The sequence below is a fragment of the Miscanthus floridulus genome, chromosome 4 (genome assembly GCF_019320115.1).
Source record: "Miscanthus floridulus cultivar M001 chromosome 4, ASM1932011v1, whole genome shotgun sequence".
Lineage (NCBI taxonomy): Eukaryota > Viridiplantae > Streptophyta > Magnoliopsida > Poales > Poaceae > Miscanthus > Miscanthus floridulus.
The window spans coordinates 95,163,441-95,233,922 of NC_089583.1; the positions used below are offsets into that span (position 1 = coordinate 95,163,441).

Sequence of the window (70,482 nt, forward strand, 5' to 3'; positions counted from 1 at the left end):
AGGGCATAGCTAGTTAGGCTAGATCTAGAGACGGCAAGTAGGCTTTGCTTGATTCACGATCGTGTCAAGAGCGTGGTTTCGTATAATCTTTATACCCTATCTCTTTTGTATCTTCATTACTTTTATATGCTAGCTACAACTGTTATGACAATATTAGTATTCATCTTATTCATGTTCTTCGTTATAATATTTATAGTCTACTTTGATTATATGCTTAGTATAGTTAGATTATCATCATGTTCATGCATAAGTTCGTATAGCGTTCACTCTAAGGATCCATTGGTGGGTGGTCGACATTGTGTAAGCGTGGTGCTTATACATTGTTTATCTATGGATACACCATATATTCCGGGTCGTATGGTAGTTCGTGGATGTGACACCCCCGTTGAGTCTTTTGTAGTCCACTCCTCGAATGTAGGTGCACATAGGGTCCGGTTACGAAGAAAGAACAAGCTCTGTTTTTAATCTTCTTTAGTAATATCCCTTATGTGTAGATATGACAATGATCTTAACAATGATTACTCGGTATAATTGCACTAATTAATGTATACTTTGACTAATAATGAAGAATGACTTAGGAATTATTCCTCTAATATTCTACCTGACCAGGTTAATGCCATAGAAATGAGTACTATTAGTGATTTATCATTATTATTAATCAATACTTATCATATATCTTATCATATTACTTACCCCTGTTATGAGTAGAACATTGGTTATGGTTTATTTCTCCATCAAAAGTATAAGTTATCGATACACGTCTATGTAAGACTTTCCATGTGGTAAAAATATAAATAACGATAACTGAAATACTCTCGGGTGAAGTGCTACAATAATATATTATCTGTACGCTTACAGTATATATATATATATATATATATATATATATATATATATATATATATATATATATATATATATATATATATATATATATATATATATATATATATATATATATATAGGGAGAGGCTATTCAGTAGCCGGCTACAAAATAAGTTATTCTGTAGCCACCTCTATTTACTATAATTTTATATACTAATTTACCATAATATAAATACATATTTACGATAGTTGGGTTACTATAACACATAGGGATATTTACCATAACGTTATATTAAACCACTTAGTAAGGAGTTACTATAATCTCGTAAAATAACATAGTAATTATCGTAACTCAAAGTGGCTACAGAATAAGTTATTCTGTAGCCAGCTACAAGATAGTAGTTCTATATATATATATATATATATATATATATATATATATATATATATATATATATATATATATATATATATATATATATAACTACTATCTTGTAGCTGGCTACAAAAATAACTTATTCTGTAGCCACTTTGAGTTACGATAATTACTATGTTAATTTACGAGATTATAGTAACTCCATACTAAGTGGTTTACTGTAACGTTATGGTAAATATCTCCAAGTGTTATAGTAACCCAACTATCGTAAATATGTATTGACATTATCGTAAATTAGTATATAAAATTATCGTAAATGGAGGTGACTACAGAATAACTTATTTTGTAGCTGGCTACTGAATATACTCTCTCTATATATATAAGGAAAGTCTAGTATGATTCTAGTAGTAATGCTATGTAGTACCAATAATTATCTCTGACATCATTACTAGGGATAACAATCTAGTAAAGTAATGTTAGAAGATATTGATTTATAATAGGTGGCTATTAAAACGAGTGACAAGTTAAAAAATGGCAACCGCAAGCGCAAGCGCCCCCACCCATGCCGCAGCGCTGGCGCCCAGTGCTGTCGCTCCCCCACGAGCGCCTCCACCAGCGGGTCGTCGTTGATCGTTTCACCTCAGCACAGCGGCGGCTGGCTCGATCTGCGCGTTGGTAGCGGCAGCGCCACGCACCCGCGCGCTCTGCTCGGCGCGGAGGCGGCCTTGGCTCTGCTGGTGCGTGCGGGGGGAAGGGGTGGCGACGCCATGGATGCTGCCATCGCAGTCGCGACTCGTGAAGGAGCCGAGGCGCGCGTGGGGGAAGGGGGGCGACGCCATGGACGCCGCCATCGCAGGCCGCGGTGGAGGCGAGGCGTGCACAGGGTAATGGGAAGCGGCGGAGGTGATTCCATCCAGGCCGAGGGCTGCTGCGAGCCGTGTGAGGCCGCGGAGAAACGGAAGGGTGATTCGTTTCCCAAAAGCCAGAAGAGAGAGAGAGAGCTTTTTGCACCAGATAGGTTAGGCTAACGATTTGGCCCCGTTCGCTTATCTTATATTCGGCTTGTTCGACTTGTTTTTTCAGCCGAAACACCTACAACAATTCAGTCAGAACAGTATTTTTCAGCCAATTTCAGTCAAGATTCAGCCAGCGAACGGGGCCTCTAGAGAGTTGTAGACCAGGAGTGCAGCCGGACTGCTGGACCACCTCACAAACATGCCCCTACTACCTCTCTGCCTGACTGCCCGAGGCCCGAGCAGACAAGTACTGTACGCCCACAGGCCTGGACTTGGAGCTACAGGGCTGCAAGCCTGGGGTCGTACTCCGTAGCAGGGATGAAAGCGATAACGATATTTTTCTATCCTATTCGAAACCGAATCCGTTCAGAGGGGTTGAGGTCTATTCGTATCCGAGTCTGGATATCCAATATCCGATACCGTATCCATATCCGAATACTCAAATCGCATATTTATGATGTCGATATCCAATTATATCCTATCCGACATAGTTGACACTATCCGTATTCAAATCCAAATCCGAACAAAAATATAAAAATAAATATAATATCAATAATATGCGTTCGTATCTGATTTGTTTTCATCCCTAGTCCGTAGTACAGTAGTCGCGGAGTTAGGCGCAGGAGACAGCAAGGTCTAGTCTCTGCCTGACTGCCTCAACCTCCTACTTGCCGCTCTGTCTGAATTTGCCACTAGGCAGGGAGTAGGCAAATCCGTAGACCGTAGGGTATGAATGGAGCGGCATGCATTCGGTTCGATCCTGTCAATCTTGGCATAGCGATAGCGATGGCTACTCACCGCATGTACGTAGGAGCTAGTACGTCGTAGGTGTACGTATGCTTCTCCTTTGCTTTGTGCATTCTGCATTGTGCTGCTCCGTCAGGTCATTTGGCGTGTGCAGCCGCATCGTTCCTGCCCCGGCAGCTTGTAGCATTGAGCCATTGACCCAGAAAAAGGCTCGGGAAGAGGGTGAGCCACTGACTGAGGCGTGACCAGTCCACTGGCGCCGCTACCATGACCTTGGGCCATGGAAACTGGGCAGGCCGTAGTCGCCATATCTGTCGCGTCCTAGCTTGAAGCAGGCCAGCAGCAGCAACCAGCAATGATACTTTCGTGTCTCAGCGCCCTTCGTGGTAGACAGAACGTACTATTCATTGTTAACCATCAGCGTTTAATGCAGGAGCAGCGGCGCGAGGATCGCCGATTCCATCGCCTCTCCCGTCTCGCCGGTGAAAACCAGCGTCGGCGTCGAAGAGCGTTTACCTGACGCGCATTCTCCGTGCGTTCGGCCGAATTCTTACCGTGTCTCCCCGCTCGCGTATAATCGACGACGACCAAGGCGCCGACGCTGAAACAAACATGTCATTTCCGCTTGGGTTTTTGTCTTCTTGTGTTGTATCTTGGTTCGAGTAGTTTGTCTATCAGTGTTCTTTTTTATTATCCCGCAAAGGGTTCCGCAACATAACGTTTTCTAGGCGGTGTTCAGAGTTAGTTTTTCTGGGCCTTGTGGCCAGAGGTGTAGGCAAGAGTAGAGTAGATGTTCTTCTCTTGTAATTATGTTTGTTTCTGTTTTTACTTTTTCCGTCTAATAAAAATACAGTAAAAATATTTTGTCGTCTTTCGGGGAAAAAAATCGTTTTCGCTTGGCGGGCATCGGCTGACGTGTTAAGGAATCAGTACTAGGAAGGTTCGAAACCTCGAGAACCTTAGTGGCCCTGTTCGCTTCGCTGAAAAAACAAGCCGAAACACTGTTCTGACTGATTTGTTGTTAGAGAAAAATACTCTTCCGACTAAAAAAACAAGCCGAAAAAAACGGATCAGAACAGAAGCGAACAGGGCCGCTGATCTCAGGTTAATTTCCCGAAAGGCACTCTTTAATGTTCGCTTTTGCTTGTGAAGATTACTCGAGATGGTGTTTGCTGCTGTACACTCAATACTATGGTGTTTGCTATACACTCATCGCTTTTGCTTGAATTTCGGGGCCGTCGGTTGCAATGTCTGCACGTGCCAAAGGACGCCCCTGATTCTCACGAGGTCGAGGTTGCAAAAATTTGCAACCGGAGCACTCCTCCGTACTACGCTCTTCGCTCTGGACGATGGAACTGCTTCATCAACATCAATTGGCACCGGTCATCAGACATCAGATGTGCATGCTGCCGCTTCCCAATCCCAGGCATAGCGGTCCTAGAGGCCTAGAGCGCGCAGTGGCAAAAATGCAGTTTGCACTTTGCAGTGCCACTGCAGTACTGCTCCTCCACGGGACCACGGCCTGAGGGGTCCGGTCCTCAGTCCTCACTGCGGCGTGCGTCGAGCGACGTGCATGTGCTGATTGCTGAAGCACACATGAGGTCAGCTGAGGCGAAGCCCAAAGCACCTGCACGAGCACGGCTGCACCTGCATGATTTGGCCAAAACATGAAACATCACGGACGCCGGGACGTGTGAACGAGGATCCCATGTCTCAACTTGGATGCAGCGGTGTCACAAAAGGAAAAAAAAAACATGGATGCAGAAACTTGCGGTAAAGTGGGTTGAAGAACAAAACCGGAGGAGTGTGTCAATTTGCATAAAGTGACCACAACGTACATCCATGTAAAACGTATTCCGTCCATTCCAAAATATGTCGTTTCTGCTTCTCGATAAACAACTTTGACAAAGTACTCCCTCTATTCCTAAATGTTAGTCACCACGATTTGCATACCGATAACTTCGACTCGATTTATAGAAAATGCGTACAACATTTCTATCTCTAAACAAATTTATTAAAAAAACTAGATTCAAATATATATCAATGATACTAATTATGTATCATAAATATTAATATTTTTAATATATATTTAGTCAAAATTATTTCTCGGGAAACGAAAACGACAGACATTTAGGGACGGAGGGAGTACATATTAAAAATATTTGGTACATAATTGGTGTCATTGGAAAGATCTTTGAATCTAGTTTTTTAATAAATTTATTTGGAGACATAAATATTACACGTATTTTCTACAAATCGAGTCAAACTTGTGGCACAGAAACAAAAAACAACAAATAATTTGGGATAGAGGGAGTACTCCTAAGTTCTTCTAGGAGTCCCCGCAAAAAAAAATGTTTCGTAGACATCCTCCTTGAATAGAAATATAAACGATTCAGTATTCATCTGCTCTTCGTATGTAAAATACACGGGCAATCCTCAAACTTGGTCCATATGTCATCTAGGTCATTGGCTTTCAAAATGTGCATTAAAATCCCCAATAAAGACTAAACTTACTAATCATGTCACTATAAGATCCAAATCACCATAACTTGAGTTAATCCGTTTTGTGCGGCGCACTGATTATGCGATGACATGTCATCAAGGTATGGAGCCCATGTGTTAGTCTTATCTTTACGAGCATGTGGGTCTCATGTGGTGATGTCATGTAAGTGATTAGAAAAATTATAAAAGTGTATTTCTTGGTTTCATCTAACCATTTCTAAAATATAGAATGTAACTTTACATCAAGAATCTCATACTATTTCTAATATCACAAGCACATTTATATTTTCATTCTCTCCGGTACATTTACATCATAAATCCTATCCTATTTTTTATTCATTTGCACATCCTTCAACCTCTATATTAACCGATGGATACGCACACGTATATATCTGCACTATAGGATTGGTTTTCCCAAGTGTAGAAAGATTGTGAATTGTTGGAGAGCAATTTTTTAAAAATTTTGCTAAAAAATCAAGATTGAGAATGGATTTTGGAAACTCTCGGAGATGCTTAAAACACACCCGCAAAGTGAAGAAGACCGTGAAGATATTGGAGGCTTCATCGATTTTTTGCTACAGCGCGCTACATACTTACAAATACACAGTACATATATGTTAGTACCTAGTAGTAGAGCCAAAATATTTAGGCCCTGTTTAGTTTATAAATTTTTTTTTGCCTCCTACAGTAAACGAGCATGTTTGGACATATGCATGGAGTACTAAATGTAGACGAAAAAAACTAATTGTACAGTTCTCGGCAAAATCGCGAGACGAATCTTTTAAGCCTAATTAGTCTATGAAAAGCCTTAAGTGATACAGTAACCCACATGTGCTAATGACCGATTAATTAGTATCATTAGATTTGTCTCGCAGTTTTCTGATGAGTTCTGTAATTTATTTTTTATTAGTATCCAAAACCCCTCTCGACATCCTTTCGACACATCCAATATGACACGTAAAAATTTTCAACTCTCCAACTAAACACACCCTTATATTTCTTTATCTATCTAAAATAGTAGAGTCTAAGCCTGCATAGCCTCACCAAACGGGCTTCACAAGTCACATCCACAGCTCGGGTCACAATTCACCCTATCCCTATGCCGCTATGCGGCTATGCCCGTCCCCGGAGCCCTGGACCACGCTTGAGTCTTGCTTGACCCTAGGCACGACTGCACGAGCACCTCAAACCGACTCCGTCTTAGATCGTCTCTAACAACAACCGTTACCTAATATAAGACCCATTTCATGTTTAGGTAGGACCGTAGATAAAGAGTTTAATATTTATTTTTAGTCTTCTCCGACAATAAAATCTAAAAAAAGACTATTTTTGTATATGGGTCTCCAAGAGAAAGGATACTCAGATTTAGATTATACCTCTTCTTATATCCAAAATAGATCTTTCATATAGATACTTTGTTAGAGACTATAGATATTCTTTTGGGAGACCCATTTTAATATGATCTCCTTGTGTTGAAGACAGCCTTACGCTTCCCACTCCCTCTCGTCCCTCCCATAAGACCCCATTCTAGTGCGTGGTGCCACACTCGCCGAGCCGTCCCTCCCGCTCCCGCTGCCGAGTGCCGACAATGCACCCATTCGACGCCGCACCCTTCCTCTCCGCTACCCCCGCGGAGGGGAGCTTCGAGCCACGGCAGGAGGAGGAGGAGCTTGTTGGAGCCGCGTCATCGCCGTCGCCGTCGCGTGGCACGCGGGCTGGCGGGGAAAACGCCGGCATCAGATGCCAGGATTGCCGGCACCGGGCCAAGGCGTACTGCGCGCACTGTTGCAGCAGCCGCGGCATCGTCTGCCCCGGCCACGTGAAGACGACCTCTCACGTCCCCGCGTCCCAGTACAGCGAGCGCCCGCAGACCACGCTCGCGGCGTCAGCCTCAACCGAGGGCGTCGACGTCGAGCCCAACCCCAAGCGCCCACGCCGGGCCGCGCTTCCCTCTGTCGCCGTCGCCCCCACCACCACATCGTCCGGTACGTACGGTACATGTATTCCACCTCCACCTCGCCGCATTATTGGCTCGTTCAGCTCTAGCTTACCTCTTCTTGCTCTGCTGCCTGCTTGCGTGCAGTTGATCAGCCGATCGCGACGACGGCGCTGGAGAGGTTCGCGCGGGAAGTGAGCATGGACGCCGTGTTCCGCCGCGTGCGGCTAGGAGTAGGAGGGCCCGAGCCGGAGGCCGCGTACTACACCACCGTCACCATCGCCGGGCACGTGTTCAAGGGAGTCCTGTACGACGTCGCCCCCCACAGTGGTAGCACGGCTGCCTCGGATACGGACGGGAGCGGGAGCGGTGAAGGTGAAGTAGGGTCGTCGCTGAGCACGGCCGGCGGCAGCTGCCTGGATCTAACGCTGGGACTGCGAGGCACGCCGCAGACTTAAAAGCCACGCCGTTTTGTCATAGTAGTAGTAGTATCAATACTAGCTACTAGGCTACAACTAGCTAGCATCGCGGCACCAATGCACCATCATCCCCTTTGCATGTTGGATCACTATCTTGCTTTCTACTGTAGATTGATGGTAGGAGTGGATAGAACGGCAGATAGGATTAGGCTGTCTGTCCCCTTGTCGTTACGTGGAGAACACCTGCAACAGCAGTTTTGGGCATTTGGCAAGTGCTGTCTGTATGGGGACTGGAGAGAACTTAAAGTTGGGTTACATATAATGCAGAATCAGATTTAGAATAGTGTAGTATATGAATCTTAGTATCTCATAATTGAACGACAGTTTCAGACTCGTGCAACTCCATCGTCAAGCTATCAGCTTGAATCCATTCAGAACAGTGCACAAAATACTCTATATTTTAGGTGCCTGAATTTTTAGATGATTTCGAGCAACAATCTTATGCAACCAACTAGCATGATTAAAATAGCATGCAACCCACAAAAAAGCAATTCATATTTTTTTATATTCAAATAATGATAAATTTAACCCTTTTTTTTATGAAACGATAAATTTAACTATTGCCTGAGCAACAAAATAATGAAGCAACAGAAGAAGCGACGGGAAAAAAAACTGTGCATGGATGATTCCAAGACGATAAGTAGGAGTGGTACGTAAAACGGTACAAGCAAGCCGAGTATGCCACTTCCATGGTTGCAGCTGTCTACAGTGCTCGGCAGGGTCAAGTCCATTTCTACACCCAAATTCAAGGACCACCGAAGAAGATCCGGCGTATCCCGGCGATTGATCGATGCAAATCGTCAGGCTCCGTCACTGCTTCAGTGGGGGACACTGGACAAGGAGCTCTTGGCGTTCCGGGCAAACTTTTGATTCGGGCGAGTCACAGTAGACAAAAATCTGGTAAAAAATCAACTAGTATAGTACAATTAAAAGAACAACTCAAAAGATAATTTAGAATATTTATAATCTAGGAGAACAAGCTACAAGAAACTATTGCTGAACCAAGAGACAATCAAGCTTGTGTGTTTGACTGTTCCTGCTTGCACATGAGCCGATGTGCTGAGCAAAAGTAGCAGCCGAGGAGCCGCACCAGGCCTGGCCGTGTAATGGACTCCACGCGTGGCTTTCATTTCTCGGCCTCCACAGACGGTTTTGTTTTTTCCAACGATTTTGGCCCAAACCAGATGCAAAATTAGTAGGTTCACTAGCTATCAATAGCAGCCGAACCCGCGACCAGGCTGCGGCGGAGGCAAAACGTGATGGGCTGGCTGCGCTTTCCGAATGGCAAGTGCCGTCGTGGACGCTGCGTGGATGATGAGATGGACCGCGGGGCGGACGAAGGAACGAGAGAATTTCTTATTTGGCACTGGAAAAATGAGTCGTTTTATTTTTGTTCTAAATTTTTTTTCGTTTTCTATTTGACACTCACTTCAACTTTTATCCCTAATTTGACACTACTGTCAAATCCGTTAGCTAACGATGTTAACTGGCTGTTAAAAAGACGTGCGAAGCGGTGGACTCGCTGGCCTCCACTGACCTCATCGATCTACTTCCCTCCGTGTGGAAAGGGAAGGGCCCCTACACGGATGGGTGGCCACTCGTCAGCGTGTCCTCGTCCTCTAGGACACCCCAATCCACACCGATGGCTACCTCGTCATCGTCATCATCATCGTCGTCATCATCGTCGTCCTCACTGCTCACGTCCTCTCCCCGATCCCGTGCCTCCTGCTTCAGTCATTTCGCCTTCTTCATCTCTTCCCTTGCTTTCTTGTTCCACTCGGCCATGAGTCAATTTGCCGTCACTATGACCTTGTCCTTTGGTAGTGGAACCGGGCTATCCTTAAAGACTAGCACCCTTAGCTGGTCCCAACGTCATAAAGCAAGTGTTAAAAAATGGAGATCCAGGAAAAAGAAAAGAGCACGGTAGAGGAGGACTTACGAATTCAAATAATCCAGGCTCTGGCCGCATTGGGGGGTGTCCGGGCACTGGATACACAATGTCAAGGACCCTGCCTGTAGAATCCTTCATCGGCTCCGTCACCTCCTTGATGCGCTGCGCCACTTCCGAGTAAGGGAGCGCCTCGTCAACAAGCACCGTCCCCTCGAATGATATCCCGGGCATCATTCGATGCAGGGGAAACACACGCGCCATCAGGGGAGCCACCCTCCTAGCGTGGTAGGCACCGATAATCCCTGTCCCCTTTACACCCTGACCCTTCAGGGCTTGGAGGGCGGAAAGAAGGTCAGAGATGTGTTTCTTGTCTTTGGACTAGACGCCCCAGCCCCACGACTCTAGAACATCCACAATAAGATGTCCAGTATACTTCAGTAGGGTGGCACTCGCATCATCCCTAACGTAAAACCACTACGAGTGCCATCCCTTGTTGGATGTCGCCAGACGCATGTATGGGTAACCCTTCGACCGGGTATGGTGCAGATGAATGCTGGCACATCCCATCGACGCATTCACGTCTTTCCCCCCAATTTTCCTCTTTGACAGACTAATGTTAAAGAAATATCGCCATAGATCAAAATGGGGATCGATCCCTAGGAAGCCCTCGCGTAGGGCAACAAATGCTGCCATGTGCTGAATCCCATTGGGAGTTAGATGCTGCAGCTCTACCTCATAGTAATCCAGCAGCCCCCGAAGGAATCTATGCACGGGTACCCCAAATCCCCGCTCATGGAAGATGGCAAAAGAGATGACATACCCTTTAGGCGGCACCGGCTCACCCTCATCGCCAGGTAGCAACCACTCCTGGACGGTGGATAATGGGTGGAGAAGGCCACGGCGGACAAGGCCCTCCAGACGCCAGGAGGTGATGCTTGATCTGCCCCACAACTCCATTAAAGTAGTAGGGGGGAAGGGCAGGCGCAATCTAGACGGCGGCTACAACACGAACGTAGGTCGGTCGACGGTGGCGACGCAGGCATGAGAGGCTGGGACGATTGGCGGCGGATGTTTCAGAACGCAAAGGCTGGGGAGCGAAATACGGAACCTTGGGGGCGAACCCTGTGGTTTTATAGGGGGCGATGGACGCGAGAAGGGCAACCATCCGCCTCGATCTCTGGGCCTGCCACGCGTGCCACCGTGTCATGTCGCAGGACACGCGCCCGCAGTCCCTATCCTCTCACCCCAAAAATCTTGGCGGATGGTTCGCCTTCCCTAGGTGAATCCGGACTCTCTACCCACCTGGGAAACGCAAGCCACGAAGGCCTGTTCTTCTCTTTGGCCCACCTAGGGCCCAGAAGCTCGCCAGCCGGCCCAACTAAGGAAGGATCTATGAACGATCCGAAATCAAGGGCAGAAGCACTAGTTAGGCCAGCCCCGAATCAGTTCCCAGCGAACGGGATGCCACGACCCACTTAGAAAAACATCCAGTTGATAAAAAACTAAGTCCTTTAGCCTTACCCGCGAAGGGACCGATACAACCCCCCGGGCGACTCTACTCGAATCACCCAGGGGCTCGGGGGCTACACCCATCGGGTGCGCTTGCGCGCACCCTCTGGCGAAGTAACTTCGACGAAGTCAAAAAACACCCTCCAGGCGGTTCTACTCGAATCACCTAGAGGCTCGGGGGCTACTGTCGGGGACCTAATACCGGGGTACCCCAGAAGGTGGAACCAATAACCGCTGAACATGAAAAACTTCTGGACGCATAAGGGCACCATTTCATCCCTCGTTTGGGTAAACAGGAGTTTGGTTCCACCTCGCCCGACGCCTTTGGGAGATAACTCTGCCTTGCCCGAGGGCTCAAGGTTAATCTCCGTCTCGCCCGATGCCATTAGGACAGGCTCGGTCTCGCCCGAGGGCCAAGGGATAAACTCCGTCTCACCCGATGCCTTAAAGGCGGGCTTGGTCTCGCCCGAGGGCAGAGGGATAGGTTCCGCCTCGCCCGACCCCGAAGGGGTGAGGTCGGTCTCACCCAAGATATTGGAATTGGTCTCTGTTTTGCCCGATAGCAAGGAACGAGTCTCACCCTACTCCATATCTAAAGATTGGATTCATCCTCCCAGACAACTTCTCCCCATTCCCTCAAGATGATAAGTACAGGGTAAGACAAGACGTTCGGGTCAACCATGGCTCCAAGGACCATACCCTACGCCCTGGTAGGAAAAGTACTGCCAGGGGATGACAGGATAGGTGCTTTAGACCCTTCCGGGCGCCGCAGAGCCCAAAAGGTTGTACAGGTGCGTGCTCCTCGCCTTATAGAGTTGTAGGCGCCACCTTCAGCCCTAGGACACACAACCCGATGAAGATATACGACAACCGCTATGCTCTAGAAAAGGACTTAATATCTCCACGCACGACGGACATTCCATCATCATACTATGGACCTAAGGGAGCGGCACCCACTTCCCGACCCCTCAGGTCCACCAAGTCAGAAGGCCTTGACCACGTCGTCGCTCTAGACCCCGACCCCTCATCCCTCCGACGAAGACTCACAGGAACCAGAAGGCGTGTGGAGCAAGGCTGGGAGAGGCCAATAAGTCAAAACCATAGTACTATAGCCCACACCCTACGCAGGACAGCATTCTGTAATCGACCTGATATTCTATAGAGACATCAACAGTATTGTAGGCGCCTATCTTCCTTCGCACTCACCAGAATGAAGGAGGAGGATTGGGTAGACGTGAGCCACAAGACTAAGTAGAATATACATCCTTAACCCTTGCCCTTGTAAAAGCAACCCCCTTTCTCTATAAAAGGGGATGCGCTTCCTCCATCAGGGGGACAGACTCAAAAGACCGAACAATACGACGCGCTCATACACACAGTCAAGCGGCTATGAAGCTCTTGACCACCTTTCAACCCTTCCATCAGAGACTTGGGACCAGTCCCTCTCTCGATCGTTTGTACCCCATACTATAGACCGTTCACGGTGCTAATAACACGAGCAGCAGCAAACTAGACGTAGGGACATTCGGCCCGAACCAGTATAAATCTTGTGTCCTTTAGCGCACCATCTGAGCCTAACGCGTATTACTATAAATTTACTTGCCAGTGCTTGTACGAAATACCGACAAGAAGCCAATGAAGATCATAACATGACAATGGTGATGACAAGGCGATGATCAAGGGTTTAAACTTGAAAAGAAGAAAGAGAAAAATAAAATGCTCAAGGCAAATGTATAATCCATAGGAGCTATTTTGTTTTGGTGATCAAGACACTTAGAGAGTGTGATCACATTTAGGTTTGATAGCTATACTATTAAGAGGGGTGAAACTCGCATCGGAATACGGTTATCAAAGTGCCACTAGATGCTCTAACTCATTGCATATGCATTTAGGATCTAGTGGAGTGCTAACATCCTTGAAAACATTTGTGAAAATATGCTAACACATGTGCACAAGGTGATACACTTGATGGTTAGCACACTTGAGCAAGGGTGAAGAGAACGGAGGTAATGCCAGCATCGGTCAAGTGACCGGACGCTGGATCCAAAAGCATCGGACACTAACTGCCTACGTCCGGTCGCGCTGACTTGGTGGTACAGTGGCTAGGGTTTACCACTAGACACTGAGCTATGTCCGGTCCAGGTGGACCAGACGCGTCCGGTCGAGGAAAAACGGTTTTGACCCTTACTGTACTCGACCGGACGCTGAGGCTCCAGCGTCCGGTCAGTTTTGCCGGAGCGTCCGGTTAGCTTCATAGCCGTTGAAAACTGACGAACAGCGTTTGAAGCTGGTGACATGTGGCATCCATCCGTGGACCAGATGCTGAGTTTAGGGTCCGGTCAGTTTGACTGGAGCGTCCGGTCAGAGCGTAGTGTGCCCAGTGAAGGGGTACAACGGCTCTATTTCATGGGGGCTTCTATTTAAGCCCCATGACCGACTGTGGCTCACATCTTTAGCCATTTTCATTGACATAGCAACCTTGTGAGCCTAGCCAAAGTCCTCCCACCTATCTCCATCATTGATTCATCATCATAGTGAGATTGGGAGTGAATCCAAGTGCATTGCTTGAGTGATTGCATCTAGAGGCACTTGGTGTTTGTGTTTCGCTGTGGATTTTGCTTGTTACTCTTGGTGGTTGCCGCCACCTAGATGGCTCGGAGCAGCGAGGATCATTGAGTGGAGGGTGGTGATTGTCTCCGGCTCCGATCGTGGTGATTGTGAGGGGTTCTTGACCTTTCCCCGGCGGAGCGCCAAAAGGTACTCTAGTGAATTGCTCGTGGCTTGTGTGATCCTCATCTTGTGTTGGTTGTGCGGCACCCTATTGAGGGTTTGGCGTGTGAAACCAATTAGCGCGTGAACCTCCAAGTGAGTGAATCACCACAACAAGGAGTAGCTTGTCGGCAAGCAAGTGAACCTCGGTAAAAATCATCGTGTTCATACTTTGATTCTGAGGTGATTGGTCTTCATTGTTATTCATCTTTGTGATTGATTGGTTCACTCCTCTACCCGACGGTATAACCCTCTTGATCACTCTCTTTACTTTATCGCAAACTAGTTGACAAGCTCTTTAGTGTAGCTAGTTGTGAGAGCTTGCATGCTTGGTTGGTGTGGCTCTTTAGTTAGCCTTTGAGAGCACACTAACATAGGGTAGTGTCATAGCTCTTGTGTGAATCGACACTATCTAAACTAGAATTGTAGTAGGTGGCTTGCATTTTGAGGAGGCTAGCGCAACACTTGCTTCGCCTCATAATTGTCTAACTATTTTGTTAAGTATTGTTATAGAAATTTTTATTAGGCTATTCACCCCTCTCTCTAGCCATTAGGACCTTTCAAGTGGTATCAGAGCCGAAGTCACCGTTATTTGAGGCTTAACAACCTTCGATGTTAAAATGGCTCAAATCAACAACACCAAGAAGCCACCCTAATTTGATGGCACAAATTATCCTTATTGGAAATCAAAGATAACAACACACATCAAGTCAATCAATAGAAAGGTGTAGAAGGTGGTAGAAACCAAAATTGAGATTGGTGATCCAGAGAATCCCACCGCCGCCGAAGAAGTGCTTCTCCAAAACAATGACTTTGCTCTAAGTGTCATTCATGATGCAATTGATGAAAGAACATTTGAGCAAATCAAGAATATTGAGATGGCACATGAAGCTTGGAAGAAGTTGGAAGAATTATTTGAGGGCACTCAAGCCGTGAAGGGTGCAAAGGCATATATCCTCAAAGAAAAGTTTGCAAGCTTCAAGATAAAGGAGGATGAGAGTGTGTCGGAGATGTTTCATAGGCTTCAAGTGCTTATCAATGATCTCAAAGCACTTGGAGAAGAGGTGAAGGACAAGGACTTCTCCCACAAGTTCTTGAGATGCTTACCCTCAAGATTTAGTACATTGGTCACTATTCTAGTGAGGAGTGGTTTGGACACCATGACACCAAACCAAGTGTTGGGAGATATAATGACCGATGATACTTAAAGAGATGATGATGAGAAGGAAGAAAAGAAAGAGAAGAAAGATGAGAAGAAGGATGAGAAGAAGAAAAGCATGGCATTCAAAGCCACATCATCCAAGGGCAAAGCAAAGCAAGAAACTTCAAGTGAAGAAAATGAATCTTGGGATGATGATGATGATGAGAAGATGGCTCTATTTGTTAAGAGATTTGGCAAGTTCATGGTGAAGAAGGGCTATCGTGCTAGAAGAAAGAAGTCTTCATCCAAGAACAAAGAAGAGTCAAGAAGGTGCTTCAAGTGTGGAAGCAAAGATCATCTTGTTGCTCAATGCCCATACAATAGTGACAATGATGATGACAATAAAAAGAACAAGAAGAAGGACAAGAAGGAAAAGAAAGAGAAGAAGGACAAGATAACATTCAAGAAGAAGAAGGGTGGTTCATATGTAGTCACTTGGGATAGTGATGCTTCCTCAAGTGATGATGAAGATGATAGTGATGATCACAAGACCACCAAGAAGAAGGTTCTTGCAAGCATTGCCATCAATGAGAAGCCTTCTCTCTTCAAATCTTCATCATGCTTCATGGCTAAGGCCACTAACGTACAATCTTGTGATGATGAAAGTGATGAAGAACATGTTGATGATAATGAACATGAAAATGAAAATGATAGTGATAGTGATGATGATGAACCTACTAAGGACGAATTATTTGACATGCTAGAAGATGCTAAAGAACACTTTGACATTAAGAGAAGGGAATGCAAGAGCTTTAATAAGGAGGTAAAAGCCTTTAAGCAAGCCCTTGATGAGCTCAAAGCAACTCATGAGAAGCTAGAGGTAGCCCATGAGAAGCTTGGCAAGGCTCACAAAAAGCTTGAAAAAGCTCATTCCACTTTGCTTAATGAACAAGATAAAAAGAAGCATGTTGAAACTTGTGATGTAGGTGTAACTTGTGATTTAATTGGTACATCACTATCTATGCCTATCATTGTTGCTACTACTAACCCTTCTTGTAGCACTTCCACTTCTACCTCATCTAGTAGTGATGGTCTCACTTGTGATGCCTCACTAGTGGTTGAGAATGAGAACCTCAAGAAGGAGGTCACTAAGCTCACTCACACCTTAGCTAAGGCTTATGGTGGTGAGGACCGCTTGCTTATGTGCTTGGGTAGCCAAAGAGCTTCTCTCTACAAAGAGGAATTGTGCTATACCCCCAAGAAAGGCAAGACGGCCTTTGCTCCTCATAAGATAAGTTTTGTGAAGAACAATGGTCGGTTTTGTACTAGTTGCAAGCAAGTTGGTCATAGAGAGCATGAATGCACCAACAAAAGCAAAAATGCTAATGTATCCTCCATTAAGCTTAATTCTTCCTATATGCTTGTTAAGGGTACAAATAGTGTGAAGGCTAAGTTCATTGACAAACCATGGATGGGCTCAAAGAAGAAAGCCATTTGGGTGCCAAAGAGCTTAGTTACTAACCTTTAAGGACCCAAGCAAGTTTGGATACCTAAAAAGAATTGATCTTCTTTTATAGGTCAATTATAAAGCCAGAGAAAGGCATTGGGTTCTTGATAGTGGGTGCACTCAACACATGACCGGTGATGCAAGAATGTTCAACTCAATTAACACCAATGGCAATGATGGTTATGATAGTATCACATTTGGTGACAATGGTAAAGGCAAGGTCAAAGGGCTTGGTAAGATTGCAATATCCAATGACTTGAGCATATCCAATATGTTGCTAGTAGAGAGCTTGAATTTCAACTTGCTATCCATGGCTCAATTGTGTGATCTTAGATTCAAATGCATATTTGGGATAGATGATGTAGAGATCATAAGTGTAGATGGCTCTAACTTGATCTTCAAAGGCTTTAGATATGAGAATCTATACTTGGTTGATTTCAATGCTAGTGAAGCTAAATTATCTACATGCTTATTCACTAAGTCTAGTATGGGTTGGTTATGGCATAGAAGGCTTGGTCATGTTGGAATGAAACAATTGAATAGATTGATCAAGCATGACTTAGTTAAAGGCTTGAAAGATGTTGTGTTTGAAAAGGATAAGCTTTGTAGCTCTTGTCAAGCAAACAAACAAGTTGGAAACACCCATCCTAAGAAAAGCATGATGAGCCCTAGTAAAGCATTTGAGTTATTGCACATGGATTTATTTGGGCCAACACAATACACTAGTATCGGTGGAAACAAATATGGATTTGTGATAGTGGATGACTACACTAGATATACATGGGTATTCTTTCTAGTGGACAAAAGTGATGTATTTGCAACATTCAAATCATTTGTCAAAGGCATTCACAATGAGTTTGAAACAACCATCAAGAGAGTTAGAAGTGACAATGGTAGTGAGTTCAAGAACACTAGAATTGATGAGTTGTGTGATGAATTTGGAATTAGACATCAATTCTCGGCCAAGTACACACCTCAATCAAATGGCCTTGTTGAGAGGAAGAATAGAACACTCATTGATATGGCAAGGTCTATGCTTAGTGAGTACAATATGAGTCAATCTTTTTGGGCCGAAGCTATCAACATGGCTTGCTATTGTAGCAACCGCCTCTATTGTCACCGATTGAAAGAGAAGACATCATATGAGCTCTTGAATGGTAGAAAGCCCAACATTGCATATTTTCGAGTCTTTGGTTACAAATGCCATATCTTGAAAAAAGGCACTAGATTGGGCAAGTTTGATAAGAAATGTGATGAAGGATTCCTACTTGGTTATTCTACTACAAGTAAAGCATATAGAGTTTGGAATTTGGATAGTGGTACTCTTGAGGAAGTTCATGATGTTGAATTTGATGAAACCAAGGGTTCACAAGTAGAGAATGAGAACTTGGAAGATGTTAGAGGCATTCAACTTTCAAATGCCATGAAGAACATGGATATTGGTGAATTGAGGCCTAGGCAAGTGATTGATGATGAAGATGATCAAGTGCAAGTACTCTCTAACTCAAATAAGCAAGATGATACAAATCAAGCTAGTACAAGTGACTCTCATGACATTGATCAAGATCAAGTGGCTAGTACATCATCTCAACCCAATGATCTAGCAAGTGCAAGCAATCAAGTTCTATTGCTCCAACCAACAAGTATTGTAAGAGATCATCCATTAGACACTATCATTGGTGATATTTCAAGAGATGTACAAACAAGATCAAGATTGGCATCATTTTGTGAACACTTCTCATTTGTGTCATCCATTGAACCAAAGAAGATAGATGAAGCTTTGAGGGATGTTGATTGGGTGAATGCTATGTATGAAGAATTTAACAACTTCACAAGAAATCAAGTATAGGAGTTGGTAGAAAGACTAAAGGGACACAATGTGATTGGAACCAAATGGGTCTTTAGAAATAAGCAAGATCAAGATGGGATAGTAGTAAGGAACAAAGCAAGATTGGTAGCACAAGACTATACACAAGTTGAAGATCTTGACTTTGGAGAAACATATGCCCCGGTTGCTAGATTGGAAGCAATAAGAATCTTGCTAGCCTATGCTTGTGCCCATAACATCAAGCTCTATCAAATGGATGTCAAGAGTGTATTTCTCAATGGTTATATCAATGAAGAAGTATATGTTGAGCAACCTCTCGGTTTTGAAGATGACAAGAAGCCCAACCATGTGTACAAGTTAAAGAAAGCATTGTGTGGCTTGAAGCAAGCACCTAGAGCATGGTATGAGAGATTGAGGGATTTCCTACTCTCTAAAGGGTTCACAATAGGGCAAGGTTGACACCACTCTTTTCATCAAGAAGATTGGAAAAGACTTGTTTATGTTGCAAATCTATGTTGATGATATCATATTTGGATCAATAAATCAAGAATTTTGTGATGAGTTTGGGAAGATGATGGCTAATGAGTTTGAGATGTCCATGATTAGAGAATTGAGTTACTTCCTTGGTCTTCAAATCAAGCAATTGAAGAATGGTATATTTGTAAGTCAAGGCAAGTACATCAAGGACATGATCAAGAAGTTTAGAATGATTGATAGCAAAGTCATTAGCACACTAATGGGAACCAATGGCAACTTGGATAGTGATACAAGTGAAAATATGGTAGATCAAAAGTTGTATTGGTCCATGATTGGAAGCCTACTCTATGTGACCACATCAAGGCCGGATGTCATGTTTAGTGTATGCATGTGTGCAAGATTTTAAGCATCACCAAGAGAAAGTCATTTAAAGGCTACAAAGAGAATATTGAGGTACTTGAAGCATACATCAAATGTTGGTTTGTGGTATCCCAAAGGAGCAAAGTTTGAGCTAGTTGGTTACTCCGACTCAGATTATGCAGGATGCAAGGTTAAAAGGAAGAGCACATCGGGCACATGTCAATTGTTGGGAAGATCACTTGTTTCATGGTCATCAAAGAAGCAAAATAGTGTTGCATTATCAACTGCCGAAGCCGAATACATATCCGCCGGTAGTTGTTGTGCACAAGTACTTTGGATGAAGGCCACTTTGAGTGACTTTGGAATCAAGTTCAAGAAAGTGTCATTGCTATGTGACAATGAGAGTGCAATCAAGTTGACAAACAATCCGGTTCAACATGCAAGAACTAAGCACATTGATGTCCGCCACCATTTCATAAGAGATCACCAACAAAAAGGGGACATTTGCATTGAGAGTGTAGGGACCGAAGATCAACTTACCGATATATTCACCAAGCCATTGGATGAGAAAAGGTTTTGCAAGCTAAGGAATGAATTGAACATATTGGATTTCTCAAATATGTGTTGATGCACCCCCCCATTCATATGACATGCCTCTCCCTCAAGCAATCCAAGGTAAAAGTTGATTGGCTTGACATACATCCTTGCTAAGGACATGTTTAGTGCATCTAGTCATATTTTCAATCTTATTAGGACCTTTCAAGTGGTTCTATTTTATTAGGCTCATTCATGAAAATCAAATGAATTTGATGCTTATATGGTATCACTATTGCTTCTATGCTTGACTTAATCTAGTGATAGCATATGACATGTTTATGGGCTTGTAAACCTAGTGTTTAATCTAGAAAATGAGCTATAAGTGTTTAACTTAACATGGTACAAGATAACCCTTATTTAGAGGTGTGAATAAGCTTGTCCTTAGATCAAACCGAGTTAAATATCTTTGGTAAATGATCTAGACTAGACCAAATTTGGGAAAATTATCCTCACCCCATTGATTGACATTGATAATCTCGACCCTACAAGTAATACTATCTACATTTAGAACCTTTGTGGTCATTGATGACAAAGGGGGAGAGAAACAAAGATATGGGGGAGAGAGAGAAACAAAGAGAAACAAAGGGGAGAGAGAGAAACAAAGGGGGGAGAGAGAAACAAAGATAGTGAAAAAGGGAAAGAAACATAAAGATATCTTGACATATGACATAAGGGGAGAGATATGAAAAAGGAAAGGGATCAATTAAAATTTTGAGCACATAAGTAGGGGGAGCAAGCTCATGAACTTGTATGGTGCATTTGTATGTGCATTTCATATTGTTTGCTTACATGGCACAAGTATTAAAGTTAAACATCCATGCTTATGTGATGAATGTTTAGTTGTAAGATTGAATGATGAAATGAAATCACTAGATAACTTTCATTTCCAAGTAAGTCTTTACAAGTGGTATCTTTCTAAAAGTATGTTTCCAAATGGTATTAAGCTAACCATGGTGCTAAGGATGATATAATGATGCACTCCGATTGGTATCACGCTTTAAAGGTCCATCTCTTATACCTTAGCATCATATGATAGACATTGACTCCTACATTTCCTATCTAAGCATATGTGCAAGCTATAATCTAAACTCTTAGCACATATGTAGGGGGAGTAATTGCTACCATTTGGGGTTCATGAAACTTGTCCATATCTTTTTACACATGGTAAATATGCTTGGGCAAGCAACATGGATTCAATTGAATTTCAATTCATATCTTTGTATAAGGGTTGTCATCAATTACCAAAAAGGGGGAGATTGAAAGCTCTAGTTTGGTTTTGGTGAATTGATGAAACCCTAAGTGCTAACCTAGTTTATCAAGTGATCATGAGATAGGTAGCACACTTTAAGTGGAGAAGCCAATGAAGATCATAACATGACAATGGTGATGACATGGCGATGATCAAGGGCTTAAACTTGAAAAGAAGAAAGAGAAAAACAAAATACTCAAGGCAAAGGTATAATCCATAGGAGCTATTTTGTTTTGGTGATCAAGACACTTAGAGAGTGTAATCACATTTAGGTTTGATAGCCATACTATTAAGAGGGGTGAAACTCGCATCGGAATGCGGTTATCAAAGTGCCACTAGATGCTCTAACTCATTGCATATGCATTTAGGATCTAGTGGAGTGCTAACATCCTTGAAAACATTTGTGAAAATATGCTAATACATGTGCACAAGGTGATACACTTGATGGTTAGCACACTTGAGCAAGGGTGAAGAGAACGGAGGTAATGCCAGCGTCGGTCAAGTGACCGGACGCTGGATCCAAAAGCACCGGACGTTGACTACCTGTGTTCGGTCACGCTGACTTAGCGGTACAGTGGCTAAGGTTTACCACCAGACGCTGAGCTGTGTCCGGTCCAGGTGGACCGAACGCGTCCGGTCGAGGAAAAAGGGTTTTTTGACCCTTATTGTACTCGACCGGACGCTGAGGCTCCAGCGTTCGGATCAGCTTCATAGCCGTTGAAAACTGACGAACAACGTTTGAAGCTGGTGACATGTGGCGTCCATCCGTGGACCGGACGCTGAGTCTAGGGTCCGGTCAGTTTGACCGGAGCGTCCGGTCAGAGCGCAGTGTGCCCAGTGAAGGGGTACAACGGCTCTATTTCGTGGGGGCTTCTATTTAAGCCCCATGGCCGGCTGTGGCTCACATCTTTGGCCATTTTCATTGACATAGCAACCTTGTGAGCCTAGCCAAAGTCCTTCCACTCATCTCCATCATTGATTCATCATCATAGTGAGATTGGGAGTGAATCCAAGTGCATTGCTTGAGTGATTGCATCTAGAGGCACTTGGTGTTCGTGTTTCGCTGCGGATTTCACTTGTTACTCTTGGTGGTTGCCGCCACCTAGATGGCTCGAAGCAACGAGGATCGTTGAGCGGAGGGTGGTGATTATCTCTGGCTCCGATCATGGTGATTGTGAGGGGTTCTTGACCTTTCCCCGGTGGAGTGCCAAAAGGTACTCTAGTGAATTGCTCGTGGCTTGTGTGATCCTCATCTTGTGTTGGTTGTGCGGCACCCTATTGAGGGTTTGGCGTGTGAAGCCAATTAGCGCGTGAACCTCCAAGTGAGTGAATCACCACAACGAGGAGTAGCTTGTCGGCAAGCAAGTAAACCTCGGTAAAAATCATCGTGTTCATACTTTGATTCCGAGGTGATTGGTCTTCATTGTTATTCATCTTTGTGATTGATTGGTTCACTCCTCTACCCGGCGGTATAACCCTCTTGATCACTCTCTTTACTTTATCGCAAACTAGTTGACAAGCTCTTTAATGTAGCTAGTTGTGAGAGCTTGCATGCTTGGTTGGTGTGGCTCTTTAGTTAGCCTTTGAGAGCACACTAACATAGGGTAGTGTCATAGCTCTTGTGTGAATCGACACTATCTAAACTAGAATTGTGGTAGGTGGCTTGCATTTTGAGTAGGCTAGCGCAACACTTGCTTCACCTCATAATTGTCTAACCATTTTATTAAGTGTTGTTGTAGAAATTTTTATTAGGCTATTCACCCCCCCTCTAGCCATTAGGACCTTTCAAGCTTCTAGCAAGCAAAGGAAAGGAAAGAACAAAGTTTCCAACACAACAAATGCAACTCAACCTCATGTTGAGAGACACCCTGTGGAGGTTCAACCTTCACATCCCACATCAACAGTGCACTCAATTACTGATGTTGGGACATCGAAACACCCTGATGCAATCATATTGGAAAATAATGATACATCACAAAGGGTGCGTGAAATTTCCATCAACTACATTGAATCTTGAGAATCATATGACAGAAAGTCTACAATTGTCGTCATTTATTTCACTGAAGCAATTGCAGAAAACATTCAAAATGATCCAGATCCTAAGACCATGGCAAAGTAAAAAAGCGCTCAGACTAGAATCAATGGAAAGATGCAATTCAAGCGGAATTGTCCTCACTCTCCAAAAGAAAGGTATTCACTCATGCAATACCTACGCCTTGTGGAATCTTCCCTGTGGGATTCAAATGGGTTTTTGTCTAGAAACAGGATGAGAACAACGAGGTTGTGAGACATAAAGCGACGCTTGTAGCATAAGGGTTCACGCTAGAGACCCGTCATTGATTTCAATGAAACATATTCTCCAGTTATGAGGGAAATAACATTCCGATATCTTATATCTTTGGCTATTCAAAATCGTCTATCTATGCAGTTGATGGACGTAGTGACCACATATTTATATGGGTCACTTGATTCGGATATATATATATATATATATGAAGGTTCCCGATGGAATCTCTATACCGGATCGGAAAGCAAATTGCAACATGTACTATGTAAAGCTTCAAAAGTCACTCTATGGCTTAAAGCAGTCGGGAAGAATGTGGTATAACCGACTTAGTGAGTTCCTTCTGCAGAAGGGATACACTAACAATGATGATTGTCCATGTGTCTTCATCAAAAAGTCACAAACATGATTTTGCATAATATCAGTGTATATTGATGATTTAAATATCATTGGCAACCCACAAGATATTGATGAAGCATGCAATCATCTAAAGACATAGTTCGAAATGAAGGATTTGGGTCAAACCAAATTTTGCTTAGGTTTACAACTTGAGCACCTTTCCACTGGATTTTTAGTGATCAATCTGCCTATATCCAGAAAGTATTGGAGAAATTTAATATGGACAAATCATATCCCTCCAAAACTCCTATGGTTGTTCGGTCTTTAGAGCCGAAGACTGATCAATTCAGACCATAGGATGAAGGAGAAGAGATTCTTGGACCTCATTACCCATATCTCAGTGCCATTGGAGCGCTCATGTATCTTGCAAATTGCACCAGGCCTGATATTGTATTTGCCGTGAACTTACTAGCTCGATATAGCGCTGCTCCTACCAAACGTCATTGGACGGGGGTAAAACATATCCTCATATATGTAAATGGTACAAGAGATCTTGGATTATTTTTCCAAATGAACCTAGACTCCAATATGATAGGATACACTGATGTCGACTATTTATCTGATCCCCATAATGACCGATCCCAGACAGGCTTTGTGTTCTTACACGGAGGGACAACCATTTCATGGAAAGTCTTCAAAACAGGCCCTTGAGTCTACCTCCACTAATCACTCTGAAATAGTTGCACTATATGAGGCCTCACGTGAATGTGTTTGGCTTCGCAAAGTGATCAACCACATACAACAGTCATGTGGTATTGGCGGCATTGATTCGCCAACTATTATCTATGAAGATAATTCTGCTTGTGTTACACATATGGATACAGGCTACATCAAGAGCAACATAACTAAGCATATTTCTCCCAAGTTGTTTTATCCACATGAGTTAAAACAAATGGGTGAAATAGATATCTTACAAACCAAATCATGTGATAACCTCACTGATTTGTTCACTAAGTCCTTACCAGCTTTCTCGTTCCAGAAATATGTTCAAGGAATTGGTATGCGACGACTTCGAGATTTGCAAGGTTCAGGGGAAGAAATCTCCTAGATGTTGCCCTATCCAAACCATCATATTGCACTCTTTTCTTCGTATGAGTTTTACTCTCAAGGTTTCTCATATGAAGTTTTTAATGAAGCAATATCAGCATAAGCATATGTCGTATTTCCTGTTTTCCCCAGTGGGGGTTTTAAGGAGATATCAATGACATATATTGTCCTCTAAACTATTTATGAGTTTTCTCCTGCAGATGTTTTCTCATATGAGTTTACAATGGAGCAATAATCACTATATGCTGTATCACTTTCTTCTTATTTTCTCATTGGGTTTGAAAGAGTTTTTAACAGCGTATCTATCAAGTATTTCTCCTCGTTTTTATCCCATGGAACTTTTTTTTTGAGGATTAATACTATTCATTGATCTCAAGATGGATTTTATCAAAGAGGGAGTGTTACAACTGCAAAGGGATTGATCTCATCTGGGAACGCTCCCAGAGCGGGAACTGCTCACGCTCCCTTCTCCCTCTATCTTGTGAACCGTCGGTTTCATGGAGCGGTTACATGCGTGCACGCCTCCATGGCGTCCGTACGACATGTATATATATGCACATCAAAGATCAATGAAATCTCTCTGGTTCTTTTTACCATTCACTGTATCCATTTACATTACACGCAAAACAGGAACGAAGGAGAAGAATTCCGGCGGAAGCCTAGTTCAGCCGCATGTGGCGGCCCGGCCCCGAGCGTGAGATGGTGGCGTGGCTCACGGGCTGCCTCTGGCGCTGAGGCTCCGGAAAACAGGGCAGGGCAGTAGCGTAGACGATAGCAGCGAGGCCACTGTAAACAAGCAGACGTTCCCTGCAAACGGAATATAACTTTGCAGATTTACAACGAAGCAGCTCTTGAGACATGACCTGCTCACAAAACCCATCATTCAAATACAGAGTAGAAAATTTCACAGTAGTACTCGCGGAAAGAGAGCGGTAACAGAAACCAGGCCAACAATGTTCATTGCGACAAGCTGCACAGAAACGAGCATGTTTTGGTGGACATCCTTTGCATCATCCATCTACAGAGTGTACATCTAATCCGAAACATCAAACAACTTGGGCTAGTTACGTAATACAAGGCTTTAAATAAAGCACACATGTGCTACTGGAGGTCACATCTCATCTTGACCTGAAACAAAGTATGCCTGTATTTTCTGACGCCTACTGACAAACCCTCTAAAAACGTGCCAGGTCCTGTGCCTAACCTATGAAAGAACAGCGTTAGCCTATACATACATATATTACAAGCTTTAGGAAACATACAGAGCAAACTGTAACTCAGTGTGATTGCTTCCAACTCTTCAACAAAACCAGACATCAGGATACCCGCAGGGGAGTCACTTGCAGCTCAGTGACAGGATCTTAGTTTCCTTGGATGCTATGATCTTGACGAACAAACTGGCCCTTGACCCGTGGACGCTGCTCTGCAAGTAATTTCCGGCTCTGGTATCGAACCTGCAAATGAATGTGAAGGCATAAATCACAGGTCCTAGTAGGTGACATCAAGAATTGGATTGAAATGAAAACGTGCAATTAGTTGCTTACCTTCTTCTCAAAGCACCTATCCTTCCTCTTTAGCCGGAACTTGTTCAGTGCAGCCTCACGCTGGCTCAAGTGTCGTGAACCTTCGGCGCTTGAGGTTTCAGGAACACCCTTATATACATTGGATGATTCAGTAGGGGCAGTGATCTGGTTGGAAATGCTATCGCAGCCACTGCTGCTCAGAGTATTTCTGGTGCTGTCTCGCACAGTACTAATTCCACTTTCACCAGTCATAGGAGAAATATGCCGTGGACCATCTTTAGGAATTTCAACATGCAGCTGCTTCCCACTGGCACTGGGAGGACCTATGACAAATTGTTCCTCTGCATTTTCAACTGGTTTAGCACCCATTTCATTTGGCTCATTCTGTTGCGATTTTTGGGGCAGTGAAGTTGCTTGTGGGGTTGATTCGTGCCACATGGATGTTTTGCTATTCCAAATGGGAGGAGCTGACTGTGGGTAGAATAGGGATGCCATCGGTGTACCATTCCAGAATGGCTGCCCATCAAATGTGAGACCTTGAACAGGGACAGGAAATGGTACGACTCTAATAGGAGGACGATTTGTTTCAGTCATGTCTTGAGAGGGAGCTGCCGAATCTCCATTTTTATTGTCAACATCCACTGGTGTTTCTGAGGTGCTGCATAATTGACCATCACCAGCATTTCCTAAGGTGGACACAGCCCTGCAATTATACCTGTCGACAAGATACTTCCAACAGTAAGATACAGCAATGTGCACTTGTGGAACTTCGAAAACAAGCAAATTGTGCAGTAAGCTACAGCAATGGGCACTTGAAGTTCCATGTCAAAGTTTATGTTGTGGCTACAATAGTTGGATCTTTTATGCTTCGAGATCGTCTCATGGTAAGTCACTATTAAAAGAGTCTCTTAAATATGCTTGGAAAAGAAAAGATAAATGTCAAAAGTTATTGGCAAAATTTCTGTTAGCCTGTACCCACACTAGGAGCCAAAAAAAAAACTCTGACACAAAAATAACAACCAGATCTGTAACTAGACTTATCTACTTTACAGAAGTTTTGAGGATGACGAAAGTATCTTTATTATGAAAAGCCAAAGAAAGGAGCACTTACAAGGAAAATGCAGACGAAGTTGAATGGTTCAGTGTTCTTCTACCATTTTTCTCGTGGTTCTCCAATTTTCCATAGTCAGTTCTTCTAAGAGAAAGTTCCAACTGGTGTGCTGGGATGGAGCCCTTCTCATCATCATTTCCCCTAGATGTTGTACTCATAGTATCCACCTCCCTCTGTGTGTTATGCTTCTCCTGATTGTCCATAATGTGGACTAGCTCCATATCTTTGGAAGCTCTCTCAGAATTATTGTCATTCAAACATGTTCTTTTCTTTGGTGATAAATCATCTTCTCTTGTTGGAATCAAGTTATTACCCTTAGCTGCTGCCACATCACAAGCAGGTTACATTAGTAAATTTCCTGCAGACAAATTGTACATCACAAGTTGAAAAGATGGGGAAAAAATTACTTCGTATTTTGGTCTGTCCATTTAGCTCAACATTCTTGTGGCTAGGAATAGACAAATGTCTTTCAGTAGATTGCTTATACTCCAAAATGTTGTTAGTTTGCTTACTTTCAGCCTCCAGCTCTGACCTTGTGCAAGAACTCTGCATGAGGGGTATCAAATTCAGTCCATGAAGAACTAAGTGAAGAAAGATATCCAAATTTGGCAAACAGAAACACAATCCCTGCTAACACCTATCAGGAATTGAAGACTATGCGGTATGACAGCTCGAAAAATATCGCAAAACTGATTTAATGTTACATCAACAGTCTATGACAACTATGCATGTGTACCACATTCTGATCCTGCAAGCAGCCAAAAGATACTTACCTTATTTTTTGGCAGATGCACTTCATTTTACCATGCCCAAAAGGACCGAACTGTGATACTTGGCCAATAATAAACATTACTCTCATTCAACAAACAGTTCCATTACCCACCTGACTCGGAAAATTTATAAATTAGTTGCCTAATATTAATACATATCCAAATGGTTCAATGATGTCTCAGACATGACCTACTATCGGCTATGCTGTGTGGGTAATGAAACTGTCTTTGTACCAAATATCAGGTGATGGAAATGTTATCGTTAGATCCTTACTGGGCAAAGTAAAATGAACAGCGCAAATGCCATATGTAACTCAGTAACTCACGGTAGCATTTTACAAGGCAATCGTAAAATCTAGGCTACCATTAGTAGAATGAAACAGCATCTATACAACATTATGTTCAGTGATTTTAAAACTTACTTGAGCATCACTTTCTTGTTCACTGCATTCTCTATTTTTACGGGGTCCATCTCTGTTCAAATTATCAGCTTTTGTCACGCCAGTCTTCTGTTCGATTCTTTCTGCAAGATTATCTTCTTGTTGTATGTGGTGCGCATCAGGCCCACCGTTTGCCTGCAGATAAGGTAAGGTAAATTAAGAGAACACTGAAGTCTCATTGCAGATACCAAATCTAAGTATAAATGGATAAAGCATGAAAAGAAATGCAATCATGCTGAAAAGATACAAATATGTCATCTTACGAGTTGTTTTCTCCAAACGTGCTGCCACAAGTTCCTTAATTCATTCTTTCTTATTGGCTTAACAAGAAAATCTGCTGCACCCTTTAGCATGCATTTGAAAACCATGCTTACTGAGTCGTGTGAAGACATCACTGGATGACAAAAAAACAGCATTAGACTTAGTAGTCGCAATTTATTAGATTAAAAAGAGAGAGAGAAAACACGAGAAGATTGACATACTTATAACAGGGATGTTCTTGGACGCATCATGCTCCATGATCGTGGATAACAAGAGGAACCCAGACATCAAAGGCAGATCAACTTCAGTTAAAACAAGGTCTATGTTGAAAGATTTCTCCTTTAATATGTCCCACGCCTTCACACCGTCAGAGGCTGCAGCAACTGCATGTATAAAATGTAATCCATGAGGCTGATGAAAAATACCATTTCTAAATTTTAAAAATGGTGTTACCCTAACAAACCCAATAGTATAAACATTAAGACAAATTACCTAAAAAGCTAAGTTAGTTACTATAAAAAGATCATCTACCCTAACCACAATTCTAACTATGCTAAAGAATTGTGGCAGTACAGGATTTAACATTCGGACTTTAGAGGCAGATGTTCCCAATCATGAAGGTAGCGACAATTATTGTCCTAGTTGATACTTTTTTTTTTTACATACTTATAGGAGTCCTAGTTGATACTTGGCTCATGTGAACTTCAGTGGCCTAAAGAGCACGGAGCACAGCTATACACCAAATCACATCAGTATGTTCGCATAGAGCAATGCTTTTTTAACATTCATCTACTGCAGCAGGTCAGCAGTTCACACTAGAAGATTCAAGAAGGGAGGTGACCGTCAAATATCTTAAGATCACTGTCAAGCAAAAAAACACGATAACGGAATTACCCACACTGACAAAAAAAAATGTCTCGTGGAAAGCAGGCGTATCACACCAGGCACCGCAATATAGCAGATCTCCCAAATTTACTGCCCAGAAAACACGAGCACTTCCCAAAACTGGCAAGTCCACCCAAGACCAAACTGCGCTTCGATTGGTTCCAACAAACCAACACCGCCACACCGGCAACCTCCATTGCACATACGACTCAGCTCAGCGTCATACTCTTTGATTACATTTTAGCCGCTCTTAACCCCCGATTAACCCTACGCAGCCTAAAATAAATACCAATTGCACAGGCAATCAAACGATTCGACTCGCGGGCGACGGCGGTGCGCACCTCGGTAGCCGCAGTTGCGGAGCAGCGCGGAGATGACGTGGCGCGTGGAGTCGTCGCCCTCGGCGAGCAGCACACGCACCGGCATCCTTGGCAGCATCCGCGTCTCCCTGCTCGACCCCTCCGCCGCCTCCTCCGCCCCCTCCCCGTCCTCCAAATCCACCACCTTCGCCACCTCATCCACTCCTCCCCTCATTCCAACCTCCGCACTCCTCGCCGGAGTGGATTCCGACAACCACTTCTCGCACTCGGCGGTCGCCACTTGGAAGTTGGAAGCCGGAAGAAACCGGAACTGGTGGTGGGCTTTGCGAAATCAAATGCCGGTTTGTGAGAGGACGACAAAGCCGAAGCGCCGCAGCCTATATACATACACCCAACCACTGCCACATACAAGTGGGCCATGTACCCGCTGGCCCGGCTGACCAGTGGGCGTTGTAGGCGGTGGGAGGTGGGCATGTGATGAGCTCGAGCTCCCGCGGGGCCATGAAATATCTGCGGCCACTCGACCGGTGGGCGCGCCCGCCACGTCAGGCGACCGAGCGGTTTGGCCCGCGGGGCCCATGGTCCCCGGGTCCCACGATGACGTGGCGGGAGCCTGGTCAGTGGTTGGGATATTTCACGCGACGAGGGGTGAGAGGCCGATATTTTCTGGAGCGGTAGGGACACGTGGTAGGCCCGGAGCTAAAGGACCAGATCTACGGCCGGGACAGCGACACGTGGTGGATCGAGAGGGCAGAACAGGGGGATCGTGTGGTCCAGGATGGGGTGGCCCCTCGCTTCGTTGGATCGTGCGGTTGTGGTGCAGAGCCGCAAAAGGAGGGTGTGGCGGGAATATTTATTTGGCGGTGTCAGGTACACTGGTGGTTGGCGTTTCGTCTCGGCCGCGATAATATCTTGCGCCTGTGCTTGGTACAAGTACAGCTCGTGGTTGGTGTTGGTTTGCCTGCCAAGCACGTCGTAAAATAAAATAAAATAAAATTGTTCCAGTAGATGCGCATGGTAGTTTGGCTTCTTTGAGTGGCTATCGCTGTAGTTTAATCAAGGCCTCTCTGTCTTTCTTTTCACTCCTAGTCTCCTTTGTGTACTTAAGATTTGCCCACCTGTTCGGCTGGCTGACCTGGCTGGTCTGGCGCTGGCCAGCCCACTCACGCGGGTACTGTGTTATATAAACAGTGTCTTTTAGTATTTTTTTCATAATAATATAGTCGGAATAGTATTTTGATTTATTTTTTTAGTCAGCCGAACAGCTAGTAGTGGTGTACTACATCCACTATCCGGACTAACGTTCTTTATAAATTAGTATAATGCCCGTGCTAACGCAACAGGATTTATCTTGGAGACGCACATGAAAACAACCAATGTTTTTTTTCTATAGTTCACGATGAGCCACATCGACACCCCACCATGATGATCCACACCTGCAACGTGCTGGGCGCAAGAAGCGGCACGCGTACCTCTCGCCGAGATGGAGCCGTGGGCCAAGGTGTCTGGGTTCGAAAAGGTGGACGTCACGGCTAGGGACGCTGAGGTTGAGGAGGTCGGCGAATCTATTCTGCGCCGTAGCTGGGAGCGGTCGCGTCGCTTCTCGCCCGGGGGTGCCGCGGCCTCGATGGGCGTCAATGCGGCTCTTGCCAAAAACCATATGTAGGATAGGAGGCATTGGTGGTACTCATGTGGTGACTTCAAAGCCATAGAAGCTGCCGACTGGGTCTCTAAATGCACAGTGTCTACAAACCATCATCTGTAACCCCTGAAACAAAAACTCCCACATCAGTACGTTTCGAGCAAACTCCCACAGATGAGCAACTTGCCTAGCTCTCCACCTTTGTGGAACTAAATGAGCTAGCAAAATTTGATGCTGGAAAACAATCATCACCAACCCTTAACCAGCACTTCGTGCTCATGTCGAAAAAATAAAGCATGGTTGCTATGAAGGACGACTAAGGGAAAACAACATCTTGAGAATTTAGCAGATATTACCTTTACTACACCTGTCGACAAGGCAAAGATAACTACTAAGCGCCAACCATTTCAGCAAACACCTTATGCAGCAAAGTTCAGAATAGCCATCTCAGGTTGTAAGTGAGAACTAAAGACCGGATGAACAAATAATTATCAGCATGATTGGCCGATGACTCATCTGGAGATGCAACCAAAGAAAAAGAAGCCAATGAGGCATATGAAGCCAATGACTTCTTCTCGGCTTTGGCCACGCCATCAGCATCTTTGGAAATACAGGTTGGATAATCTGCAATTTGATTAGTATTTCAGTTTATGCCGATGGATGGAAATCAATTCAGAAATCACTAGCCAACAAAAAAAAATGATTGATCAACTAACTAAATAGTATATTGCCCGTGCTAACGCTACGGGGCATAGAACAAAAAAGCCATATTCGACAAGCATCCCAGAAATCAACAGCAGCTTGTACATTTACTGAGGATTTTTTTTTCAAAAAAAAGGACAGTAGGTGCGATAATTCTTGATAAAAAAGGACAGGAGCTGCCATGCTGGTTACATTGCTTCATTGATGTAAAAATTACGCTTCAACTAATATCAGTAGATATTTACAAAACTTCTATGTTTGTGTACAAGACAATTATGGCTTGATAGTCAAGATATTAACAACTGCAAACAACAAAGAAAATCAGTAGACTAAGGAAAATCTATGTTGAAGTGTCAAACGAAATAATTTCAATCTTGCAATTTGATTATGATTTAGTGTGGAGGGTAAAGCAACACAGACCTTTGTGCCAAATGCTTTCAGCACTGTTGCCACACTCCTTTTCCATATGTGAGCGTGCCTTTGCAAAGTATGTAGCAGCTTCGGATAAAGTATCACCACTTGTACATGTGCTTTTAACACCATATTTCTGGCTATCATCAGACAATTTATTCCCTAATACACATTGCACAGCTTATCAGTTAAGATCAGCTTTACTCAGATAACAATAAAAATGGCAAGTACTGTTTAAAAACTTCCGTAAATGATAGATAGTATGAATGAACTACCTATTTCGACTTGTTTGGATCCTGTGACTGCATAGCTCTCCACACCCTGAACAATGTCCCTTTGTAAATGCTAGCAAGGATGCCAATGTTTAATCAGATTAAAAGGAAGGTAAATAGAGAAAAGGAGACAAGAAATATGCCTTCTTCATACTTTAGCAGCACGAGTCGATAAGTAAAGCTTTTCCATTCTCTGATGCAGTTTATTCTCCTGACTCATCTAATAGCCAAACGTGCTGGCGTGTGCGGCCACCGCCGTGGCCGCGGTGGTGTTCGTCGCGCATGCAGTGGTGGGTGTCGGGGCTGCGGCAGCCGCCGCGGACGCCGGCCCGGCCACCCTGGGAACCTGCGGCGGTTGGGTGTAGGCGGTCAGGCCGGCCTCGGGGAAGCGCCGGCGGGGCGGCGGCCGGGAAACCCTAGCCGCGTCCGTCGCGCCACCGAGTCCACCGTGCCGCCCCGTCTGCCTCGTCCGCCTCGTCCGCCATAGTAGGCCTTGGTACGGGCGAGAGGAGGGGTAGATCGAAGCGTCGGGAACTTGCATGCGCACGGGAGTGGAGGATCTACGTGGCCTAGCCGCCGCTGCCGTCTCCCAACCCCCCCTCCTGCTCCGGCGGCTCCGCCCGGCCGCGCCGTGCGCCGCTGCCTCTTGCCTGTGGTGTGGGGGCGCGCCGCCGCCGATTTAGGCACTGTGCCATCACGGCCGGGAGGGCGAGGGCGCCGCCGTCGCGGCCGAGAGGGGTGAAGACGTGCTCCATGCTGGATCGAGCCGCTCCATGCCACTACCGGCCCCCCATGCAACCCTAGCCTCGTGGCCGGCGTCCGGTGGCCTGACGGCGTGGGGAGAGGAGTCGCGCCGCGTGGGAGGCGCGTGGGGAGAGGAGGAGTCGTGGGGAAGAGGGTGGCGGCGGGAGGAGTCGCGGGATCGGAGAAGAGTCACGGGTGCGCATGCGCGTGGGAGGTCCGCGGGAGGGCGGACACACTAAACGTCAGCCGTTGGATTTGGATGAGTAATGAGAGAGAATGACTAAGAGATAATCTGGTGCATCCGTTTTGATGGTGTTATATTTTCTGGGTGCATTCATGAATGTGAATGTAGCATAGGTCATGACTGTAGAGTAGGCATTTGTTGTGTGGCTGTAGATTTATTCTAACTGGTGTATTATAGGGTATGGTAGATTATAACTATATATATTGTACGGTATGTTTAGTAAAGGAGTTCAAGTGTATTGTTATTTGTGTAAGACCGTGCACCTACGCTTGTTGAGGGGCCTTTGTTTTAGTTTTGTGAGCACGCATAAGCATGTCTAGTTCTACCGGTGCTCTTAGCTTCTTGTTATTTTGGAGAAAATTGTTCTTGTAATACCGTGGTGTATAATATTGACTCTGCCACTGTACATAAGAGAGCCTCGTGACATTACAAGTTTATCAAAAGGAGTAAATCACAAAGTTTGCCATGATTCTATAAGCCTATTCCCAATGTATTGTTTCATGTAATGTTCTTTAATTATGTCATGTCGTGTGAAGATATATTGACACAACAAATCTCATAATGTGGTTGGTTATTAAGAACTACCGCCTCGTTTCTAGAAAGAATGCGATTAAACTTCTTAAATTCAAACCATTTTTTTTTTGTAAAAATACTAATATTTATATTACTAAATAGGTATTGTTAGTTCTTCCATGAGATGTATTTTTTATGGTATACATATTTAAAGTCATAAATATTGATATTATTTTTAAAAACCTAGCTAAACATAACATAGTTTAACTCAGATCGTTCGTGTCTTTTTTAGGAGTGAGCTGAGGTAGTACTAGTCAATAATTATTTGTTGCATTTTATGTGTCCATGATTGTGGGCCCAAAGTTGATGTACAATTTCTAAACCTTAGTTTTATGTCCAAATTGTATCATCTCTGTATTAACTGCTTTATTCTCTCTTCTTAAAACTCATGCCACAAATAGTTTTACTTTGTACGGTACTCATAAAATAAGTATGGCATTGTAACTTGCCTTAAGAGGTTGCCATACTAAATAAAAAAAGTTATAAAATTCATTTGAGCGGCGCTTTTAGTTTTAGGTGTAAAGGGAAAGGGGTGATACTCCTGTTCCGTTAATCTAGTTCTATTGTATATCTCTAAAATGTCTTTATAAATCCAAATCAACTGTCAATCAAATGATATGCGGGTTTAGTCATTTAGTGTATGTATGAAAGTTGCATCAATAGTTTTGCAATAAAGGGAGTTTTAATACGAGTTGAGTTTGTAGCAATTGCAAATACAATGAAAGAGAAACTATATATGTTAAAATCTACATTGCAATATTTTTCTCCTAATAAGGAGGCACTAAATTAATGTGCATTTTGAGTTCCTCTCTCTGTTTTTAATATTTTATCATGCTAGCTTTGTTCTAAGTTAAGCAGATATATTTTTTATCTTCAATTTCTATACATACATATAGTTTAACAACGTGAAAATTATATACTATAAAAATAGCTCTCATGATTGTATCTTAAAACATAAATAATATGATACCAAACTATATTAAATCATAGAAATTGAAGATTAAAATAAAAATATTTAACCTAGAATAAATCGAATAACGAAACGGAGGGACAATTTTGCAAATGCCCACGTAAAGAAAAACTCAGTTCAAGTGAAACAGTTGTCGTCCGAAATGTCAACAACTAGGGCCTTGTTTAGATTAAGGTTAGGAATCAGTATTCGGCACTGTAGTACTTTCGTTTGTATTTGACAATTATTGTTCAGTCATGGCCTAACTAGGCTCAAAAGATTCGTCTCGTAATTTACAATCAAACTGTGTAATTAGTTATTTTTTTTATCTATATTTAATACTTCATGCATGTGTCTAAAGATTTGATGTGATGGAGAGAGTGAAAAAACTTGCAATCTCCCCTGTGCTGCACTGCACTGCATAATAGTCGCTGGAAGTTGCGGCAAATTCAGACGGACCAATTGGTCGCGATGGGAATCATGTCATGCGTGAGAATCCTGTTCTCAAGCCGGCCTACCTGATTTGAGATGTCGCCGAGTGCGATCGGTCGTCGGAAAGGAAGGACGGGAAGTGCCTTCACGTGGCTCGGCGTGGACCTGTCGCTCTGGTAAATTTCTCGATTTTCCGTGACCATCTGTTTGTGTGAGAAACTGCTTGCCGGCCAGACGTGAGAGGAGGGGTTCAAAAGGTTTTCAGCTTCCGCCGGTGTCGCTGACGGAGACGGACGCCAAGCAATCCGTAACTTGCACCCTTCCGGCCCTGTGGATTGCGTTTCGACCGCGGCGTTCGCGTGGAGTGGAGCACCGTGGATGACGCTGGACCTCAGGCCAAGCATATGCGCGGCGCCGTGCCCGTGCGCCCACGAACACGAGCGCACCATCACTCCCCGGCAGTTGGCATTCGCGGGAAAATGGGAAATATCTCGGGGGCGCCCTCGTAGAGTCGTAGATGATGAGGAGACAGAATCATGGAACCAAACCGTGGCAGTGGGTGGCGCTCCGGCCTCCAGGGCGGCACTCGTGCCCACCGCCCACCGCCACCAGGGCAGGCCGGCAGGGAGCCAAGGAGGGCCTCGGGCCTCGGGCCCCGGGCTGTCCATTGCTTTTTTTTTTTTTTTTTCTGTTTTCTGCCTTTTGCCGCCACTTGGCTCACAGCCTCACGCTCGCCCAGCTGCGTCAGCTTCCGTGGGTGCGCGCAGATATTTTTATTTTCAAAGTTCGCGCAGAGATATTTTTCCCTAACGGGCGCAAGATCTTTTTTCCGGATCAACGCTTTTGGCGGCAGGGAGGGGCATACACTTCTGGACGGACCGGTCGACGGTCGACCGGTGGCAGAGGTCGCTTCGGACGTCGCCATCGTGGTATAATATCTAGAAGCCGAGGCCGGGCCAGATCTACACTTTCCGTGGTTGAGAACGCCAGGGCTTCGTCGACTTGTCGTACCGTCCGAGCATCGAACGTTCTCACGTCTCAAGAGGAGTAGAGGAGGAGGCTGGAGAGGCGGAGGCAAAAGCGGATCCGGCCGCAGACCAGCGAAAAAGAGGGCGAAACGAGAGGTGGACCTGCGTCTGGCCGCTGGCTGTGGCTGGCACGGACTGTGGCGTCTGGCCACCATTCACCAACGCGCGATCCGTGCGCGCGTGCGTGCTTGATGAGTGGAAACGTGGAGGAGAGGGGTTTATTTTGGAATCACTACCACTTCCAGTAAACCAGACACACGCTTCACAGGTGGTTACGGCTTACGGGGCGATCGAGTGCTTGATCGCTCCACCACGCATATCTCCGGAGATACGCCACCGGACGATGAGGAAAACATCTCCTCGGTTCTCTCCGGTGGCGCTGGCGCGGTGGCGCCGGTTGACAAGTAGGAGTACTCTAGATTTGCGAGATCACGAGGAAATATCTTCCGAGGTGGATAGTTTCCTAAAATATCCGGCCAAAGAGTGGCCTACCGCTTGCTGGCATCTGGACTAAGCGTTGCTAACCAAACATCCTTTTTTCGAACAATCGTGGCTGGCCAACATGATTACAGCACCACTCGATGGCCCTCAGTTCGTGCAGCATCGCCGTTTGGCTGCCTACTTGGCTCGCCAGAAGCTACCCTCAGAGCCTCCAGCAGGCTCCAGGCACCACCGCGCGCACCAGATGCCATCATGCCAATGACATTGTTCTCTGAATTACGATCATGTAGCTGCGAAAGTGCGAACTCCTCTAGACACTACCTGACTCAGTGACTCATGTAGAGATTGGCTTTTAAATTTGCCTCGAGAGATTCAGAACTAATAAATGGACTATAAAGTACTTACCGAAGAAACCGACATCAGCTGTGATCTTGCACAACTTTGACCATCTTCTCTATGCTTATAATGTCTTATTCACCTACCGAGTAGAGTAGATCAATCAAAGAAAAATATCTTGCACCAACAACATTTTTTTGGAGGCAGCAATAGCATTTTCTGCACACCTACAGGATGACAGCGAGAGCAATGAGAAAGTGAGAAGGCGAAGCAAATCTGCTTGAAAAAATTGCTTGAACCGACCACGGCCCGCCTATACGAAGCCCAATATCGCGATACAGTTGCATCCGTTTGAAGGCGCTCATCGGCCCGAAATCAAAGAGCAGAACACAAATCTTGGCCCACTTTTCAGTCCAGCCCATAATGCCACTAGTAATCATCAGAAAAGAAAACTGATCTTTCCTTCCCTCCGTTCCATCTCGCGGCGCCTGTAGGCTGTAGGCCTGTAGCCCACTGCTAGCCCACGCCGCCATTACAGCCGCGCCGATGCTCCCATCGCCGCCGGCGATATCGCCGGCGCGGCTGCACAAACTGGTGACGTCGCAGCAGGACCCGCTCCTCGCGCTAGAGCTCGTCACCGTCACCTCCCCGACAACCACGCCGCACCCTGCCACGCTGCACTCTCTCCTGCTCCGCCTCGCCCGCCGCCGCGACCACCTACCCCACGCGCTCGCGCTCCTCCGCCGCCTCCCGTCCCCGCCGTCCCCGCGCCTCCTGCTCCCGCTTCTCCTCGCGGTGCTCCGGCTCCGCCGGCCGCCTCAGCTCTTTCTCTCCACCTTCAACTCCCTCTTCGTCTCGGGGCCCAGCCCTTTACCGCTCCACCCCCAGCTCCTCCTCCGCCTCCTCGGCGCCCTATCCTCCACCCCTTCCCACTTCCCGTCTGCGCTTCACCTCCTTCGCCTCGTCTCCTCGCGGCTACCCCTCCCCGCTCCGCTCGTCCTTGCCTCCCACAACCTGCTCATCGACGCCGCGGCTCGATCCGGCCACGTCGCCGTGTCACTCTCCCTCTTCCACCGCCTCCGCTCACTTCATGTATCGCCCGATGCCGACACCTACCGCATCCTTACCCAGTCACTCTGCCGCAAGGCCCAGGTCCGCACAGCGGCTACACTGCTCGACGAAATGCTGCACAGGGGCATCCCTGCCGATCCGCTGGCGTACACCACCGTGCTGAACGCTCTCTGCCGCAAGAAGCAGCTCCGAGAGGCATACCGCCTGCTCTGTCTCATGCGAGGCCGTGGAGTCTCCCCTGATATTGTGCATTACAACACGGTCATTGTCGGGATGTGCCGCGAGGGGCGGCCACTGGATGCCTGCAAGGTTGTTGGTGATATGGTGGAGAGTGGATGTACACCGAATGCAGTGACATATGCCACAGTGGTGAATGGTCTGTGCGTAAGCGGATTATATGATAAGGCGGAGGCTTACCTGGTGGACATGGTTGGTAAGGGGCTTGTGCCACATTTCTCGGTGTTTCATTCAGTTATCAAGGGTTGCTGTACAGTTGGGAAAGTAGAAGAGGCTGCACAAATTATGAGTTGGATGCTTGATCTTGGAGTGGTTCCGCATGTTGAGAGCTGGAGTTCAGTGATCAGGTATGTTTGTAATGATGAGGATTGTATTGAGGCAGAATTGTTGCAGATGGTACAGTTGGGAAAGTAGAAGAGGCTGCACAAATTATGAGTTGGATGCTTGATCTTGGAGTGGTTCTGCATGTTGAGAGCTGGAGTTCAGTGATCAGGTGTGTTTGTGATGGGGATTGTATCGTGGCAGAATTGTTGCAGGTTGTGGGAAGGGAGTGTGGTTCAAACGCGATCTCTAGCAGTACCTTAAGTGATGTCACTTGACAGATGCAAAAACAAACTATTGAGAGCTTTAATTTCTGTTGGATATAAAGGAACAGTTCTGCAAGAAAATAGCAGGAGATATGGCAAAAACTGGAGAGCATGATCAATTTTTTGTTAAAGTGCCTCAAGTGGAGTATTAGGAGCATTATCTGGTTTGTCTTGCTGGTTAGCTTCAATAAGGTATGACATCTCCTGGTAAACCATAATACGAATCATAGTAGCACAGACAAAGCCTGTTACTAGTGTCCTTGTGTTCTAGTACATTCCTATACTTCCATCAAAGTCAATTTCTCAACTTTTTTTTTTTATTTGGCACTCTTAATAACTTGGTAGTTGAAACATTTAGTTGCATCTGTTCAAACATTAATTTCTGAAGATAAGATTTTTGGACCAAACCTATCATTTTCCGTTTCTTTTACTGCAGTATTCATGCTCTTTTGCATTAAGTGCAGCAGCATCCATATATTGTCCTAATATATCTGTGCCTACTGCCTAATCTTCTTATACCCAGATAAAGCTTTTAGCGCATCTAAGTTCAAAACATCTTGATTTTTCAGATATGAATCCTCACTGGCTTCTGGCAAGTGTGGTTTTGGCGTTAGGAACTAAGAGAAGGATCAGCATCTATGGAACTAACACAACGACAATACATCCAATTAATGCATCAAGAAAGAGAACTTAGGGGCAGGACTCCAGCTGCTGTTAATTTGTGAAGTCTTTTATCTTATTATGAGAAAGAAACTTGTACATGGTTTCCATGAGACACAAAACCTGTACTATCAGCCGGAAATATCTATTTATCAACATAGCTGAACTAGGATTGCATTAATTTTTGGGACGGAGATGATACTTTTATGGGGAGGGGTGGGCATTACAGGAATAATATTTATTTTTTATGTGAAAATTACATTGACTTATCGGTTATGAGTACTTTGTAAGTTGTATATAGAGTTCAGGCTTCAGGGAAGAGATGTTGGCAAGCACCGGGGATCATGCTGTGCCCGGACCCCGGAGGAAGCTATTACAAGTTGCTTCCATAACGATAATTTGCTGAATCAAACATGATTGCTTGTGGTAAATAATAGTATGGTTATGGGGTAAATTACAGTGGTTCAAGGAGAGCAGAATGCAAATTTGTAACTTCAATTGATCTCAGTTGATGATATCCTCTGTGGTAAACACGCTTCTATTCAATCTCCGAAATATACAGACTGTCAGTTCGCTAAATTACTGAAGAATGACAGCTGAACTGCTGGGTGATTCTTGCATTTCATTTTTGGCTCAAATCCTGTGAATGGGAGGCGAAGTCCAGATTTGCTGCTCTGCTATTTTGGCTGATAGTAGCTCTTTGCAACGGAAGAATTTAACTGTTTCCTGAAGATTACCGGTTCCAGTAAAACAGGCCAATGTATGTAGTGGTTCAGCGACACGGATACGGGACGTTTTCTAACTTTCTTCACCGCGTTTCCGCGATTCTGACTTCTGAATATGCAGTGGTTTCGCAATCACATACGGACGTTTTCTTCCCCGCGACCCCACTGTTCTATTGCGCGTTTCCCCTTTGAGAGTTGCTCTGCTGCGGCGGAGTGCGGACCTGACGACCTGCGCTGTCCTATTCTGTTGCGCGTTCCCCCCTGGTCTCTGCTGCGGACCTCCCCACTGCTGCACTGCCCAAAGTGGCCGCCGTCCTCCGCCACAGAAAATTCACGCACGTCTCCGGGCAGCCGCCCTCCGCCACAATTTCGCCATGGGCGCGCCCTAGCCCCGCCCTTCTTATCCCCGCTCTTCGCCGCCTATGGCTGCTGCTACCGCTGACGCCTCCGCGCAGCCCCTCCCATGGCTCTGTTCGCGCTCCGGCTCGGGCCGCTTCTCCCAGCCCCGCCCCACCGCCGTCGGGTCCTGCGGAACCGATGCCAGGGCCGGATCGTCGCCTCCAATGCCGCCACCCCCGTGAGGGACGGGGGCACGGCCGCGGTGGTGTGGTTTAAGCATGACCTCCGCATCGACGACCACCCGGGCCTCGCCGCCGCCGTCTCGGAGCCGCGGCGCCCCGTCGTGCCGCTCTACGTCTTCGACCGACGCATCCTCGCCGGTATAGCCTTGTGTTGGTGCTAGACGTCCGATCCGGTCGACTGTTGGGGTGTGGGATTTGTGAATAGTGCGCGCGGTGTGATGGGCCATGGGAGGTGCTGCGCTGAGGCGTCAGCGCTAGCAACATACAATTTTTCCTATAGTTTGTTTGGCAATGGGTTTGTTAATTGTTAATGACTTGTTGGTTACCAGCCCTGGTTCCACACTGTTAAAATTAGTAGCATCACTGAACTAAGCATCTATATAATTTCCCCCCATCACTTGCAGGCTATTCAGATAAAATGCTGGAACTACTGCTATTTGCTCTGAAAGATCTTAAGATGGCGTTGAAATCTCAAGATTCTGATTTGCTCATAGGCCTGGGAAACGCTGAAGATGTCGTGCTGAAGCTTGTGAATGAGGTCACTATGCAAGGTTTATATTGAGCATTGAGCTTAAGAGTTTACATGTAGGTTCGCATCTAGCTATCTAACATAAGTATCTTCTGGTTGCAATGTTGCATGCACTTGTGGAGCATAACAGGTACAAGCAGGTCTCATTTTTACAGAAGAAGAAGTTGAATATAGAGTGCGTGATGTTCTGGCGAATGTTGAATCATCTTTATCTAATGGGTCATTCTCATGGGGAAGCCCTCCCAAGATAGTGGCTTGGAGTGCCCCATTGTATGACTATAAGGTAATTTAATTACAACCTCTCATTTTATCCTCTATTAACTTAAATATATATGACACGCTGATAGCTGAAGTACTCATTATACTAGAATTTGGCAGCAGTATCGACATCACATGACGAATTTTTAAAGAAAAAATTACCATTGGCCACACCTCTTGCTGCGGCAACTTTGCCTGCTCTAAATTTGGAGTTAGACACAGGTGCACTTTAATTCTATTCTTTCTGCATTATATGTTATTGAGTCAAATGTACCAGTGGTCACTAAACTTGTTCAAGGGTGTCATCTTGGTCCCTGAACTATTAATTTCCAGTTCCATGACTATGCTACGGCCCTGTCTGTTTGAGCTTCTGTGGCTTTGGCTTCTCAGAAGCCAGAAGCTGAAACAAGTAGCCTGCTTCTGAGGAGCTTCTGGAGAAGCCACAAGCCTGCAAAATCTGGCTTTACTACTATAAAATCAGATAAGCCCCAGATAAGCCCAGAAGCAGGTCTGGAGGAGCTTTTCTAAGAAACCAGCTTTTGTAAAAGCTCCACCCACAGAAACTGCAAATCTTATAAGCCCAGAAGCAGGTCTGAAGGGATGTCAAGTAAGCTGATTAACACTGGTTATGAGGGTTTGGACCTTGGATGTTAGCAAGTTCAGGGATGTGAAACTGCAAATCAATAGTTCCAGGACTTACATGGCATCTCTGGACAAGTTTAAAGATGCTGATGTATTTCACTCTGCTATTTTACCCATTTCTTTGGACATTTTTATGTTCCCACTTAGCTACTCTATAATAATTTCCTATTCAGGTCCTCTACCCACTCTGGAAGAATTAAAATGTTTCCTGAAAGACATAGCACCAGAGGATAATTGGGCTTCTCTCAAGAGCATGTCTGCAATATCTATTCTTAAAAAGACAATCAGTCAAAGGAAGATCAAAAGTAATGCTACATTAAGCACCAGCAATGGAGAAAACATAGAGGATATCACCATGGATTCTGGTTCATCAAGAAAGAGGATTATAAACTCAATGTTTGCATCAGAAAACTCACTGGAAGTTAGGGGTGGAACAGATATTACTTTGGATGCTTTGTCTGCTTACCTAAAATACCTGGAAGGCACAGGAAATGCTAGTTGGCAAGAGTATGTATCACCAACTAATTTTGTCCTTCAATTAAATTCTCACCAGGGACTTTGTCTTTCATTTTATTCATGTAATCGAGTCATTGGTATTAATGTATTATATGAATTCTTAGTGAGTTTTCATATCTGACCCGATTTAACTCTTTATCCAGGCTGCATGATAAAGTGCGCTTAGCTGAAACCAGATATGGTGCTTCATTCTACATCTTATTTGGTCCTGCAATTCAGCTTGGAGTCATATCTAGGAGGAAAGCTTACATGGAGACTATTCAATATGAAAAAGATCGCAATGCAGGTTTTCTATCACCATTTGGGTACTCAACACCTACAGTGACAGCAGCAGTTGATGCTATATGTTCGATGGAGGTATTTTTATTTTATATCTTTCCTATCTTGTTTTCAATGTCATACCTTTTCCTCCTCTATTGGCCTCGTTTGTTAAGCAAACCAAGCATCATTTTATTTTGCCTCTTAACAATCTATTTGTTACATGACAGTGGTATTGGCTCTTGGCATCAAAATCCCAAGTATGCGTTGAGGGGAAATATCCTATAAGAATTTGGAGATGGAAGGGTTATCTTGTACAGGTTGTCTTCTTACTTTCTGCGGTTATGCATTTAAAATCACTATAAACACAACTTTATTTATGCCGGTTAGTGCAAATTCCTTATTTCATTATTTCAACCATTCTTTGCTGTATACGTGTTGTGGATGTTTGTCTAAATTTATCTATGTACACAACTTTATTTATGTTGCTTACCACAAATTCCTAATTTCAACCCTCCTCTGCAGTACACCTTTCTTGGCAATGAAGGTCCAGCTGTTCTTCTTCTGCATGGTTTTGGAGCTTTCCTGGAGCATTTTCGTGACAATATAGACAAGATTGCTGATATGGGCCACCGAGTTTGGGCAATTACTCTTGTTGGCTTTGGGAAATCAGAGAAACCAAATGTCAACTATTCAGAACTTTTCTGGTCAGAACTACTGAGAGACTTCATTGTCGATATTGTGAGGGAGCCTGTTCATCTTCTTGGCAATTCTATTGGAGGTACATGAATTATATTTAAAATTTGCTATACAGATGATGGGAATACATTTTTTTTGCACAGCGCAACGTTAATGAAGTTATATCTGTGCTAAGTTGATGTGCAACCCTATTTAGAACACAATCTTGATCAAGTCATTCTCTTTCTCAACAGGTTATATCTGTGCTATTGCTGCTGGTTTATGGCCTTCTCTTGCAAAATCTCTGATTATTTTAAACTCAGCTGGTTCAGTTGTTCCAAATTACTCCTTCGTCCCACTGAGTGAAGTAAGGCAACCGATCTTCTGTATCCTATTTATAATTATGCTTTCTTATTTACATGTTTTACTGAAAGCTCAGGCATACTGTGGTTTTATTACAAAACTAAGAATCAATGTTTTATCATAGTAAGGTTTATGCTTGTCTGTCTCAAACATTTTCATGGTTTTGTTGACTACAAATGAGATTGATAATAATATGCCCTACAAATTGAACTTTTTTGGTTTGGTAATATTAATTACTTCATCCATCCCAAAAAACTTGAAGTTTTAGTTTTATCCTAAGTCAAACTATTTTAAGTTTAACCAAATTTAGACAGAAAATTGCTAGAATTTATGACATCAAATAGGCACACTATAAAAAATATATTCCATGATGAAACTAATGATACTAATATAAATATAAATATTGTTTTGTATAAACTTGGTCAAACTTAAGATAGTTTGACTTAGGACAAAACTAAAACGTCAAGTTTTTTCGGGCTGGAGACCTGGAGTTAGTATTTGTGTTGATGCACATCAACCTTACATAGTTGTTGCAACTGTCATCATATCAATTTGTGGAGCTAATAGATTTATGCATGCAGCTGTCCCATACATTTCCATGTTCCTGTTGGCTACAACTTATATCGAAAAAAAAGTGTGCCCTACAAATTGAATTTGTTGGTTAGTAATATTAATTACCCCTGTTGACGTGCTTTTATGGAGCGCATCAACCTTACATAGCTCTGGAAATCCTTACTGTGAAAATTGTTCTTGATATCGGAACTGTAAGATCATTTGTAACACTAAAGTGTGATATCTAGGTGAGGCTTACATTTTCGTAGTCAAGATACATATATATGGTGCTTGCATTAAAAGAATACTTCTCAGGAATGGTCATTGGAAGTAGTAGAAAACGCAAATCTCCGACATTTAACTCTTGTCTCCAAAATATATTGTTGTTGCAAATTGAATTAAATGCTAGTAAGTGCAAACATCAGCAGGAAAGACGAACATCATCATGGCTTTCCAGGTTGCAGGCACAGCTTCTTTTGCTCTTCTTGAGGGCAAGAGCAGAAGGCATTCTTAAAGAATATTATCCTACAGTATGTATATTATGAAGTCACTTCTATATTTTCTTTCAATTCAATAGTTCCTTCCATCCATATGTAACACTTTTACATGCTTAGAGAACCGAACGGGTGGACAAGCCACTTTTGGACCAGATTGTAAGAGCTGTATCCTTGTATTGTGCAGTATATTTGGCATACATTTAACTGCAACATAGTCTGCGGAAGGTTTCCTTGACAAATAGATTCAGTCATATGATCCTGGCGCTGCAACAGTCCTTGAGAGTGTATTCAACTTCAATCTTTCAATTCCTCTTAACTTTTTATTTGATTCTTTTGGAGGAAAGATATTGGTTATCCAGGTATGTACCTAATACCATCGACAAGCCTCACCATACAAAATCATACACTGGCATATCTACTACTCTTGCCAAATTTTGGTGGTTGCTAATGTGTGGGAGGTTAATTTTATTTGTTTGCTTTATTTGAAACAAAGGGTATGAAAGATCCCCTTACAAAATCTGAGGCGTTTGTTACCATGCTTCGAGAGCATTGCAGCAAGGTTCAAATCAGAGAGTTGAATGCAGGTGTGCCCCTCCTCTTATCACCGGACACCCATCAATCTTAACCTTTTTACTGTTTTACTTAAAAAGAGTTTTTTTTTGTGGCTCATTATATATTATTATAACAGGGCATGCTCCACATGATGAAGTTCCAGATGAAGTAAATACCATACTATGTAAATGGGTGGAACAGATTGAAGTTAAGCCAGCCCTAGAGAAGACCAAGGCAATATAACCATACATAGGTAAAATTTAGAATTATGGACACCCTATCCGTTAGTTGATTGTTTAACATGATCTTCAGGACCACGAGCACTTTGGTAACATGTTTTCAGCGTCCTACCAAAAAAAAACATTGTGAATTGTAAGCCCTATACAAAATTGTGTAAGTATACCGCTTTTGAATTCTGAGCTTCATACCATTTTCTGGTAGCAGATGTTGAGATGAAACATACATGAGATCAAAAAGGTTAAAGGGAAAAAGAACTAGCATTTGGGCATGTTTTTTGGTAACTTTGCAGGCCTGAGATGCATTCTACAGTTGCAGATAACATGTATGGTTCTTACTTCTTAGGGTTTCTTAGGACTTGTTTAGATAGACAGGGACTAGAGCTGATCCCTGTTTATTGGGATGAAAAGATTGGGTCAGATCCCTGCGAATTCAGACAAGCCCTTAATGTTGCTTTTGATTAAAGCATGAATCTGACCCGGAAATAAACCTTGGACCCTACAACACATGATTGTAATCTAAAACCACAATAGTTGTGCTTTTGATCCCATTGTGCAAGTAATGTTTAATCATGCTACTTCTGTAATTGCATTCATTGTACTCCACTTCCACTTGTTTTATTGAGACAGCATAGCGTCACACAATTAATTATGATCTTATGCCAGTTGGTGCTGTATCTTGTCCTTTATGTGCAATTTTATCAGAGAAGCCAATTGTAGCCACCTCGTTGAACTATTCTCCCGCAAGGTGAGGTGCTGGAACTTTTATTGAAGGATTTGAACTGGGTCTGTTAGTACTCTTGTTATAAGTGCTGAATAAGATGGAAGCTGTAACTCTCTAGAGCTTGATCTGAGTGCTGAGTTGAAACGTAGGATCAAAGCAGAACCGGATGCCTGGTTTCACATAGGAGCGTCTGCATCAGCACATGCCATATATAATATAACATGACGAAGAGGTGGTTATTTACGCTGATATTTTTGAGCTATCAGTTCTCACAATCCAAGTTAGGTGGTGCTAATCAGAAGACACTGGATTATTATACATATAAAGAAACCAAGTTCGGTGACATCTTTGTCAGCAGGGTTTCATCATCCTGCGTTTGCATTACATCAGTCCTGCCGCTTGGGTCTCACAATCCAAAAATATTATACATATTTTTGAGCTATCAATGCTCACCTTTCTGCTTGGGTATGGAGGTACCAAAAATATTATACATATTTTTGTCAGCAGGGTCTCACAATCCAAAAATATTATACATATTTTTGAGCTATCAATGCTCACCTTTCTGCTTGGGTATGGTATCCTTGTTTGGTATGGAGCATATTTGTCAGCAGGGTTTCATCATCCTGCGTTTGCATTACATCAGTCCTGCAATTCCAGCACCATTCCACGCAATCTACCAATCACTGGTGCTTCCATCCTTTCGCAGTGTCATGAAACAGCACTGTCATGTCACTTTGGTCACCTTCCCCCAGCAAATAGAACTCTAGCGGACAGCGACCACCCAGAGTGAATATTGTGAGAAGAGGTGGCTCGGGAAACTCAGTAGATTAATTATGAAGGTACCAAATGAATACAATATATATAGACAAGGATTGTCAAGGGTTTATAGAAACACCCAATCAACGATGATCCTTGCCTAACCCAAGATCATCTACCATAAAACCCCAAGGGGTGCCTATAGGCGCACTCAGCCCAAGTCCATGGGCGTTACAGCCCATACAACAATGCTAATGACCCAAGATACAGCCCATAATGGCCCTGTTCGGCTTACCCCATATTCGGTTTGTTCGGCTTCTTTTTTTAGTCGGAACAATATTTTTCTCACAATAATTCAGCCGGAACAGAGTTTTTCAGTCAAGTTTCAGACCAGCGAACGGGGCAATATGGCAGTCTAACAAATATCACCTCATGACCATGACAGCCATGCATCCATCACACATGCTGTCATTGTTTTTTTTTCGCTTTGCTGCCGGCTGCCCAAATATTCAGTGCCTTTTTTTCTCTCCCAGAGGCCAGAGCAAAGCAGCAGTGCTTCCACCAGTGATGACTGATGAGCCCTGGTGGCCGCTTCATTTCGCAAATACTTTATTTGGTGGCCATCTGAGAAATCTTTGGGCGCGCAGAGACCCCCATCAGTGAGGCAATAAAACAAAGCGCTGATTGGGATCACCCAACCAACGCACCTTATCTATTCAACAAGCTTTCCCCGGGGCCCTGTCCTGGTTCCACCAAATCTGACGGTGACGCGCCCAGGCCATGGCCTCCAAAAGACGTCAAGTTGCAGGTGACCATTTCACCCTGACAAGCCACTGACCTCCTCCTCTCCTTCTTCTCTCTAATGAATAATGATACACTTGCACTTGGACGGCCATGGCCTCCAAAAGACGTCAAGTTGCAGGTGACCATTTCACCCTGACAAGCCACTGACCTCCTCCTCTCCTTCTTCTCTCTAATGAATAATGATACACTTGCACTTGTCCAATGTCCACGGCCACTACTTGAAGGCCAGCATTCCTACTACTTGCTCGCTCACGCTCTAGCTACAAGCCTCCTCGGAATTGTTAACGATTCAGTTGTTTTCGCGCGCTCGTGTCCCGTTGGTCCAGTCACTCGGCCACTCGGGGATGTTACAAGCTATTGCTCATGGGCCACCAGCTGCTGCACTCTTGCTGTCTGCTTCAAGCCAAGTGCGGCCTCGTGCTCTCTCACCTCCCTTTCGCTGGATTTGTTGGGGAGTTCTTACGCTAGTGCCTACGCGTATCGACGTGTGTTGGCGCAGATCGGGCGACAGAATCCGGGTCCGGGGCCGGGCAAATGCTGCACGGCTGTGAAACTTCTGGAGCTTTTCGGCAACTCAGTTAATAGGACCTCTTTCGAAATAAAAAAAAAAAAACACTAACGAGCTACGTTTTAGAATTCAAACAGGAAATATATATAGGGGCTCTGTTGGCTTCTACTAAAGCAATGACTTGCTGCAAATCTTACTCTAGGTGTACTCATATATCGGGAGCTGAGTCAGGATTTAGATATAGAGAGGGCCGGCCTACCAGGTGCCAACCTAAAGAGTATCAATAAAAATCTGGAATAGTAAAATAAATATGAAATAAAGATATATATAATCATACATATGCATATGTATTGATTTATTCATAGCACGCATAGAAAAAATGATGTAGCGTATATTTGTAATATAAAGAAAGGTATTTGAGTTACATCTCCACTAACTTGAATTTAATTAACTGAGTGCTGATCATAAGATTTAATAATATCGTTGGAATTAATCTTGGCTACTAGTCTACCATTACATATAAATAGATTTTCACTAGCCCCTTTACTAGATCAATAGATGATATTAATTTAGCTACTCTCTCCGTCCCAAAATAAACACACATGCTTCTCGAGGATGCAAGGAGTGATTTTTATCTAACTCTAGTGATTTGAAGTGCATGTAATAAAACACCCTATACACTAAGAGAAGAGGGCGCAGCCCTGCGTCCCCCTCCGCCCATGACTCACATAAAGTATTGTGTGCAGTGTGCAACCATTTTGGCTTATTCAAACACTCCCATACTCCATCCGTCCTAAAAAAAAAAGAGTGCACTTTTAGATCTAATCCAAATCAAACTATTTTAATTTTAACTAAGTTTTAAAAATAGTATCAGTAGTTATGACTATGAATATTTATTTCATGATGAATTTAATAGTACTTATTTGATATCATAAATATTTATATATTTTTTTATAAAAAGATGGTCAAAATGAAGACCTACTATTTGAGCTCAATCTTTTTGAGACGGAGAAAATATACGCTGATATTGTGAAGGCTCTGATTTCAACATTTGAACTGTTTCTTAAACTCAACTGGGATTAAACCATTTCATGTGAAACTCTTAAATTCCAAATAGTCCCTAGCTAGACGTTTTGGTATGAGTATGCATAGCTATGTTGTCTTTGCAAAAGATACGACACGTAAGTAGGTAGGTGAAAGCTCTAGTTTAGTTTTGGTGAATTGATGAAACCCTAAGTAGCTTTTGTTTTTATTTGTGATGCTTGTCCAAACATTGACTAATTAGGCTCAAAACGTTCGTCTCGTAAAGTACAACCAAACTGTGCAAGTAGTTTTTGATTTAGTCAACATTTAGTACTCCATGCATGTACCGCAAGTTTGATGTGACGGAGAATCTTCTTTTTGCATAGTGCCAAAATTTGGATTTTGGGTGAATTAAACAGGCCCTAAGTGATCATGAGATAGGTAGCACTATTATAAATGGTGGAGCAATGGTAAAGATCATGATGATGGTGTGACCATGGTGATTAACAAGTACTTAGATTTGGAAAAGAAGAAAGAGAAAAACAAAAAGCTCAAGGCAAATGTGAAACTTAATAGGATTTTTTTTGGTTTAGTGATCGAGACACTTAGCAAGTGTGACCACATTTAGGCCCTGTTCGCTTGTCTTAAAAATGGCTTGTTTGGCTTCTTTTTTCAGCCGGAACAGTATTTTTCTCTCACAACAATTCAGCCAGAACAATGTTTTTCAGCCAGTTTCTGCCAAGTTTCAGACCAGCGAACGGGGCCTTAGGATCGATAGTCGTACTATTAAGAGGGGTGAAACTCGAATCGAAGTGCGGTTATCAAAGTGCCACTAGATGCTCTAACTCATTGCATATACATTTAGATTCTAATGAGTGCTAACACCCTTGAAAATATTTATGAAAATATGCTAACACACGTGCACAAGGTGATACACTTGGTGGTTGGCACATTTGATCAAGGGTGGCAAAGTTAGAGTTGAGAAGGGGTTGTCTCGAGGTGACCGAACGCTGTTCTAGCAGCGATCAGACTCAGCAGCCGCGTCCGGTCAATGGCGCGCAGTGAAGGTCGCCCTTGGTCCTTTGACCAGACGCTAAACAGTGAAAGTGACCGGACGCGCAGGGCCTGCGTCCGGTGATGCTGTGACATACGCTGACGCAAGCATCAGAGCGAGGCAGTGGTGACCAGACTCACCGACGCGTCCGGTCATGCATGACCTGACGCGTCCGATCGTGATTTTGCCTCTCTGGATGCTTACTGGAAGTGGCCAGACTCCAGGCGAGGGTGCGTCCGGTCATCTCCATAGTGCGTCTGGTCTTGACTTAACCGCGCGAGTGATCAAGTTGACCGTTGGGATCGTGCGGTGCTCGTTGAACCGCGGTGACACGTGGTAGCGGATCAACGATCAGACTCTGAGGTGGTGCGTCCGATCAAACCGACCGGCGCGTCCGATCGTGTCGTGGAAGCTGACAGCAGAGAGCTAACGGCTCTATTTCGAGGGGACGCTTATATAAGGCGTTTGGCCAGCTCTAGCTCACCCTCTTGGCCATTTGCATTGACATAGCAACCTTATGAGCTTAGCCAAAGTCCTCCTACTCATCTCCATTATTGGTTCACCATCTTTGTGAGATTGGGAGTGAATCCAAGTGCATTGTTTGAGTGATTGTATCTAGAGGCACTTGGTGTTCTGCGAGATTCGCTTGTTACTCTTGATGGTTGCTGCCACCTAGATAGCATGGAGCAGCGAGGATCGTCGAGCGGAGAAAGGTGCTTATCTCTGGCTCCGATCGTGGTGATTGTGAGGGGTTCTTGATCTTTTTCCGACGGAGAGCCAAAATATACTCTAGTGGATTGCTCGTGTCTTATGTGATCCTCATCTAGTGTTGGTTGTGCGGCACCTAGTTGCGGCTTTGGCGTATGATGCCAATTAGCACGTGAACCTCCAAATGAGTGAATCGCCACAACGGGGACTAGCTTACCGGCAAGCAAGTGAACATCAGAGGAAAAATCATTGTGTCTTGATTGTCTTTTTGGTATTCATTGGTATTCATTGATTGATCACTTGTCACGGCGGTATACCTCTCTACCACTCTCTTATATTACATTGTGCCTTTACTTGTGTAGACCTTGTGGTAATTGAAACTAGTTAGTGTAGCTCTTCGTTGTAGTTCTCTTGCTAGCTTGCTCACCTAAGTGTAAATTAGTGACTTTGCCTTGTTGTGATATACTAGAGATCATAGATTTTAGAATTGGGTAGGTGGCTTGCAACACTAGTATAGTACTAGCGTAAAATTTGCTTCGTCATCTTATTTACTAATCACTTGTCTTAATGTTGTTGTACAATTTTTTTAATATGACCTCTCTAGTCATTAGGACCTTTCAGTAGGTGGAATATTGTTACTATTACATAGTCATGTTGTGTTTGATTGCTGGTACTTATTATAAGAGGTCAAAAGGAGTGTCGCTTGCGAAGTTGGTACACTAGAGACGGTTGTTGTTTGTCCTTTGATGACGAGGTCGAAGAATGATGCAGCCTAGCTAGCTTTATTCACCATGTTTGTTAATGTTGAAATTTGGCTTATGCTAAAATATTGTGAGAGAAAAATACTGTTCCATGACTAAAAAGTAGTTCTGAATAAGCTGAAGCAAACAGAAAAATACACCAAAGCCTAGTAGACTATACGACCGCTGAATGTTCAGCAGATGAAAGTGGCATTTGGTTAGAAAAATGACTAGACGCGTACAATTATTGTGTGTGTGTGTGTATATATATATATATATAGGTCAAGATGCTTGCTATATATTCCTCTTATATCTAGTACTAATATGTAAGGAAAATGCAAATTTAACCCACTTTGTTAATTCCACAATAACGCGTCAGTATATATATATGTGTGATTTCATCTATATATTCCATTGTTCATTAGCAAGAGCTTTTGATTCAGAGAAAAAAGAGACACGGATTTATATGGTGAAGTTTTTTACTCTAGTAGTTGTTACTGTCGCAGTAGTGTAGAATAACCTTTTTTTTTGTGAATTGATTGTAACATGACCACATACGCCCTTTAGTTAACTGGGACACTTCATTCATATTGTAACAAATTACGCATGGTAGGGAAGATTTGTTGCTTGAAGTCACAATACTCAAGAAAGACACTGACTAATTAAGATTTTCTCTAGAACCATCTTACAGTCATCAGCAGAATAAGTAATTGCTTTCACTGTCTACTGAAAAGAATGGATGTATGTGCCTGGGACGGTTAAATATATACTTGCTTGTACAAAGAAAATGTTATTATCCTTTTCATTGGACATATAAAACTGGTTACGAGTAGCAGAAACGAAATTTGCATCGTGAGACATAAGCAGCTAGATCAGAGCAAGCTATCTATCTATCTAGATGACCACTAAGCACGCAGCATGCACGCATTTTCCTTATACATGCAAAGGCCTGCCAAAACTTCAGTTAGACAGCTCACTCAGTTTCAGATAACACGTCGATTTGCTGAATATGCACGTATTGGCGCCAACGCCATATATACGCGGACAACATTAATTTGAAGCATAAAATTATATAAAATATATATATGTTTGTTTCGTTTATATTATCTGAATGTTCCTTGAATAGAAGGCTATATGAAGCATCGATTGGATGGAACCATTTGAACCGAGTGTTTAACTTGCATTGGGGTTCATGTTCATTTGGTGGTTGCTTAGCATCATAGCTGTCAGTGAAACAGTGGACCAAGCTGACAATAATCTGCGTCAGTTGGTGTAACTATATATTCATCACTGTTTCGGTCATACTAGTACGAATATCTGGCCATGCAGCCACTGCTCATTGACGAATGCTGCTACCGTGTACTGGCATGTTCATGATCAATTCAGCAGTTTTCTGGAGTTGGTCATCACTGGAGTCTGCCACTACAAAGACCTTTATTAGTACGTAGTGCATCCTGCAACTTTGCTTAATCCACAATCGAGGTGAAGCTTAGGCGCGGCTGTATACATATACACAAATATAATGGGTCTAGTCTATAGACTGTAGAGAGGCCCATCTCATTGTCATGAATGACTCATGGGTCTCCTCTCCTATCTTTTCGGTTCTTTTTTTACATACCCAGCTGTAAAAAGTCTATCGCATCTCCGAGGCTTTTTTACATTTCACGTCAGAGCAAATCTTTTTCGCTTTCTGTTCTTTGCCAATTCAGTTTCTTCCCTTTTCGTACGTTTGCCCTCCTTTTTTTTTGTCGTCCTTCAAATCATCATAAGTTTTTTTAGTAAAAAAAAACACGTCTTCATCAACTAGCGCAATGTATACAAGCAACTTTACTAATTATCTCATCGCAAACCCAACTGCAGCGTTGAACTTGTGAGTCACCTACTCCAACCGTTAACACTTCAACACGAGAAAACATACTAATATTAGAACCTCAACAACTTTACACAAAAATAAATCACATGTACCTTGGAATCTTTGATCACTAATATTTAAGTAAAACACCATATGTGCATGCAATTTGCACATAATTAAGAATGGCTTACATCTACAAGGTGCAACTCATACGCTCGTATATACTCACTCACAGCCTCACACACTTATCCCTATAAACATCTCCAAGAGATTAAATTGACATATCTTGAAATTGATGAAGTCATCACAAACTTGTTGTTGTGTCAAAGGACATTTTGTCTACCAAAAATAATTAGCTATACATGTAAGTTAAAAGGTGCAACTAAACAATATATACATACACCAATGTATAAAGCAAATGCACACTAGGTACCTACTCACATTTTATGTACGTACTACTCCATGCATCTACCCTCAAAAATCAAGCATGACACTCTAGTGTTGTCCTAACTCAAAGTATAGAGAGAATATTATCAACGTTTCTCTATAAAAATATATTTTATGATCAATCTAATAATACTTATTTGATAATACAAACGTCGATGTTTTTTACATGTGTGGGAGTATTAAATGTATCAAAGTCATCCACAACATAACTTAAATAAACGATTTCAACCGCCCTTCTTCGAGCACACATCTTTGCTCACTAATTAGTGACTCATGCAATTTGCAAACAAAATGCCTAACAAGGTGCAATTTAGCAATATATATACACCAAAGTATAACTACACCTACTCACGCATCGATTTTGTATTGCAAGCATGTATACAACAGCAATAACTTCTACAGCCCCTCTTTGTGAAGAAACACATCTTTCAAGATCTTCAAGCACCAAAGTATGTCCCTTTGAGGTTATAATGGGCCCGTGCTCCTCCCCCTCCCTCCTCTCAAATGCATCCCAGCCGTCAGTTGCTTGGGTCGAGATCCAGAAGTGCATGCAAGGACTCTTGATCTGATCACCCTACGATCTGGTCATCCACCTTTGACAACCTCGATACGAATGTTTTTATTACTTACACTTATCTACGTACACTGGCAGTAGCAGCAACACAAGCAGATGAGATGGCATCTTGGGCTAGCTAGCTAGAATTTTGCTCCGTTTGAGCTGTTGTTGACCATGTAGCCATCGACCAAGGTCGCCGAGTCCCCCAATCCATAATCTTGGTAGTCGAGCAGCCAGTCGGTCGCGCCATCCCACGGCAACAACTCCGGACCGGCGGAAATGCTGCTGAACTCGTCCACATCGACACTGCCAGTGAAGTTGAGCCACGGTTCGTCGCCGGTGGGAGGCTCCTCTTCCAAGAGCCACTTCACCAGCGGATCTGGGTCATGGCGGCCGCCGCCACTGCTGCTGCTTCCGCCCGTGCTCACGGTGTTCGTGCTCGATTCCGTCGGGCTGCAACCATCGGGCGGCACGTCCCTCATTGCGACGACGTCGTCGTTCTGTGGGCTCTGCTGCTTGTTCGCCTCGTCGAACTTGGTTGACTGCGAGGTTGTAGCCGGGCTGCTGCTGGTTGTCTTCCGGTCGGGGGCCTCGTGCGTGACTGGATCGATGCCCATCTTGATCAGCTTCTTCTTGATGTGCGTGTTCCAGTGGTTCTTGATCTCGTTGTCAGTCCTGCCCGGTAGCTTGGCAGCAATCTTCGACCATCTGCACGAAATCATGCATATAGGAGAGATAAGTATTACTACTAAGTATATGAAATTAAATAACACAGCTAATCGTCTAATCGCCAAGACATGAGTGAGGAGCAGTGCATGTCCGAGTAATAATGAGAGAATCAACAGATCGAGTATGCTAAATTACTAATGTGTTGCTAAAACGCAAAATAACTTATATATGCATATTCAAACTAATTAAAGATCATCTAGCTAGTGGCAGATTTGATTGACTATACATTGGCGCTTTCGTTTTTGAAAACATTTTTAGAAACAGCGAGTGCCCAATATATTTGCCGATCGTTTTCACAAGCAGCACACTCAATCATGTCAGGGATATTGAAAGTTGAGACTGACCTGTCTCCCCGTGATTTTCTACCCAATATTACCTACCCTCCGTACTAAAATGTAATGGATTTAAGTTGTCCTAAGTCAAATATCCTAACAAGTTTATAGAAAAGAACAATAATATTTACATTTATGATATCAAACATTAGATATATTATGAAATATACTTTCATAATTTATCTTTTTGAAGTTGTAAATGTTAATACTTTTCTCTGCACACTTGATCAAACTTAGAGTAGTATGACTTAGCACAAATTCAGATCCATTGTATTTCAATGAGACGTGTGTGCATGTATTACACTGCTGTGGAAACTACAGTGACGAGTCATACACAGATTCTTTTGCTTATTTATTTATTTTCTTTACAGAAACTTATTCTCTGGCTTCAAGTGCAATATGAAAGGTCACGATCGAGCTTTCAACCTCATCGGTTTCTTTAAGCTATGTGAATGTGTGAGGTAGCAGCCTTTATATATAGGGTGACAAAACAACAAAGTGGTTGGTAGAGAGTGACCTTTACAAGAAAGAAAATTCTAGCTCCTTCCATTTTCCAACGAGGCAAGTGGAACCAAGTGGGATGCTCTGCGATTTCCGAATCCAACGTGTAGGGTTTCTTAGCCACACAAATCAAGGTAGTGGCCAGTGCTCTAGGTTACACATCAAGAAAGTGATATAGGAAATCTATAATGGTCACTGGTGAATTGCTATGACTATGGCAGAGCCATACCTATAGAAAATCTATGAAATCGTTGAAATGATGCACCCTTACAAATTTAAGGGTACCAACTATATGTCCAGGAACTTATGGCAAATAAATTAAAATAATATCTTTAAACTGAAGTATGCACCATCACGAACTGAAAATCTAGAGCTACTATTTCCAAAATTCTAATGTGCAAATTAAATATGACAGTTTATTCTAATTGTTATAAGACTCAAGTTATTTTTAGAAAAATGTCTAGCCTAGAACAACCTACTTTATAGGGGCAATATTCTAGATTTTGAACATGAAGTTTTCTCTGCATTACATGCACCACCCATCCATTTATGTGTCTACAACTTTTTCAAGATATATCTACATCTCAGTTGGTATATGGTAGTGATTGAGGACATTATTACCTTTTGCTAAGGTAAGAAACATGCATGACCATACCAAGGACCACAGAGAAACATACTCATATACTTCGTAATCTCTATATGAAGCTAATGCCATGTGATGTCTTATGTTTCCTCGTACGATGGCAATAGGTCACCCGCATGTTATGCTTCTAAGAAGAGCTTCTATTTTTTTTTCAAGATATAAAATCATGCAACCTTTTAGAGCACCATATATAATTTGGCAAGTACTGTAATTAACTTAACAATTTCTAGACCTGCTAGAAAAATGATCATGTCCTTAATTACAACCATAGATGATGAAACACTCACATGGAATATATATATATATATATATATATATATATATATATATATATATATATATATATATATATATATATATATTCCCTTCACAAGGGGGATACAAGTGTTACTTATAAAAATAATAAAGGAGAGATATACACCCGGACACACATATACAAAAAAACAATATAAGTTTATAAATAGTTAAGGAGTACGAGGGAAAAGGTACAGTAAAGTTGTGCTGCATAAATCACAACTCCAAAAGTATAGTTAATCATTATTTTGCATTTTTCAAAATTAAAAAGGGCCTAAAGTATTATTGTCAGTTCTGTACGTAAAGAGAATTCAAAGCATGTTTGCCAGTAGCGTGATAGACTGACAGTATTTACATGGTCATACATACTCTTCTATATACTGCCCGAGAACGTGCACGTAGTGCAGTGGTAGGGAAAGCAGAAGTACAACCTACAGGCCGGAAGTCTAAATCCTCGTGTTAGTCCCTTGACTGCCCTGCACAAGTAAGCAGTAATCTTACCAGCACACTCACTCACAATAGCTAGAGGTAGAAGAAGATATTAAGAACAACTTACACACACAGCACAAGCCCAGCGCTGGCCGAAAGCTCTGCTTCTGGATATGGCAAACTGAACTGAGTTTTTCCATTGTCTTTGGATGGAATATATACAACTCTAGTTGTACCTCTACCAGATACATGGTTGTTGGTGAGTACACCAACTACCTACTGCTAAGGTACATAATTATTAGTGAGTACACTAACTACCTACTCCTAAGGTACAAGGCTTAGCTCAGCCATCTCTACACTACATGGCTGAAGTAAGCCATTTCTACCTACTGCCTCACTGCTGCTACAACAGCAGTGAGTGGTCAGCCGAGCCGACCAGTTCCATCTCCTAAACCAGGAGAGGACAGCTGTGCCGACCAGTCAAGAGAGAGATGGGAGCAACAGATTATGTCTAACAATTCTTTCCCTAATCCTGCTGCTAACCTAATGCCTTGACCTCATCCATACCAATCATCTTCCTCAGCACCATGAACAGCAGGCGTCCAAGTGACTTGGTGAGGATGTCAGCGAGCTGTCTGCCGGTCTCGACAAACTCGATGATGATATGCCCTCCATCCATGCAGTCCCGAAGGAAGTGGAACTTGATGTCGATGTGCTTGCTCCAATCGCGGAGGACAGGGTTCTTGACGAGGGTGATGGCGGGCTGGATGTCCACCATCAGAGCTGGCGGGTGAGCTTCCTCACTGATCAGCTCGCCCAGCAGCCGGCGTAGCCAGACGGCCTGGCATGTCGTCGTGGCCGCTGTGATGTACTCCGCCTCACACGTCGACAACGCCACGATCTTTTGCTTCAGCGACTGCCAAGCAATGGGGGGCGCTCCAAAGAAGACGAGCATGCCGGAGGTGCTCCGTCGCCCATCAATATCACCCGCCATGTCTACATCGCTGAAGACAGTGAGCTCTAGCTCACCTTCCTTTGCCTTGGGGGTTGCCTCCCTGAAGACCGTGAGATGCAACCCACCTTTGCCACCACTCTTGGGGAAGATGATCGCTTGATCGAGCGTCCCCTTGACGTAGCGTAGCAACCTTTTCACCGCCGACCAATGATCTTCGCGCGGGTCCTCCATGAAACGGCTGACGTACCCAACCACGAACGCAATATCCGGTCAGGTATGAGTGAGGTAGCGCAGCCCGCCGACGATGCTCCGGAAGCGCGTCGCGTCCACCTTTGCAGCAGTGCTATGCTTGCTTAGCTTCAACCGTTCCTCCATCGGAGTCACGCATGACTTGCACTCTGCCATGCCGCCGCACTCCAGCAGCTTCTCCATGTAGGCGCGCTGACCCAGGGAGATGCTCTGCTTCCCTTGCCTCACCTCGATGCCGATGTAATAGGAGAGCGTGCCGAGATCGCTCATCTTGAAACGAGCTGCCATCTCGCGCTTGAAACCATCGATGTCCTCTGCTCGCGTTCCGGTGACGATTAAATCATCCATGTACACGCCGATGACGAGCTCCTCCTTCACCGTTGCCGTGTGTAGAGCGCGTTCTCTGTAGCGCAACAAGTGAACCCAAGCTCGCCCAAGGTGGCATCGAGCTTGGCGTTCCACACCCGAGGGGCTTGTCGCAGCCCATAGAGCGCCTCGGGCAGCTTGAGCACCTTGTGCTCAGCGCCCTTAACGGCGAAGCCCGAAGCTTGCTTGACGAAGACCGTCTCCATGAGCTCGCCGTTGAGGAACGCAGACTTGACGTCGAGGTGGTGGGCGCGCCAATCCTTCGCTGCTGCCATGGCCAACAGCAAGTGAACGGACTCCATTCGTGCCACGGGAGCAAAGACTTCCTCGAAGTCGATGCCCTCACGTTGCACATAGCCACGGGCGACGAGCCGAGCCTTGTACTTGACAATGGCGCCGCGCTCGTCCCGCTTCACCATGTAGACCCACTTCAAGCCGATCGGGCTATAGCCCACCGGTGGATCTACCAGCTCCCATGTGCCATTGTCCTCGATGGCCTTCATCTCTTCCAACATCGCCCATCGCCAATTGGCGTCGCGTTCAGCCACTGCAAATATCGGTGGCTCCTCGGCACTAACAAGGAGTAGCTCTGGATCATCGAGCAGCCGACTCGTCAGGCCTATGGCCCCTGCATTGCCGATGATGTTGTCCAGCCTACGGAACCACACCTCCTCACCATCGTGGAAGGCATCCACGAACTCACTGATGTCGCTTGGAAGGGAGGTGAACTCGATCGGTGGTCCATGGCCTCCCTGTTTTGCCGGAGTGGTCGACATCGCTGCTGGACCGCTCGGCACCACTGCCGAAGGTGTCAGTATCGCTGCTGGACGGCTCGGCACCACTGTCAGAGTGGTCGGATACACTACTGGAGCGGTCGGCACCACTCCTGGAGTGGTCGGCTCCACTGTTGGAGCGCTCGGCACTGCTGCTAAAGTGCTCGGCGCCCCCTCTGGAGTGTTCAGCGGACCGCTCAGCTTCGCTACGGGAGCATTCAGCACTCGTCCTGGAGTGGTCGGCACCACAGCAGGACCGCTCAGCACCACTCCTGGAGTTCTCGGCACCCCTCTCGGAGTGCTCAGCACTGCCCTAGTAGTGCTCGGCTTTGTTGCTGGAGTGGTCGGCATCTCCTCTCCAGCGTCTCCACTACCATGGATGGCGGTGGAAGGTGCTGGTGAAGCTGTGCCCAGACTATCCCAGTCCCAGGCCGTCTTCTCGTCGAACACGACGTCGCACGAGACAACCTTTGAGCCATCACCGAACTTCATCGTACCGGTCACGTTGCCGTCGAGCTCAGAGAAGGCTTCCTTGGAGCCCATCATGTGGTTGCTGGCGCTGGAGTCCAGGTACCACCGCTGCTCCTGCTCGCCGCCCACACGTCCGAGGTAGACTTGGGCGCACGGTTCGTTGAGGTTGACAGCCTTCAGAGCCTTGTCGTGCCCTTCCACCGCCATCACCTCTCCCTTCTCCTTGGCCTCAACGTCGTACAGTGCACAAAACGTCGCTATCAGGAGAGCGGCCTCATCATCCTCATCAACCTGTGCTAAATGAGCCTCAGCCTTCTTCTTCTACTTGCGAGAAGAAGCCTTGCCGTGGCGCTTGCCATCGCCACCGCGGCTAGAGGAGGCTTCCTCGGACTTCTTCTCCTTCATCTAGGCAACCCACTCCTCCTCTATCAGCAGCAGCTTGCCGTTGTCCGTCGTTGTTGTGGCCTGCTCTATGCGCTCGTCCACCGCCCGTAGATGACCTGTCACATCCTCAATGGTGAGGATGAACAAGTCCAGCATCGTCTCTATGGAGAGAACGATCTGAATGTACTTCAATGGCACGGAGTGGAGGTACTTGGACACCACCTCTTCTTCGTCGATGGTGACGTCGTGGCTCCTCAGCTTGCTGATGAGCGACTGCAGGCGAAGGGAGAAGTCCTCCACCGACTCACCATCCTTGAACTTGAGGTTGGCGTACTCCTGCTTCAGCAGCTGGCCTGTCGCCTTCTTTGCGTGGTCGGAGCCGACGTGCATCTTTGCAATGGCCTCCCATGCCTCCTTAGCAAAGTTCTTCACCCCCAATGGCTCCCTGTACTCCGCTGGCACAGCAGTGAGGATAGCCTCCAACGCTGACATGTTATCTTCTTCCTTGTCGGTGCCCTTGTCAATAGTATTCCAGAGTCGTCAGGCTCTGAGCTTGACCTTCATGGTCACCGCCCACTAGCCATAGTTGGTGCGAGTCAGCGTCGGCCAACTAGTGCCGCTGACCTCCCGCACCATACGCACGATGACCTTCTGTCGTGGCTGGGCAGCCACAGCAGCGTCGCTGCTGTCGCCCATCTCTGAATCGTTCATCATCGCCAACGGTTAGTCCGGTAATGACACTTGTATAGCTCCGATACCACTTGTTGGTCCCTCGGCTACCCTGCACAGGTAAGCAGTAAGCTTACTAGCACACTCACTCAGTATGGCTAGAGGTAGAAGAAAATATTGAGAACAGCTCACACACACACAACATAAGCCCAGCGCTGGCCGAAAGCTCTGCTTCTAGATATGACAAACTAAACTGAGTTTTTCCATTGTCTTTGGATGGAATATATATAACTCTAGCTGTACTTCTACCAGGTACATAGTTGTTGGTGAGTACACCAACTACTTACTCTTAAAGTACATAATTGTTGGTGAGTACACCAACTACCTACTCCTAAGATACAAGGCTTAGCTCAGCCATCTCTACACTACATGGCTAAAATAAGCCATTTCTACCTACTGCCTTACTGTTACTGGTCAGCCGAGCCGACTAGTTCTATCTCCTAAACCAGGAGAGGATAGCTGTGCCGACCAGTCAAGAGAGATGAGAGCAGCAGATTATATCAAACACCCCGTTCTCACAAAAAAAAAGAAGAAGAAGAAAAGGGCTACTCCTTGTGCTATTTTCAGTAAAAAAGATACGCGGTCTTTACGTGCTCGCATCCCGAGCTAGGAAGCATCTAAAGTTGGAAAACCTTGTTTTTTCGTACTACTTGTGACTATGCATGCTTTGTATCGTCAAAGAGAGTCCTGTCCGGCTGTGTTTCACGCTTTGACAATGATACCACGTGCATGCATGGGCTCTACTCCTCTGAATTTGGTTACTTGGTGATAGATACATCTGGAGAAATTCCTATAATGGTTTTACCAATCAGTGGACAGTATAGCTCTTTTGGTTATCGTGTGTTGACAAGCTACTGACGCACGTTCAAGAGTCCACCAGGGTTTCGGTTATTTCTTCACAATGATAAGGGACATGCGTACGATTCTGGTCACTGGTCAACACAATCGATCTAGTTTTTTTTTACTTTGTTTATTTACGTGCGGAGGACGACAGCATCTGCTGTACGTAGTTGTCGTCGTACGTGGACACGTGGTGGAAAAAAAGGCTGACGCCTTTTAGTACGTATGCCTTTCGTATGATCCTGTCATGCGCAACTACTACCCTCTGGCTACAAAATAACTTATTCTGTAGCCACTTTGAGTTACAGTAATTACTATGTTAATTTACGAGATTATATAAACTCCTTATTAAGTGATTTACTATAACGTTATGGTAAATATTCTCATTTGTTATAGTAACCCAACATTATCATAAATTAGTATATAAAATTATCGTAAATAAATGTGACTACTGAATATAACTATATATATATATATATATATATATATATATATATATATATATATATATATATATATATATTTTCTGCTCACGTAAGCTGCCAGTTCGTTGTCAAGTTATTTGGAGTGGTTTGCGTGCGACCAAACACAAAAACAATACAAAGCAGGCCACTTACATTTACCCCATATTTAACTTGTTTGGCTTGTTTTTTCAGTCGAAAGTATTTTTCTCTCACAACAATTCAGCCAGAACAGCGTTTTTTAGCCAAAGATTCAGCAAACCGAACAGGGCCATGATGGAATGAAGTGAAGTACTACCTAGACAGATACTGTACGTGTTTCTTGTACCTAGCTTGATTGATTGTCATATATGTAGTACATAATAAAATATAACACGGTGCACGGCTAAATAATTCTGTATGAGAACTGTTCTCCGTAGCAATGGAACCATATGCACTACGCCGCATATGCATGGCGTGGACAGAATGAAGGATCGATGGACGGATGTGATCACGGCGTACCTGTTGCCGAGCTTGGCGTGGAGGTCGATGACGACCTGCTCCTCGGCGTCCGTGAGGAGCCCACGCTTGAGGTCCGGGCGGAGGTAGTTGGTCCAGCGCAGGCGGCAGCTCTTGCCGCAGCGCAGCAGGCCGGCGAGCTTGGGCACCGCGCGCCAGCAGCAATGGCCGTTGGTCTGGATGAAGTTGATGAGCTTGCGGTCCTCCTCCGCCGTCCACGGCCCCCGCTTCACCCCCAGCTTGTCGCAGCACGGCTGCCGACCCATCCCAAATTACCCAAGCTGTATCCTGTATGTATACTCGGCCGCGCGCGCGCGTGGAGCTGGGCTTCGCTCGCGTGACCACCACCGCCGATCGAGCACGTCCCGCAAGAGGCCGAGCGAGCAGCAGCAGCCCGCGAGTTCACGGCGAGGCCCTGTTAAAAAGGGCGTGCGAGCGAGGCCGGCCGGCTACGGACTACCAACCTCTCTCGCGGTCGCGGCTAATAAGGTCTCAGCCTCTCAGGCGGCAGGCAGACGGGCTAACCAAGCCTCGTCAAGAAAAAGGGCCGGAGTGACAAGCGCCTTGCAACTGCTGCAGGGAGTGAGCGTATTTATACTGGTTCCTCGGAGCCTTTTCCTTTTATCTGCGGCGATGGCGACGGAGCACAGCAGCACAAGGGAAAGAGGGGGCAGGTCGTGCCCACACACGGCCGGGACCCTGGGGGTTAGTACGTACTTGCTGGGTCTCTCTCACGCGCTACCTCCTACGGTCCTACCTGCCCTTGCAATGCACTAGACAGGTAATACCAGGGGCGGAGACAAGGGGGGGCGCGCAGGGGCCAGGCCCCCCCCTAATGTTTCACGGTCTTCATTAGATATGTCTCTTAATCAACGTTAGCCACTAGTAATTACTCATGTACCGCACGGAATCTGCGGATAGCCTCGAGGAAATTTGCAGGGACGTTTCTTCTCCTCGCGCCTTCAGTTACTTTCACCCATTTGATTGCAGATATGCATGCAGGTGCAGCGGATGTTGCTTCATTTCCTCCCGCGCCTTTTGCCTCATGTACGAAAAATTCTTCTGTGACATAGCCGCTAAAATCTCGCCCAAAAATTCTTCCCCCCGTGCTCCAAAATTACTTTCTCCTCTGCGCTCCAAATTTCTTTCCTCTTCTGCCAGGAAATTTCACTCTCGCTGCACTCCTTTCTCTCGGCGCCATTGACGAGTTGGCCCCCCCTATCTTTGGATCCTGGCTCCGCCCCTGGTTAATACTAACAAACTTTGCCCTTGGATGATAACTTAGCCTTTAGATCAAGCATTAAAAGACGCTACCAACGTTTTCCAAACGCGTCATGAATTGTTCTGCGACTTTTAAATCCAGCCTTATTATAGCTTGCTTGTGTTGTGTGTGCGCATGGAGAATCCTTGAACACACCAGTTATAGGGCCTGCTAGTGCTATGCATGAACGAACTCCCAAGCAAGCTGATGGTTCACAAGAAACAGTCCGATTCACACAAAAGGGTTGATGTTTTTTTATTTAAAAAAAAGGATCTGCAATCTGAATGAAGGCTCAGATTTCAATCTCTACGTGCAACTGATATATATGACCTGTATGGATACCCCACTGAATCCTACGGGAACCGACGAACTATTCCTTTTCCTTCGTGAAAAAGTTCAGTAAAACTGACGGGTTCCAACCAAACACTTTAGCTTTTTGTTTGCCCTGTTCTGCAGGGTAACTGAAGTTGTGACACAAGTTTCTGCAGGTGCAGCGGGGGCGTAGCATCAGGTACGCGCCCCACCATGCACGATCAAAAGCTACAGTTTGGTGTGCCAGAAGGCTTTGCCACTCCCCCGTTTCCCACGGGGACGGGACGGGGGCTACCTCAGTTGCGTCCTTACGCAAGGATTCCATCAACCATTCCGTCAGCCGGCCGCAAAACCCCCTCGCGCGGGACACACGGCACGATGAGTCCCCGTCCCCGGCAGTGTGGGGGGCGCCACGCGCCCGTGTCCGCCCGTGCAGGTGCGCACACGCCTGCAGCCGGCCCCAGACGCCACCATGCCTTTGAGCACAAGGTGCTCTACCCAGCCCGCCCCGGCCCCCCTCTCAGCTTCCCATACGCTGCACCCATCGTCTGCCGTAAAGAGAAATCTATCGGACGAGAGCACCGGCGGCGACTCCGTCAGTGCATGGCGGGGCTCACTCATGACTCACCTTCGATAGCCTCGTCTGCCGACGACCGGTGAACCTTTGGCCACGTCGGCACGAGCTCTGCCGCCTGCTTTCTTCCTCCCTAGGCTTTAGCCTAACTTTATTTGCCCGATCGACGTGACGACTGACGAGGGAAGGAACGAAGAAACATGAGTTAGACAGGGTCTCATGTCAGCCATAGCGTCGGTCGCCTTCCACCCATCTGTAGTTAGTAGTTACTAATTGACTTGCTGTAACCGGCAAGCCAGCCAACCAAGCTTGGACACCCGTTGTTCCTGCGTCAAGTCAATATGTCCAGAATCAACATAGGATTGGACGGAACCGTGGTTAAAACTTAATTACATGATCAGATATGGGAGACTGTAGGGAACTATTCAGTTTCACTGTCAGCTATGATGTTCCATTGACACATGAACAAGATATGACTCACAGCACCAGAGCTAGCTTGAGAAATACCGGTGCTCCTAGACCGTGAAAACTAATTAACAGAGCCACAGCTAGCACCACCGCCTAGTTACAAATGTGCAGGGATCCAGCTTCTTGTTATAATCATGCTCAATGAGGAACTAAGAAATGAAACTCCTTGTATAGTTGTATCCAAAGAGTCTAGGACCACCGTTTTTGTATCAATGTTCAATGCACAGAAACTGAGAAGCAGTTAGAACCCACTCCTGGATAGACTAATGGGCTTGTCATGTCAACTATGATTGTGAATGGTGTGAAGTGGCTAAAATAGTGGTAGGTCGGCAATTCTACTTTGTGCCTATATTGTACTAGCTTCTATATATATAAGCTGGAAGCTGTGAGGAAACATAAAAAGAGCAGGGTCACATATCAGCCACACTGTCGATTACCTTCCTCAGACCTGTAGTTACTAATTGACATCCTGTAATCCTTGAGCCAACCACACAACCACAGGCCAGCTGGCCAGGCCTCTGCTTATCTGCCAAGAAGATGGTGAAAGGTTCAGGAGCAAGTAGTAGCTGGAAGATTATATTGAACAATATAAGTACTTTTTCAGACAAGCTATTCCACCAAGTTAAGGGCATCAGTCTAAGGCAAAGTCTGTGATGAATTCAAGAGACCGTTCATTGTAATGCAACTCACGATTTGTTAGCATACAAGGTGCAGCATGCAGGTTCATGAAGTTCAAAAGCATTTATCAACAATTTCCCACTGAAAGAAACTCTACTCAATGGCCCAACATAAATTTTAGGAGGGAAGGTGGGGAAAACTAACTGATGATCAGAAACACAGTTAGCAACGATGTAGATGTCTGCACATATACAACTCATTCTTCTAAGTTCTAACAAGGGCATTCTTCTAAGTTCTAACAAGGGGATGAATTGACCGTGTTCTGTAAAAAGGAAAAAAAAAGTCAAACAGTGTTATGTGCTTTAGAAAATTTAGATGAGAAGGCACTCAAGACATCCTTGGCATGAAACGTGATGATTTTTTATTGATGTGATTCAAGTTCTGGACGAATCTGCAGCTATATCTTGGTGAATCACATAAGCTAGAAATCTTGAGTAAGCTGCAAGAAAAAATTAATGCAGTACACTAGCTGCAGAGCTAATTGATTGTATGAGCACCATATCCTTGTTAGTGGCTCTGCACATCCTTACCAACACTAGAGATGCATTTGAGGTGCAGACAGATCTACCAATAGATATAGTATTAGCCAAAGCCAACAAGGTTTATATTGCTTATTCATTTATATGTCTATCTACCAGAAGAAATTCTAAAAAATCATGACATCCTCTTACAATTTATGGACTTTCAGAACATACAAATGATAGTAAGTCAATGGCCATTTGTCATCTGTATGAAATGGAGTAATCATCCTCAAGATCATAATTGAAGTTATATAACAGGGCCAGGACGAATGTTGAAAACCTGCATTCCCATTGATGAAAAGGCCTGCTTGCTATTTGCGTAGACTGCCATTTCAGAGAGTTTTGGTTGATACTTCATAGAACTAATCATCGCACCAGAACATGAAATAGTCTTATTGTGCCATTTCTTATGGGGTTTGGTCCTGCAAGCAGCATGGATGGTGTCATTCATTCCATCATACTAGTTCATTCCTGAAAATGTATACTATTAGCCTTTTACATAGGGTTCTTAAACATTATTTCCAGTACTCAGGGATATGTCAAATAGTTAAGATCAATGAATAATGCTTAAAAACATCCATGTCAAATAGAGAGGTTCTTAAACATTATTTCCAGTACTCAGGGATAGCTGCTAGAGTCATGATAGCATAGCTATACCATCTTTAAATGGTAACATAAGCAAACTGCGAGTTACAAAGCGATTGAGGTGAACTTTTAAATATCTTATGGCATAGCTACAACATCACAATGCAAACTAGCAAAGGTCCATGAGCACATGATATGATCAGCCAGTACATGAAAATCAGAAGGTGGAAGTCTGATTACGTTTTCCGCTTTGTGTGTGTGCGAGCATGTGCTTGGACCAGAAAATAAATACACCAGCTTAACAAAAACAAAATGAAAAGGGTAACTTAGTTTTTCAGTACTGATGGCACTAAAGATAATATTATTATAGGTGGTAGGTCGATTCCATCCTGTCTGACTTGTACCACAAGATTCAAAGACCAAGACAAGAAATGTATGTTTATTGTTTGATTCCCTGAAGCCCCACATCTATGTCAATTGCATATAATAATGCCAATAAGCAACCAATAATGTTATCTTATTTCATTGGTCACACCACAAGAACTGTACTAGATCACATGTGTCATCATGTAACCAATGCTGCAAGATACTCCCTCTATTGCAAAATGTAGATCGTTTTAGTTTTGTCATGCTTATAGAAAAATGAACCAATATGTACAATATCAAATTAGTTTTGTTAAATCCACCATGGAATATGTATTGATAATGCATTTATTTGGTATTGTAGATGTTAATGTATTTTTCTATAAACCTGGTCAAAGCTAGAGAAGTTTGACATAGGGCAAAACTAAAATGGCCTACATTTTGGAACGAAGGGAGTATTCTCTGAGCATAAACTCATATAAGCTACCGACTAGAAAGTTCTGGGAACCTCATATGTAAATGGTATTGTGGAGCTCGAAAATGATAGGAAACATCTCATAATGCCTATTACTATCTATTGTTTGCGCTCTTACCGACAAGCGTAACAATATTACAGTGAGAGGTTTATAGCTATGCAACGACTTTTTCAAAAGTTTCAAGCTAACATCAACCTAATGGTTCCAGCCCATTCTGTGGAGGTGACTACCTTTTGAAAACACCACCAGATTAGAAATTCTGGACGAATGTAATTGTCCAGCGTTTCCATCATCAAATTCTATCAGCTAAATTCAATGAAGAACAGCCTGGACTACCAACCTTCCAGCTAGAAACCGTGTAGCCCAATGTGATTAGATACTGAGACTATGAGACATAATTGATTACATAGGATAAGTAAACCAATATTGATTCCATTCCATTAGCTTATTTGC

The 70,482-nt window shown here is 44.4% G+C and overlaps 5 protein-coding genes and 1 long non-coding RNA gene across 13 annotated transcripts in view; 3 read left to right on the forward strand and 3 right to left on the reverse strand.

Moving 5' to 3' along the window:
* Positions 1-7,054: 7,054 nt before the first annotated feature.
* LOC136548848 (protein SHORT INTERNODES 1-like) lies at positions 7,055-7,860 on the forward strand. The gene is made up of 2 exons (XM_066540228.1): positions 7,055-7,451; positions 7,550-7,860. The coding sequence occupies exons 1-2, from the start codon at positions 7,055-7,057 to the stop codon at positions 7,858-7,860; spliced, it is 708 nt and encodes a 235-aa protein (XP_066396325.1).
* A 17,976-nt stretch (positions 7,861-25,836) lies between these two features.
* Positions 25,837-30,691, reverse strand: LOC136550058 (two-component response regulator-like PRR95). 2 transcript variants are annotated; one of them, XM_066541506.1, is made up of 8 exons: positions 30,271-30,691; positions 29,266-29,427; positions 29,047-29,177; positions 28,766-28,918; positions 27,981-28,119; positions 27,574-27,895; positions 26,484-27,177; positions 25,837-26,393 (listed from the first exon to the last, which is right to left on the reverse strand). In XM_066541506.1, the coding sequence occupies exons 1-8, from the start codon at positions 30,461-30,463 to the stop codon at positions 26,301-26,303; spliced, it is 1,887 nt and encodes a 628-aa protein (XP_066397603.1). In that variant the 5' UTR covers positions 30,464-30,691; the 3' UTR covers positions 25,837-26,300. The 2 variants fall into 2 exon arrangements, with proteins under 2 accessions (XP_066397603.1, XP_066397605.1); XM_066541508.1 differs by having other exon boundaries at positions 27,574-27,892; positions 30,271-30,690.
* A 1,332-nt stretch (positions 30,692-32,023) lies between these two features.
* Positions 32,024-36,866, reverse strand: LOC136552185 (SH3 domain-containing protein 2-like). 4 transcript variants are annotated; one of them, XR_010782768.1, is made up of 4 exons: positions 33,431-33,710; positions 33,280-33,349; positions 33,014-33,144; positions 32,024-32,515 (listed from the first exon to the last, which is right to left on the reverse strand). XR_010782768.1 is itself a non-coding variant. In XM_066543725.1 (4 exons), exons 1-4 carry the CDS (start codon positions 36,665-36,667, stop codon positions 32,325-32,327), a joined length of 753 nt encoding a protein of 250 aa, XP_066399822.1. In that variant the 5' UTR covers positions 36,668-36,866; the 3' UTR covers positions 32,024-32,324. The 4 variants fall into 4 exon arrangements, 3 of the variants coding, with proteins under 3 accessions (XP_066399822.1, XP_066399821.1, XP_066399823.1); XM_066543725.1 differs by lacking the exon at positions 33,431-33,710 and adding an exon at positions 36,305-36,866 and having other exon boundaries at positions 33,014-33,166; positions 33,280-33,325; XM_066543724.1 differs by lacking the exon at positions 33,431-33,710 and adding an exon at positions 36,305-36,866 and having other exon boundaries at positions 33,014-33,166.
* Positions 36,867-37,879: 1,013 nt separating this feature from the next.
* LOC136550060 (pentatricopeptide repeat-containing protein At4g01400, mitochondrial) lies at positions 37,880-40,734 on the forward strand. The gene is made up of 2 exons (XM_066541512.1): positions 37,880-40,110; positions 40,488-40,734. Exon 1 carries the CDS (start codon positions 38,570-38,572, stop codon positions 39,743-39,745), a length of 1,176 nt encoding a protein of 391 aa, XP_066397609.1. The 5' UTR covers positions 37,880-38,569; the 3' UTR covers positions 39,746-40,110; positions 40,488-40,734.
* Positions 40,735-41,524: 790 nt separating this feature from the next.
* Positions 41,525-47,237, forward strand: LOC136550059 (uncharacterized). Of its 4 annotated transcripts, none has more exons than XM_066541510.1 (14): positions 41,526-42,022; positions 42,289-42,422; positions 42,544-42,696; positions 42,782-42,893; positions 43,487-43,820; positions 43,973-44,186; positions 44,318-44,407; positions 44,613-44,868; positions 45,020-45,132; positions 46,109-46,210; positions 46,295-46,342; positions 46,426-46,536; positions 46,671-46,761; positions 46,866-47,237. In XM_066541510.1, the coding sequence occupies exons 1-14, from the start codon at positions 41,767-41,769 to the stop codon at positions 46,970-46,972; spliced, it is 2,121 nt and encodes a 706-aa protein (XP_066397607.1). In that variant the 5' UTR covers positions 41,526-41,766; the 3' UTR covers positions 46,973-47,237. The 4 variants fall into 4 exon arrangements, 3 of the variants coding, with proteins under 3 accessions (XP_066397607.1, XP_066397606.1, XP_066397608.1); XM_066541509.1 differs by having other exon boundaries at positions 41,527-42,022; positions 46,106-46,210; XM_066541511.1 differs by lacking the exon at positions 41,526-42,022 and having other exon boundaries at positions 42,290-42,435; positions 46,106-46,210.
* Positions 47,238-67,817: 20,580 nt separating this feature from the next.
* LOC136550062 (uncharacterized) overlaps positions 67,818-70,482 on the reverse strand; it is a 4,475-nt gene continuing 1,810 nt past the window's right edge. The window contains exons 2-3 of the long non-coding RNA XR_010782157.1: positions 68,886-69,027; positions 67,818-67,932 (exon numbers count right to left, since the gene is read on the reverse strand). This is a non-coding gene — a long non-coding RNA (uncharacterized lncRNA). The remainder of the gene's footprint in view (positions 67,933-68,885; positions 69,028-70,482) is intronic.

Excerpts from the sequence above, each read along its gene's own strand:
- LOC136548848 (XM_066540228.1), top strand. The coding sequence starts at position 7,055 with ATGCACCCATTCGACGCCGCACCCTTCCTCTCCGCTACCCCCGCGGAG. Across the intron at positions 7,452-7,549 it reads CCCCACCACCACATCGTCCG|TTGATCAGCCGATCGCGACG; the intron begins GTACGTACGGTA and ends GCTTGCGTGCAG.
- LOC136550058 (XM_066541506.1), bottom strand. The coding sequence starts at position 30,463 with ATGAGGGGAGGAGTGGATGAGGTGGCGAAGGTGGTGGATTTGGAGGAC. Across the intron at positions 29,178-29,265 it reads CAAGAACATCCCTGTTATAA|TGATGTCTTCACACGACTCA; the intron begins GTATGTCAATCT and ends TTTGTCATCCAG. Across the intron at positions 26,394-26,483 it reads ATAGGTGCTTTGAGAAGAAG|GTTCGATACCAGAGCCGGAA; the intron begins GTAAGCAACTAA and ends ATTCATTTGCAG.
- LOC136552185 (XM_066543724.1), bottom strand. The coding sequence starts at position 36,667 with ATGGTGCGCTCGTGTTCGTGGGCGCACGGGCACGGCGCCGCGCATATG. Across the intron at positions 33,350-36,304 it reads TCGGCGACATCTCAAATCAG|CATTTACAAAGGGACATTGT; the intron begins GTAGGCCGGCTT and ends CATCCTTGCTAG. Across the intron at positions 33,167-33,279 it reads ATCCAAACAAGTCGAAATAG|GGAATAAATTGTCTGATGAT; the intron begins GTAGTTCATTCA and ends AATGTGTATTAG.
- LOC136550060 (XM_066541512.1), top strand. The coding sequence starts at position 38,570 with ATGCTCCCATCGCCGCCGGCGATATCGCCGGCGCGGCTGCACAAACTG.
- LOC136550059 (XM_066541509.1), top strand. The coding sequence starts at position 41,767 with ATGGCTCTGTTCGCGCTCCGGCTCGGGCCGCTTCTCCCAGCCCCGCCC. Across the intron at positions 42,423-42,543 it reads TGCTGAAGCTTGTGAATGAG|GTACAAGCAGGTCTCATTTT; the intron begins GTCACTATGCAA and ends GGAGCATAACAG. Across the intron at positions 42,697-42,781 it reads CCCCATTGTATGACTATAAG|AATTTGGCAGCAGTATCGAC; the intron begins GTAATTTAATTA and ends TCATTATACTAG.